Source organism: Silene latifolia, chromosome 1, assembly GCF_048544455.1.
Source record: "Silene latifolia isolate original U9 population chromosome 1, ASM4854445v1, whole genome shotgun sequence".
NCBI classification, from domain to species: Eukaryota; Viridiplantae; Streptophyta; class Magnoliopsida; order Caryophyllales; family Caryophyllaceae; genus Silene; species Silene latifolia.
This window is the reverse complement of record NC_133526.1, coordinates 138,155,863-138,227,951: the sequence shown is the minus strand read 5'-3', so window position 1 is coordinate 138,227,951 and position 72,089 is coordinate 138,155,863. Positions and strand designations below refer to the sequence as shown.

Sequence of the window (72,089 nt, the reverse complement as noted above, 5' to 3'; positions counted from 1 at the left end):
TTGTTGAACGGTAAACGTTGATTTTATGGATGGATTAGTGGCAAGGGTGATTGATGACATAATAAGAGAATATTTGTGGTAAGAAAGAGTGAGATGATATCGATATGAAATAATTAGATGTGAGTTTTGGAGCAGTGAGAAAGTAACCGGAACACTAAAGAGTTAGGTAGAAGTGATAAGGAGTTGAATGGTTAATTGATTTTGTAGAGTGTAAAAGAAAAGAATGAGGGGAATAAAACTAAGAAAATGTTGACCGGAGTTATGTGATATAGAGGTAAGGAGTCGTCGAGATGTGTGCTACCAATCATGAGGATGTTAGTTAATGGTTATAGAGGAGTTTCGGGACAACATGATTAGTCTTGAGTTTTGAAGAATTCAGGAAAGTAAGAAGTTGGTAGAATATCTGCATGATATGAGATTTTGGTGGAGATTTAGATGATGATACAGTTAAGAATGGTATTGGGAAGAATGTTGAAGTAATTTTGTTGATAGATTTTATGTTCGTTATTTGGGATGTTAACCAAAGATAGGAAAGAAATCGTGATATTTAGAGATGAGTGTAAGGATTTGATGTCCGGACAGTGGTAGTGTTATGGTTGTGACTAGTGGTTAAGGGTGATGGTACATTAGAAAGGTAACAATTAAGGCGGTTGATTTTGCGGATACAGTTGATGTATATGGTTGTGAGAGAGTGTAAGATGTGGTTATATGAGGCGGTCGTTAGTAGTTGAGTATTAATAGTATGGTTATACTTGGCATGAGGTGATGGTTATGCGAATGATGGAATATGCTATGAGGGGCATATGAGTTAAGCTCGGGCGACAGGTAACCTTTGTTGAGTGGTAACTTACGTGATCAGGATTGACTAGGTGGATGTGATTACGGGTTTATGATACGTGTAAATGTTTGTGTGAGGTTCTGACCTCACAAGAAGTGGTATAGTGTGATAATTATAAAGTTGTTTTATGAATGTTCTGTAATATATATATGTTGGACACGGTAATTTAATTGAATGATATCTAAAAAGGTAATAATTTGATTAATTTGACATGGCTAATTATAATTTTATGTGTATTAATAACACATGTGTATTCCGTGAAATAGTAGAGATGATATTCACGAGGTTAGTATCTGTTTAATTCATAAAATATGTTGTGCTATGATTTAGTAAAGTGGATTTGAGTAAGTTTTTCTTGACTGAAAAGTTATCCTGAGTCAGTGTTTATGGGAGTTGTATGCAGTTGTGATGTCTATCGATGTGGCTGTGGTGCCTCGGGTGGTGATCCGGACACGATATTTAGTGTTGTGATGCGGGTATTTTCGCACTACGGTGTGGCTGTTGGTGGCGGTGTTGTGATGCCGTCACCGGTTGTGGTGGATTAGGCGGGATGATTATGATTCGAGTTTCGAAAGTACATACCAGTTATACATAGATTGTTGTTTTGGTTGATATTGTTCCTGCGAGTTTCGGATTTACGCATGTAGACAGTTGTCTTGCTTATTGATGTTCTCTTTACCAGGTTAAGTTAAGAATAAGGTAGAGTATGATAGGAAATAGAGTTGAATATGTTTTCGTTGTTGTCATGGTATAGTGGTGTTCTATTGATGGGATACGGTGGGGAGAGGTCGTTACAATAATTGTGATCTTGTTCTAGTTAAGGTTTCAGTAGACATGGTAATGGCAAGTGAGTCGTAGAACATGTGTGGTAATGACCCGAAAGATGCAGGTGGTTCATAATCTTTTGTTGAGACAGTGAGTGTAGGGTATTGGGAATTAGTGTCATGTTAAGTTGTGTATGAGTTTTGCGGTAATGGAAGAAAGAACTTGATGATCTAGTGTGCGTGTACATAACGAGTGTGGATCGTGAGTTATGCTTCTGGGAGATAAGTGCCTTACATAGAGAGGTATGTTGTTTTGCAGAAATAATGGAGAGTTAGTATGGTGATTTTACTACGAGTTTTGAGGTATAGGTTAGATGGTGTGACGAATGAGTTGAGGTATGAGGAATGTTTAAGTAAGAGAGCCTTGGATATATGCATGACGAGTGTTTAGATTATAAGCGGTTATCTTACACATGTGGTGGTAAAGAGAGTAATGAGATGTATCTAGTATTTAGTATTAGTGAGTTACGAGGACGTAACATTTATCTTAAGAGGAGTAGGATGTGATAAAAGAGATTTTGATGGGTGTGCATATGGTAGTATATTTGAAAGTAGAGTGTTGGTGTAGCATAAGATATGGATTTGTATATGTTGTGGTTGATAGTGATAAAAGGCCATGGCCGTGCTTGTAGTAAGTGTGATGCTTCAGAGTGTGAGGATATTTTATATAGTGTTGTGAGTTGGAGGATGATGTTATGAGCTGAGTAAACTTCGAGGACGAAGTTCCTTTTAAGGGTGGTAGAATGTAACATTCCGTTTGATGTCTATGAGTGTCTTGATATGGGATTTGGTAGGGGATGATATATTACGGAGCTAGCAGCGTTAAAGGATGGTAGTTGGTAGCGTATGGAGTTAGTGTTGAGAGAGATATAATGGAGTTGATACGATATCGTGAGCCATTTTGTGGAGGTAGGAATAGTTAGTGGAGTTGGTGTTACGAGTTCATGTTTGGGTTGGAGTTTTGTTTCGAGTTCTTAGTTACGTTGTTGTGTCTTGATCGAGTTAGCATGTTTGTTTTTATGTATGGGTTGAACTTCGGGGACGAAGTTCTTTTAAGGAGGGAAGACTGTAATACTCCGTATTTATATGTCTTGGGGTACTCTATCGAGTAGCCCTTACTCTGTCGAGTAAGGGCAAGTTGCGAAGATAAATAGTTTCGACTGTTGGGCACTCGATCGAGTATTTGGGGCACTCGATCGAGTAGGGTACTCGATCGAGTACCTTGGGTACTCGATCGAGTGTCCAGTTTTACGGGGAGTTTTCTCGGGTTTTGTTAATTACGCGATTAAGGTATTTAAACCAATTCGTCTTTGTTCTAAATCACTTTTTACAAAACCTAAAACCTGTTTAAGAGAGAAAGCAACTTGTCTTCTTCCTAATCGCGTTCTTGACAATTCCGGAGTTTGGACGGTCGGATCGTAGCGTAATTCGTGTCGTTGGATTCCTTGCGTCGAGGGTAAGCTTCTAATATAATTTATATCTTGTTTTGTTAAGAATAGTGAAACCCTAATTTAGGAATTGGGGGTTTTATGAATAGTAATTGAATAGTAGTATCTATGTGTTGTATGGTAGGAGGAGAGTTCATAGAAGAGGCGTTTTGAGACATCTGTAGATACCGTCTGCGTGTTGTGCTTTCGGGTAGGATTTCTACTCAAAGTATTAGTCCCATAATGGGATATTGGTGATGTCTTTGTAATTAGTTGATTGGTATGATGATTGTGATTGTAATTGTGATTGTGGTTGTGTTTGTTGATGGTTCTCGAGATGCGTTCTCGGCTGAGTGGGGTCACTTGCGGGAGTGATCTCACGCCCTAGTTTCGCCTTCTGTGGAACCCGCCACAGAAGGGATGTGCACATTAATGGGACAGGGTTATCGCTCGTACGATGAGCGGGGCTTAGGTGGGAACGGCTGCGGTCCCCCACTGGCAGGGCTGGTCCAGTGGACAGTCAGTATTGAGATGATGGGAGTTGGTGTGTGTGTGTGTGTGTGTGTGTGTGTGTGTGTGTGTGTGTGTGTGTGTGTGTGAGTTCAGCTGTCTGTTTATCTTATTGTTGATATATTGAATTGTGTGATTAGTACTGACCCCGTTAAATGTTTTAAAAACTGTGGTGATCCATTCGGGGTGGTGAGCGATTATTGAGCGGTATGAGACGATGCGTATGGGATAGTGGGATGAGTCACCACGTTGCGGTTTAGAAGTCTTCATTTGTGTCTCGACGCTTGATAGTATTTCGATAGTAGATAGTTTTGAGAACTTGTATTTCCTTTTATCAGTTTTGGTTTTTGGCATGTAATCACTTTAAACGTTAATTATTATTTAAATATGTTTCTTTATTGTCTTATGATAATCATTGCCTCGGGTAACCGAGATGGTAGCATTTCCATGCCTTAAGTGGTCCTGGTAAGGCACTTGGAGTATGGGGGTGTTACACTGCTGCCCTCATAAATGCCCCAAAAGAAGTTCTTGCACATCTGGTTGATGTGATGAAAAATTTGCTGGGGGGGGGGGGGAGAATACTAGAGCACCAGAAATTCTCCAAGCCAAAGACAATGGAGTTGACCAGTTGCAGCTTACCAGCATAGGAAAGGGAATGAGTAGTCCAATGCTGAATGGCTTTCTGAATCTTGAGAATCAAAGGGTCAAACATGCTAATGGTGATTTTGGAAGTGTTAAGAGGCAAGCCAAGATACCTAAAAGGTAATTCTCCTTGAGAGATCCCAGTGCTGCTGAGAATCGGGTACTGAATATGACTGGCAACTCCTCCAAAATAAATGCAAGTCTTATCAATATTAGCAGTGAGCCCAGAGAGTTGAGCAAAGAGCTTGAGAGTATCAGTAACAGCATTTACAGAAGGCACATCTCCTCTAGTAAAAATCATTAAGTCATCTGCAAATATAAGATGGGTAAGGTTGATAGCACAGCATTTAGGGTGAAAAGAAACCTGCTGCTTATCACAAATAGTCCTGAGATATCTAGAAAGGACTTCCATACTTAAGACAAAAAGGTAGGGGGACAAAGGATCCCCTTGCCTGATGCCACTACCACCTTGAAAGAATCCAGAAACTTTACCATTGATCTTGAGAGAGTACCAGGGACTTGAAATACACCCAAGAACCCAAGAAGAAAAGATAGCAGGAAAGTTAAAGCTCCTTAAGGCATTAGCAATGAAATCCCATTGAAGGGAATCAAAAGCTTTTCTTATATCCACTTTAATTAAACATCTTGGAGAAATGTACTTCGTTCCATACCCTTTAACCAGGGATTGAGAGAGCATAATATTCTCAAAGATGCTTCTACCTTTAATTAAAGCAGCCTGTTCATCTCCAACAACAGTAGGCAAAACTCTTTGAAGTCTATTAGCAAGGACCTTGCTAACAGCCTTATAAAAGATTGTACAACAGGAAATAGGTCTATAATCAGAGACAAACTCAGGAGTACTCTTTTTAGGAATGAGAGAAATTATAATTGAATTTGCTTGCTTAGACATATGATTGGTCTGAAAAAAATTAGTAGCAGCTCTATAGAAGTTAGCACCCACAATGGACCAGGCAGATTTAAAAAAACCTGCAGATAAACCATCAATCCCAGGACTACTATTTTTATCCATGGAGAAAACAGCTGCTTTTATCTCTTGAGGAGAGACGGGCTGAACAAGGTAAGCTTTATCAGAAAGGGAGACAGACCTGCCAAGTGAAAGAAAACCCTCATCAAGCTGTTGTACAGGAGTCTTCTCACCAAGTAAATCAGCATAAAACTCTTGAAAAGCAAGGTTAACCTTGTCATGACCAGAATGGAGTGCACCAGACTTGTCTTTAATGGCTCTAATCACCTGCTGATGCCTCCTTTCAGAAATATAGCAAAAAAATACTTAGAATAAGAGTCAGCTTCCTGAATATGCTTGCCTTTGGCTCTTTGAGATAGGATACTAAGTTCAGAAGCCTTAAGAGAAGTATATTCCAACAGCTTAGACTTCTCTTCTTGAATGAGGGCAGCAGACAAAGGATCCTGAATGAGTCTAGATTGGCAATCAACCAGATTAGACTTAGCCTGCTTAACTTGAAAAGAGATATTAGTGAACTCCCTTTTGTGAAGCTCTGAGAGAGCCTTCTTAACAGACTTAAGCTTGGCAAAAAAAGTAAACATAGGGCTTCCTTGTTTAGCAGTCTTCCAAGCACCAGAAATAATAGAAAAATATTCAGGATGAGATATCCAACTATTTAAGAAACTGAAGCTTTTTTGAATCTTCTTATCATGGGAAACCTGAACAATCACAGGAGAGTGATCTAAAATGCCAGCCTCAGAAAAATGAGCAAAAGAATCTGGTAGAGCAGAGATCCAGTTAGGGTTAGCCATAGCCCTATCAAGTTTAGACCAAACTCTGGTAATATGATCTTACTTATTAGTCCAAGTAAGGTCACAACCAGTACTAGACAGATCATCCAAATGACAGGCAGACAAGCAGGAGTTAAAATCCAACATATCCTGAAGAACGGGAGGAGTTTTACTGAGCTTTTCATCAGGGTCTCGAACAATATTAAAGTTGCCAAGGACTAAACAAGGATCAGGAGTGCTAACATCATGTAACCCAGACCACAACTGCCCCCTTTCCTGAGCATTATTACTACCATAGACAAAGCTCACATAAAACTGGAGATTAGATTCAAAATGTTTAAAATATAGGTGAATAAATTGCTCCTCAATCCTTTGAGACAGAAGAGCAGTAGTTTTGGGATTAAGGAGAATCCAAATCCTTCCATTATAGTGTTTACCATAGTTATTGAGAAAGACCCAATCTCTGAAATGAGTATGAGTGATCCTAGCAGCTCTACATTCTTTAACTCTAGTTTCCAAAAGAACTAACACATCAATATGATTAGTCTAGAGGAAATCTTTAACATAACTATGTTTAATGGGCCAGTTAAACCCTGTCACATTCCAAGAAGCAATTTTCATGGCTGCAATGGAGAAGGGTCATCAAGTCCACTAGCCACAATTTGGGAACCTGAGAATTCTGAGTGCTTTTTGGACCCCTGAACAGAAATCAAAGATGGACTATAAGGGGATCTCTGGCCAAGTTCTGAGCCTCCATTCCCCCACTGATCCACCCTCAACTCAGGAACAGTCTCCAAGGTACCACCTAGCTCAACACCAAGGTCCACAGGTAATCCATCAGGAGTTATTTCCCCTTGCTCGAAGACATGGAACTTGTTAGCTATACTAAGAGGAGAAGAAGCCTTAGTGGGCAGCTTTGCTGGAGTCTTAGAAGGGGCAGCCTCTTTCTTATTTGAAACAGAAGGGCGTTTTAAGATGACAACCATAGGAGGAGAGGGAGACAATGAATCTCTCTTCTCCTTGTCCAACACAATCTGAACCTCCTGAGAACATGCCCCATCCCTACTGGCTTTGGGGGAGGCAGGAGCAGCCTGTTTTAGCCATTTACAAGAGGTATTCTTATTAACCAACTTACCATAACCTGAGCAGTAAAAGGGAACCCACTCATAGACCACTTTCTGAGAGAACTGACCCAGGAAAGGAGCATTGACAGTCACAAAATCAAACAAAGGTAGAGACACATCAATTTCAACCATGACTCTAGCAAAAGATAATTGCTCCTTATTGGTGGTGGCAATATCAGCAAAGAGGGGTTTTCCCAGTTTACTGGCAATTTTACTAAGGACAACATCAGACCAGAGGCATGGATCCAGACCTGGAAAAAGAATCCAAACTGGTACCCGTGCCACTTTTTCCATTTCCAAAGAGAACGAAGGGTACCACTACTTTAGAATTAGGGAATTACTACCAACCATCCAAGGACCCTTTCGTAGCACAGAAGTCATTGCCTCAAGAGAGTCAAACCTGAAGGCAAACCAGCCTTTCTTATAATATTGAACCACTGGAAGAGCTATAGGGCTCCAATGCTTAGTGACAAAGTCCTGAATAGTTTTCAGAGTGGGTTTGGCACCAATAACATGACCCATCAAAGTAAATTCCCAATGTTTCAACTCTTGCTCAAAATCAGATTTATCTATGTCAATTTCAGTAGCTTGAGCACTTTCTTGACAATAGTATAAACTCATTTCAACCTTAGTAGGACTTCTAACAACATTAGACCATGATTTAGAAGGGGGTGGGACAATCTCAACAGTGTCAGCAGTAGTAACAGTAGCTACCACAGGCACAGCAGCATGATCAGAGTGACTAACTAACGAGTGAGTAACACGGGAAGTAACGACAGGAGTACCATTCAACCTAGTTTTAGAATCATTTGTAGGTTTAGGAGAAACCACAGAATTGGCCAAATTAGGTGTACTAGAAGCAGTAATTACACGAGAAGAAGAAGGTTTTTTACCAGACTGAGAAGCTCGAGTAGTAATGGCGGATTCAATCAGCGCATTAACTGTCCCGGATTTTCGCGTCTGGGTTTGACAATTCTCCACCGATGTAGCACCATTTCCGCCATTAGAACTATCAGAAGGACCTTTAGCAAGCACTACATCCGTCCCTACCCTTGATTGGCAAGACGACTCCGAGTTTTCGCCATGGAAATCAAAAGAGAAGAAAGAGGACAGAGTATCGCGGAAAAAAGAACATAAGAAAAAAAAGAGAGGGAAAGTGGTTATAGGCAAGGAGATTGATAAGACAGAATTGCAATATTCTGGTGGAGAAGGTTGTGGCTAGAGTAAGGGGAGTAGGAGCAAAAAAAATTAAGCTATGCTGGGAGACTAGCTCTTATTAATTATATGCTCAATACATTGCACAATTATTGGGGTTCAATTTTCTTGATCCCTAAGGCAGTTACCCACAAAATAGTTGTCATATGCAGGACATATTTCTAGGATGGGGGTTATAGAATATCAAAGGGCACCATTGGTGGCCTGCCAGAAAGTATGTTGCAGCAAAAAGAAGGGAGGATTAGAAGTAAAGGATGCTGAGAAGTGGAATATAGCAACAGTAGGGAAACTGGTGGACTGGATTTACACAAAGGCAGATAGGTTATGGGTCCAATGGGTTGACCATATCTATCTGAAGGGGAAAGAATGGAAAGACTGTGTCCCTCCTCCTTATTCCAACAAGAATTAGAGGAACATTTGCAAGGTCAGAAGTATGTTGAAACCTGGTTATTTAAACAATAGGTGGCATGAAACTAAAGGGTACAGCATAGGTTCAGGTTACACCTGGTTACAGGGACTGCACCCTTCTGTATTGTGGTATAAGGACATCTGGGATTTCTAGTGCATGCCAAAGCATTCATTGATAGGATGGTTTATTAAACAAGAGGCATTAAACACCAGGGAGAAATTATCCAGGCTTCATTTATGTGATAGCAGTGCTTGCATAGTGTGTGAAAGAGGGGCTGAAACACACGAACACTTATTTGCTGATTGTCAATATGGTGCACGAATTATGGGGCAGGTTGAAGACTGGTTGCAGTATAAGATGACTGGACAAAATGCACGAGTGACTGAGATGCAAAGAAAGGTATGTAGAATCGCAAAGTTGGCGTGCTGGTATAGTATATGGATACAGATGAACAAGTGCAAGATAGAGTTACATCTTACCAGGCCAGAAAGAGTGGTGACTGACATTAAGAGACTGGTACATTCACGACTCAACATGCTGATAAAGGGTTCAATACTGAATGTATATAAGACTTGGTTGCAATCTTTAGATTTATTATGCTAGAATTGTACTAAAGAAGAGATGAAATATTGAAATGTTGATGGTAAAGATGTATTGTCACGATATAATATTCATTTTATTAATGAAAAGCTCACATTCTACCAAAACAAAAAAACACATCGAGTATAAATGACTTCCGTGATCATTAGTTGAAGTCGCTATCAAGGCGGTCGAGATTAGGTGTTCAAATAAAGAGCTTCCTAATACGTACCCACACCCCTTACTCAAGATCTCTTTGGACATCCTTGTTCATTGGTATCGCGAGAGTCATTCTAGACACAGAATGCTAAGGGTAAACGGGTATCTTTAATGGCTATGTCACTCTTCATGTTGACATAGTATGAAGTATTCGAATGGTTTCCAGTTTTTCACAAAACTTGGTGCCGACTCCACAAATACAGGCTTGCTCAAACCATTCAACGCTTTCAATGCCTTTTAAATCGGTAACGGTTCATGACGTGCTTTCATTCACCAAGGTTCCGTGGGAGAAGTGTCGCCGCCTCAAAATTTACCAACGCGCGGTGCAGGTGGCCTGGTCCACACAACTAAAGAAAATAATGGAAATATGTTTTAGATAAAAAAATAAAATAAAATAAAAACTATGATAAAGTTCAAATCAAGTATCAAGTTTTGTCTTTGTGGGTGTTGTAAAAGTGATATCAATTGTTTGCTTACTACTAAGTCTCTAAAGATTGCTAGTACAGGAAATAAAATATTAAATGTAGAACTTAATGGTTTGTTATTAAGCATAAGTTTATGTATTTTTTTACTGGGATGGTTCTACAGTTGTCTGTAACATGTGAAATCAATATTGTTTACGAATATATATACGAAAGTAGATGTTTGGAAACATATTTGGGTATAGCTGATGTTTTGTTCTTGCATGGTTTAAGAATATACATAAAATAACTAATTACATTCGCTTCAACCACGAAGACAATCTAATCAAAATGACACTTAAACTATATAGCAAAGGAAATACAACCAAAAAACCGCAACATCCAAATGAAAAATCACCATTTATATATCTTTAGGTACCGCGCGCATCGCGCACGGTTCAACCAACTAGTTCATTAAAAAAAGGGAACTAGGGTTTGTCGGATTCATTTGGGGATCGATTAAGGAAACTGTGGGTCAATAATTAGTAGATTTAGGTTCTATTTGGTTCGTGAGTCGAGTCTCTTGATTGATCTAACAACTCTACCTAGGCCGACACGAGTTAGCTCTCGCGTATGCAAGGTCGTTCTACCAAAATCAAGCATTATTCGATGTCATCTCCGGTTTTCGATCATATAGATGCATGTAATAGGTGATAGAATGTGAGATTTGATCAATCACATATTTCATCAAATATGTTATGTGCAAGAATTCTAGAAAAAAAAATTGGAACTTTTGATTGGTCTTCTTCCCAGCCCTTCATCTCTCATCTTCAATCTCTGTGTTCATAACTAACTTTACCAATCATTATGGTTGTGTAGATTTTTGGTCTTTTTTAGTCCTTTAAATGAAAATTTTCATTTTTTCTTTCTTGATTTTCTCCTTCTTAAAGACTCGTCTTTAATTTCCTCTCCATTTTAGCCTAGGAGAGTTTATTTTAGTCATATGTCTTGGTTAAAGAAGACTTAAATCAAGGATTTAAATGCAATATTTCTAGAGTATTTTCAAATTGATCTCATTGTACCAAAATTATTGTTTGTTAATAGAAATGTGGTTGGAGCCGTACATACTAGTTTGTAGAATACATGCTCTTCTTGTCAATTTTTTGAATGTCTAAAACACTCACACAAAAAGTTGAGTCAATTTGGCAAATCTTCTTTGATGTGCTGATACAGGTTGAAGGAGAAGTATCATGAGTTGACTCAAGTCTATAGAAAAACAACTTTTGTTTTGTTGTGAGTCTTTTGGGTTTTACTGAAATCTGATCTTATTTTTTAATGAAGTTATTTCTTCATTTAGTTTGGGGGATCTCTTTGTTTTCCCATTTAGAATTATCTGCACTTATAATTTTGGAAGACTACTTCTTAAGTTTATTTACTATACGATTCTTTAATTCTTTGTTGGGTCTTTGTAGTGACTTTCTTTTGAGTTTACTCTTTTATGCCCTTTTTTATGATTGGTTCCTTGTTGTTTGAAAATCGTAGATTTTCTTCATCTTTCTCATCCGCAAGGATGTTATAGGTTGATTTCGATCAATCTAGTTTCCTTACCTTATCAAAAAAAATGTGGTGTTCAAAGATTATAAATAGAACTCATCTAATCAATATTCATACACAACAAACATAGATTGACCCCTAATCATCTCCCATAATCCCCCTCTAGCCCGGGCCTAATCACTACTCACTTATCATCAATGGAAACATTCTAGCAATGATATAACACATGTAATTAGACTTGTCAAACGGGTCGGGCGGGTCGGGTCCTGGTTCAGGTCATACGGGTCGAGTCAGTATACGGGTCGGGTCATACTGGTCACGGGTTGGGTTAGGGTCAGAATACGGGTCAAGAAGTAATTCTTAACGTCTTTTTTAAACGTTTTTTAATTAAAAAAGTATTTTTAAAAAAGTAAAACATATTTAAAATTAATATTTTACTCATATTCAACGTTTACATTAATTATAGACTTAATTTTTAAATTAAAATTTTTTTAATAATTATTTTATTATTAAATATTATAAAAGTTATATAAAATTGGCTTTTTAGTTGTGTTTGTAATTTTAAGTAATAAAAAAAAAATTTAACTATTTTCTCAAATATAATATATAAATATTAGGGTTTTTCCCATATGTACCCCTATGGTTTTCACTTTTCCCAACTGTACCCCTGCGTATGGCATAATACTAATTATATCCTTAAACTTAATTATTATTAATTCTCATCCTTGATTATAACTTGACTAATCCGTCTGTTTTGGCTGTTAAGTGCCACCATGGCACGCCTTATGCCAACATGGCTGCTTTCATGTCAATAACTTGGCACCTTATGCCAACAATGCTGCCAACAAAACCATATACTCCCTCAACTCATCAAATAAACAAACATATCGTCATTTACACACTTCTCATTCAAACCCCTTCAACAAATCCCTTCATCTTCCCTGTTCATCATCATCTGCTGTCCCATCTCCATCCAAAAAACGCTACTCTCTTCACTCACATTTTCATCCCTTCGACGCTACTCTCTTCACTCACATCTTCATCCCTCCGACCCTTTACCTTCCACATAAATTGCATCTTTGGTTTCGAAATTCAAGCTCTTTAATTAGGTCATTCTTTCTCCAATTGCTAGATGAAGAAGACATTATAATGTTGAGATGAATAATTAAAGGAAACCAAGAGAAAAATAAAGGAGGGTGAAGAATATTGGAGGATTAAAGAAATAAGATTGAGGGATGAGTGGATTATATAGGAGAAGTAATGGAGGGAATTTATGGAGGGAAACATTGAAAAAAATGGGGGGGAAGTTTAGAGGAAAAAAAAAAAAAAAAAAGCCATGTTGGCAATTCCATGCCGCCATGTTGGCATTTAACACCAAGAATTGACGTTTTAGGCTAGCTAAGTCACATATTTGAATAACTAATTGAACTTAAGGGTATAATTAGTATTATGTCATAAGCAGGGGTACAATTGGGAAAAGTGAAAACCTCGGGGACACAGATGGGAAAAACCCTAAATATTAATATTTTAATAAAATTCATGATTTACCTTTAATCCAACGAGTCGACCCGATCGGGTCGGGTCTCGACCCTAAAATAATGGCTCATTTCGGGTTCGAGTCAAATGGGTCGCGGGTCGAGAAAACCGGGTTTGTAACGCTAAAAATACGGGTCGGGCTTTCAGGCCGGGTCGCGTTTTAACAGGTCTACATGTAATCAATGCTAAACATGATGATCTAAACAAGTGATTAATGAATTAAACAAAGATTGACAAGGTAATTAAAAGAGAGATTAGGGATTACCAACTAATTAAGGAGATAATGACAATAGATGAACGAAATAAGAAGAATCCTTTAAGAAGAATGAAGATCTTGTCACCAAATCTCCATTAAAATACAAACAATACAACAATTTAACTAAGATTAATAAATGATTAAGATCTAATTATGGAAAGATAGATTAAGCTAATTGAAGAGAGATTAAAGAGTAAATCTAATTTAGGGTTTCAAATTGGAATTTGTTAGGATCATGATAAAAGTTGAAATTGACCAGCATTAACACGCCTCCTTAAACAAATGTCCTTTGGGCTTGAAGTGTGGATGTGTTGATGCAACTGCAGGCCGCCCCATAACTGGTGCTAATATTCCACTTTTAGAATTGAAGAGGGTGAAATTCGAACCATGACCTTTTGGTCACATTGGCTCTGATTCCATGTTAAGAAACCATTTAAGCCAAAAGCTTAAACTGATAGTTGAAGTTCCAAGATCGATTTTATACTTTAAGAGTTCCTAGTTATCATAATATTTCAATAGATCCATGCATGGGTAAAAATTGTATAATCATGGTTCAACAATTCAGCGAGATTAAAAGTTCACGAATGATTGTGGTAGTTTGCATGATACTGCAATTTGGCACAAAATTTGAGTTCTACCTGCTAGTAATAATGAAAATAAGCTGACGAAGGAGAAAGTTTAGATTCCACAATTTTAGGAGTTTAGATTCCACATGAGATAGAATCTTTAGTTAACGTAATTTCTCTCCCTCCCCTTCTTTGTGCTTGTTTGGTTGTCCCTTAAAAATCATCGGAGTTGAAAAACTCATGAATTAGAAAATAGGGATTTATTTGATTGTCAATTTTTGGCAAAATGTAGGAATTTAATATTCAAAGAAGTTTCCAACTCCTCCTTAATGGGAAGATGTTAGAGTTACACCAGATATATGAGGCCCTCATACACTACCAAAAAAAATGCTCCACCTGTCAATTTTGAAGAATCTGAATTTATCCATTAATTAGGTGGATGCCTTCATTAATTACTCCCCTATTAATTGTTTCTTGGTAATCACATATATTTTATTCATTAAAAAAACTTCTCTCCTAATTTTTTATTTAACTCTTATTTATTACTAATACCTTTTATTATTTTTAGTATTTATGTATACCTTTAATATTTTGTATATTTATGTATACCTTTAATATATATACACATATACGCTACTTCAACTTCTACGATTTAATATACGTAATGTATTGATTTCTTTATACGTTATGATTTAATATACGTAGACATTCCTTATATGTATGTTTATGTATTTATGGGAGTACTTTATTTGCGTTTAATTGTTTTTAATATTTTTTTTTCAATTAATATTTTTTTCATATAATACCTTTTGTTTTGTCTTATATTTAAATTTTGTCTAAAATTTAATTTTTTTATTAAAATTTTATATTTTAAATTTCGTTGTACTTTTTTTTTTGCTTATTTGGGTATGAATAAGTAATGTTTTGTTTTATACACACTGGTTTAAAATTTTAATTAAATTGATTAATATTTTATTTGTTTAAATTTAATTTTTTTATTAAAATTTTAAATTTTAAATTAAATTAAAATTATTATGATTAATTTTCGTTGTACTTTGTTTTTTTTTTTTTTTTTTTTTTTTGCTTATGTGGGTATGAATAAGTTATGTCTTTTTTTATACACACTATTTTAAAATTTTAATTAAATTGATTAATATTTTATTTGTTTAATTTATATTTGCTAATATCTATGACGGGAAGTGAAAAGGGCCTTATATATATAGGACTGGATATATGATAGGATAAGTTAGTGGCGTAGTGGTTTAGTTGATGCTTACCTTACTAAGTGTCTCGTGTTCGAATCCTCTTGTGGGTTTATTTTTTTTGGCATAAATTTGCACAAGTTAACCGAATGCTATTCTAATACTTGAAAACATAGACTCAATACTATGAAAATGAATTAAGAAAAATAGTCATTGATTTTGATTGATCATACATTATTTGTTTAAAGAAGTCAAATAATATACAAAAAAAAAAAATCATACTTCCTATTTACAATCTATGACTATAATGAGTATATTGAGAATTTGAATACTGTGACCCAAATTGTGGAGTCTGCTGTGATTGGGAGAACATCGGAGTATTTTATGACGCTGTAAAATGTGGAGTATTTTGTGTACCACTAAAGCCACTCGATCATAAAGGATGAAGCATCATCGTTTGCAACATGTCGGGTTGGGTTCGTATTTGGGGGGAGCGTAGTGGTCGTCGGATCATCATCATTTGTCTTTCTCCTACTCTTTGTCTATCTTACGATACATCTTCTGCCATTCCCTCGCTTGTCGGGGGGTCTCTAATGTCACCTTCTTGTTGAGGTATGTTTATGATAGTCTCCCTAAGTCGTAGTCTCCTACGACCCCACATTTTTTAGGAAACTCCACATGCCGCAAATGAATCTATAGTCTGTATCCCAGCATGAGCCTCCAACTCTTTTATTAGTTCATCGGTTCTGCTAGTATAAATGGCAGAAGACCCTTCACTTTGCATAGCCAACCTCTTAATGTAATCATTTTTCACCGTTATCTCAAGAGACCTTTTAACACGTTTTGACTCATCCGGGTTGTAATACCCAACCCGAATGTTTTCGTATACTCTAACCAAATCCTTGCGCAAGCGATCCAATATGTATTTGTCTAGGATACCTTTTACGTCCAACACATCAAGACACTTCAAGATATGGCGACATAAGATCCCTCTAAATTCAAACATCTTACAACCACATTTATACTCACCAGTGATTGTGTCAATACTCACTTCAAAACTTCTTCGATCTTCCTTCCAAAATGCTTCTGTCACTTTTGATGTGGCCCTAAACCTCTTGATGAAACCCAAACTATTTGGAAGAGTTTCGACGTTGGTGCTTATACAACCATATACCTCAGTTTTCACCTCTCCGAATTTACTGTTTGTGTAGACCTTACTATAGATATCCTCGAATAATATCAGGGGATCCCATTTATGTGGGCTCTTAATGTCTTTGGCGTTATTGACTTTCTCGTCCTCCACATTTTTCTCTATGGCATCCTCGTACTACTTCATGAACTGCATCAGGCCGGTTTCTATGCTCATGTATGTTCTAATAAATCTGTTTGTTTGTTCACTCCTCTGAGTAGAAGACATACCTGCACATAAAGTATCTTTCCAAAAAACAGGCATCCATCGCTGTCCCATATCCCATGCACCCCTTAACCATTTGTTGCGTCGCAAGTTGTATTTTTCCATGAAATCATCCCACATTTCTTGCAGTTCCTCCTCCGTGATACTCTCGTGCACAAGCGTACGCAAATCTTTGTCAATCTGAGGAAATTGTGGGTGGTCTTTTAAATTCTTATCCGCATTTTGAAAAATATGCCAAAGGCATTATCTATGTTTAGTCTCCGGGAACACTTTCTTGATTGCCTCCTCCATTGCTTTGCATTGATCAGTTAATAAGACGGTCGGAGCTCTCCCCATACATTCCATCCACTTCTCAAACACCCACTCGAATGACTCGGTGTCTTCGTATGAAATTAAAGCCGATGCATATAATACTGTACTTCCATGATGATTAACTCCTACGAATGCACAGAAAGGCATCTGGTACCTGTTGCTTAGGAATGTACTATCGAACGACGATGGGTCACCAAAAGCCTTGTACATGGCACAACATCGTGCATCAGACCAGAAAATATTCAACAGCTTATTATCCGCGTCCATTTCAATAGCGTAGTAAAAATATGGATTCTGCGCTTTTAAGCCCTCGAAATAATATAAGACATCTTTAGCGTCACCACGAAACCTAGTTTTGCGACGTTCGTTGTTGATGAAGTTTCTTGCGTCCTGCCCATTAAAATGTAGATTATGAATCCCTCCAACCTCCCTAACTAATGTGTTGAAGTTCCGGCTAATTGGTATGCCAGCTCTGTTGTTCAACATCAACCTGGTTTTGAAATATTCGCTTATGTGCCTATAATTGACAACATGCCGGCTAACTTCAGGATTCAACTCGTGATTATGTACCAAATCACAAGTACAGATTACAAATTTCCCAATGTCGTGATTTAATTTCCCAAATACATACATTTTACATGGTGTTATACATGACCTTTTCTTCGTCGTATTGCCCTCTGAACACATAAGCCTAAACTTGTTCATCATGTGGAATCGCGGTTCTTTATCCCCAACTCCATTTCGATGTACCCCCTGCTCCCTGAAGGGAGCCAAAAGTTGGCTACTACGAATATGAAGTTCAAACCCCGTCTTATAAGCATAAGTAAAACAGAAAGCGGCAAACTGTTCCCCTGAATCAAATTCCGCACCAACCGTAGGCTCAATAGCTGGTTGATTGTCTTCATTACCTTCCAGAACATGTGCTGCATGCCGTAACAAATCAGTGGCTGTGTCATTCTCTTCAATGATTTCGTTTTCTCCCTCCTCCTCGATATATAGAGCATTTAAATCAAAACTATTCGACATTTTAAAATGATGAAGGTTGTTTTGAGAAGATGAAGGCGATGGAGTTGATTACTTAGGGTTTGCTGTGTTGAACAAGTTTGACGGTGGAAGTTGAAAGGTTAATCCCAATTTACTTTTAATTATTTTTCATTATAAAAAAAAACCTAGGATTTACTCATATTTTACTTTTAATTACTTCTAATTTAAAAAATAAAACCTACGATTTACGATGGAAGTTGGAAGGTTAATCGCAGATTTCAAGGTTTTCTCCCTAATTTACTTTTAATTAATTTTAATTTAAAATAAAACAACTTTGTTGAAAAATTCCCGCCTAATTCTGCTGCCAACCTAATCCTGACTATCCATACTCCCTATAAAACCCTACGATTTACTCATATTGTACTTTTTTTTTCAACTACAAAATCTTTCAAATATTAAGAATATGGGTGTCTTGCCGTCACAATATTGCAACCCCTCCTTTGTAATAACCCTAGAAAGTTATGACAAGTTGCTCAATAGAGATCCGACACTCTTAATTGGGGAGGAGGTCATGGAAAGGGTGATGATCAATCGTCAGAAATTTATTGATCTTGCAGGCGCTAGGTTGGGTTTTTTACCTGGGTGTGACACTTACCCAGTCGTTCCTAGGCCAAGAAGGCCTCTTACAAGGAAAATGACATCTAAATTGTCTACTGGGCGTATCCAACTTACCTCAGAAGTAGCAACTGTCGTACTCGACATTCAAGCTATTCTAGATAATTATGAGATTGATGATCGCGACGTAGAAGGTGAATGGAGGAACTATTGGGAGATGGAGAGGAATTATATCATGAGAACTGGCGTAATTCCAAGTCACCTATGGTGCTTTCTTGTGTAAAATGTTTAATTCGATCAAATAATATTCAAGAATGGTTATGACTACTAGCATTTGTTTTTATTTAGTTTTAATTAAATTTATCTTACGTAAACAATTTAGATTAAATTTATCTTACGTAAACAATTTAAACTACCGATCAAATTTTAGAATTTATAAACTTTTCTATAAATTTGGTTATTATTGGGTTAAGATATCATGGGATAAAATTATAAAAGTAACCTTATCATATAAGCGATAAAACTTCATAAATTCGGTTACTATGGACTAAAGTTAAAAACGTAACTATCTTTAATTTTCATTTCCATAAAAAAAATATTTGATTAAATAATATTAAAGGACACAATTTCATATTATTAAATTAACTAAAGAAGTACTCATTGTATTGGAATATTGAAGGACAAAATGTCATTTCCTAAACATATTAATTTAAAAACAACCTCCAACTTCTTAAACAAAAATTTATTAATTAAAAAACAATTCGTGGCAATTGAAACGACACTTGTTGTTTCATTATCTCATTGCCTCACTATAAATACACATTCACTAAATGCAAACCCTAGTTTCTCAACTAACCCTTTCCCATTCATTTCTACTTTCCTTCTCCATATCTTCAAACCCTAAGCTCTAAACAACCCTAAATCTTTAAACTCCAAACTTCCATCATAAAATAGATCGGAACATTCGCTTAACAATGATACACATCGAGAGGAACAAATACTACATCTGCCGCTTAGATGATATAGAGATGAAGATCAACGACTTCCTTGATAAGGTTCGGGAGATTGGCATTAGTCATGACGTCTTGTCGGAGGCGGAGCAGTTGCAGTTGCATGCAGATTTTGCATCTCCTTTACGAGACCTCCAAATAACAAAGAAGGAGAGGATCATTCTCATGGAAGAGAATTCCTCCCTTGAAAATGTTATTGTTAATTATTTTTCAAAGTAATTTAGTATGTATGTATGTTGTACCCAAATCCACAATTTTTTCTTTTTGGGTATTCATCTCAGTTTGTAAGTTTTTAATTTGTATAATAATTAAATTATATAAAATGTGGACTTCTAGTATTTTCCATTTATGTCGGTTTACTTTTATTCAATTTCCATCTCTTTTATTTGTAAATAAATTATTTTGGTATAATTATTTGAACCGTTAAAATTGATTTGACGAAACATAACACAAAAAGAATAATGAAATGAACAATTTAAATTGATTTGACATAACACAAACCATAAAGAGTAATAAAAATGAACAATTCAAATTTGATTTGACTAAACACAACTTGAAATGACTAATGTTGTTGCGTGTAAGAAAAAAAGGCGGCATGCATAAAGTCACAAGTCTGGAAATGATTTGACTTCCAAATCACATCAAGTCACAACTTAAAAAAAAAAATCGATTTTAAAACTCTAATGCTTCCTTCTCCCATGATAAAAGGCAAAAGACATTTTCCATTCATCTAAAAATTATCCTTCAAAACACAAACCCTAATCGATTATTTTCCATATTCCTCCATTCTCAATCAAACACTAAATCGAATATTTTCCAAACTTCTCCATTCTCAATCAAGGTATTTATGCTTTTATCTTGAATTATTGTTTGAGTTTTTTGTTTTTGTCACAATCTATTTTATTGAATAAATCCCAAACCTAAATCGATTTTTTTCACTGTCTATTTAACTGATTGTGCGGTTGTTGCTTCTTAATTTAATTAACTTGTTTCAGATGGATAGACAGTTTATTGCTTTCTTAGTTGAATACACAATCGATCGCAGAAACGTTCTCGCTCGGCTGCGAGAGATTGACACTCAGTTGGTCGATCTAATCAACCGAGCGTCTCATGTACGAGACTTGGCGATAACAAGAGGGATGCAGGACGTGCAAGCAAATATGGATGATATGATAAGTTATCTAAGGGCAAATCGCGAACCACCGCAAGTAGAAATTAGGAAAATTGAAAGGGAGATTGTTCAACTTGAATCTCTTGGATTTTAATTAATTTAAGTTAATATTTCGTATTTTGTAAGGATTATTATAAGTATGGTTTTTATTATATTTTATAAATTTATGAATATCTTTTTTTAATTACCAAAATACTCCACATGCATATCTCTTCAGTTGCAATATGACGTCATATTAATTTCGATTTAACATTCAAATTTAAACTAAAAAAAAAATAAGTAGAGGATAAAACCACAAAATGTAACAACCAAAATGGATTAGTATTAAGATAAACATAAAAAAAGAAAAGTACAATATAGTAATATGCCTAATCCTTATTAATTAAGGACTATAAAGTCTTAATATCATCTTCAAATTCTTCTCTAAGTTTGTAACATTTTTCATAAGTACCCAACACGGATTTGATGAAATCATTCGCTTCCTTCTTCATTTCCTTTATGCCTTTTGCATAACAATCGTTGCGAATTTCAATCGCCCCGACCACCATCTTCATCGCTTTCAACTCCTGTTCACGGAGTATGAAAACTTTTTCTTGTAAAGAACTCAACGATTGAATCATAATATCGTTAAGGCTTCCCATTTGAAATTTCGAATGTGAGTTTTTAGAGAGAAGATAAAGAGAGATAAAGTGAATGAGTAAAAAAAGGTTAGGTATGAATGGATTCTTGTTTTAACTCACCCGTATTTATAATAAGGATGGTGACCTTTGGTGAACCATAACATAAATAAATCCAACCAAACTATTAAATTAAATTAAATAAATTTGGTGATTCATGAATAAATTCAATTAAACTATTAAATTTAAATTAAATAAGACGCCTCGGAATACTAAAAGACAGAAATTTCTAAGATTGTAAAACTAAATTAAATTAAAACTACATTAATAAAAACTAAAACTAAATTAAAGATTACAATATTAAGGAAAATAACAAAACTAATTTCTACTAAGATTGAAAAAAGAAAGAAAAATACCCTCTAAGGCCCCGATCTCCCTCTCCAAGTCCTTCCTGAAATCGTATGTCCTTTGATAGTCACTTAGGAAGGATTGTATGAGATCCTCGAGTGATTTGTCGAAATATTTGACACCTTTTTCACGCCAACGGTTGCAGCGTTCCATAAGAGATTTCATCCTGGAAACATGCTCCAACTCCGTTACACGGAGCTCATCCACCAAAGCTTATTTACTTCTGATTGATCTCTTAACAACATCAGCGGCTTCGTTTTCCATCTTGACGTATATAAAAATAAGGATTAAATTACCTACTGTTAAATTAAGAATACTAAAGGTGATTATTATTGAGAGAAGAGAGAGAAGTTGAATAAATAGAGATGAAAAAAAAGTATTATGGAGAGAGGTTAGAGAGAGTGTGTGATTATGTTTTAGTTGATATGATAACAAAAAAAATGTTTATAAAGATTGTAATATTTACTAATCCGTGGCTTTCTTTGTGATTGGTCACTCATATGATGAATGGCCACGATTTAATGTGTAATATTATCTAATATTTTATTTACAACTGAACGGCCACGATTAACTCTTAAGTACCATCACTTTTTATGTTGTTCTAACCCTAAATTGTCCTTTTCCCGCCAAACACAATATTTTCAACAGTTTATTATAAAAAAATTCGTACAACCCTATTGATCGTACGTTGCAACGATTAGTCAATAACAACGTACGATCGATAGCATCTTAAACCATATATGGCATGAAATCTTAATCTTAAGTGTTGCGTTCCGGTCATATATAAACTCATATTCATCAAACGTTGCTAAAATTAGTCCAACGATGTTGATCGGAACAATTAACTAATTATAGCAACATACGATTGATAACATCTTAAACTTAGGTCTTAAATTTATGTCTTACGTCCCGAGACATAGGTATCTAAACCCGTATTGATCGTACATTGCTATGATTAGTCAATAGCAACGTACGATCGATAGCATCTTAAACCATAGTCAATAGCAACGTTCGATTGATAGCATCTTAAACCATATGACATAGGTATCTAAACCCGTATTGACGTACATTGATATGATTAGTCAATAGCAATGTACGATCGATAGCATCTTAAACCATAAGACATAGGTATCTAAACCCGTATTGATCGTACATTGCTATGATTAGTTAATTGCAACGTACGATCGATATCATCTTAAACCATAAGTGGTATGACATCTTAATCTTAAGTCTTGCGTTTCGATCATATATAAACTCATATTGATCAAACGTTGCTAAAATTAGTTCTACAATGTTGATCGGGACAATTAACTAATTATAACAACATACGATTGATAACATCTTAAACCATAAGTTGGATAACATCTTAACCTTAGGTCTTAAATTTACGTACACATACGATCGTACATATTGCTAAAATCCCTAAAACCCTAAATAAACCCCCAATCTCCTAAAAACCCTAGAAACCCTAAACCCCTAAAAAAGCTTTAAAACTCTAAAATTATATTTTAACCAATCCATGATTGGCTAAATTTTGGATGAACATACGATCAATGCAACGAGCTATGTAGAACATTTGTATTATATTTTCAAAAATATAAATTTCTATTTTAATATTTTCGCTTAATAAACAAAATAAATTAATTAACTGTAACTATTCATTTCTTAACTGTTGTTTTTTATTTCTTAACAAATTAAAACTTATATTTTACTATCAATTTAACTGTAGTTTATCATATTTACTAATATATTTACTATATTAATATGTTACTATATTAATTTAACTGTATATTTATATTATGTTTTCACTAATATAATTTATATTTTAATATTTTAACTTAATAAAACTAACATTTTACCATCTAATTTGACTAATATAATTTATGTATGGATAAAAATATGTTTCGGCAGTAATATTCTACGAAGTTACATAAATTATTTACTTTCATTTATTTAAAAACATGTAAACAAATTATGATATATTTTCTTTACTATTCTTTTTAATAATATAATTGGTCATTAATAGTTTTTATCTACTTGCCTTTTCGAATAGTGTAAAATAAATTAAGGTGCATAGGGAAGTCAAACGTTCATAATTCAATTTTATGGAGAATATTAAAAGTTACCCTATTTTTTTTTATTCCATTTTATCGAGTATGATAAGAGTCACCCTTTTTGGTTTTTATTTTTTTATTTTAATTTACAAGGACAATTAAAGAAAGGTAATATAAGAAGAAAATTACTTTCATTAATATTAAAAAGGACGATACGAAGGAAAAAAAAACAACCAAATTTTAAAACTAAACCTAATGACTACAACCAACACAAGAATCAAATCTATGTTTCTTAGAATTGAGCCTTCTTGGATGAGTTCTCCCGAACCTCTTCTTGGACATCTTTGGAGGGGGGATGTCGGGGTTTTTGTGCATGGCGATTTCCCCGTAACTTTTCCGGAGTTCTTCGGCTTAGGAGGGGTTGCTATAACCTCAATCACCTCCACTACTTCGTCCTCCTCTTGCTCCTCCACCCTAACAATGGTGGAATCAACTTTAGGGATAGCTAACATCTCTATCCCATCGTCAATTTTCTTTCAATACATTTTGTCGAGTTCAAATTTACCCCAATTAAGCATATTAAATTCCTCCTCAAATAAATCGACAAGGAAAGTATTTCCATGGTAACCGGGACTAGCTCTCGTTAAAGCATTTTGGACGTTGGTAGGACCAACTTCCTTGATTATTTCTCTCATGAACAACCTCGTGCACACAATCTCTCTTGCATGAGCTTTCCTCTCTTCAAACATTTTTGTTATTTTCCTTTAGGATAATTAAGATTAATTTAGTAGGGAAGATGTACTTTGGATGAATTAAAATTTGGAGGGAATGACTATATTTATAATACAATATTTCCCTCCAAAAAAAATAATCAATGCATGGTTTCCCGCCAAATGCAAGTTAGGTGGGGAAAACCCTAACGACCTTTCATCTTTTAACTATAACATAAAAATAACAAGTTCCCCCGAAATATTTATTTAGAGTGTAGATTATAAGCATACAATTGGTGTAGCATAGTTGGTAGGAGACACATTTTTCTTACCAGATGTCTAAGGTTCGAACCTTGTTGCAGTACTTTTTATTAACAAGTTTTTTGTGTGTACTTTTTATTAAAAAAAAAAAAAGTATTTAAATAAAAATATTTGTACCATAAATAATTATGTCCAAGAAATTTTTAAGAAATTATTTTTAAAAAAATATATTTTAAAAATATTTTATTAACATTTTTTTTATTTAACTCACTAATTTCATACTTAATATTATGAAATTATACAAAAAAAATATAATGTAAATAAAGTGCCTTATAAAATGCAAAAACAATTATCAATAAAAAAATAAAAAAAAAATCTTGAATAAGAAAAAAAATTATTACCATAAATAATTATGTCAAAGAAATATAGAACGCAAATATATTCAATAATAAATTAAAAATAAAAATACATATAAAAAATAATCAGCGAAAATAATTATACAAAAAATATTACAAAGATAAATAATTAATAAGAAGCTGAGATACAAAATACGAAATATACAGTATAAAAAATGTATACAATTAATATCGTATAAGCTCAGGTACAAATATACCATATTCATTAATATATCCGCCTAAGTATAAATATATGGTAAACAAATGTATACATAAATATTGAAATACACTATTACTAAAGGCATGACTTAAAAAGAATTAGATTGAGAAATAATTTTCCCCGCCATCTTGGTAAGGACTAAGGAGAGTCTTGTTAAGATCGGTAAAAAAAATTGCGGAATGAGGAAATTGATTAGAAATGGCATGAATCCTTTGAATACCAATCATCAAGATTGCACGGGAGAAATGCTTTTATCTCACTTTTGCCACAAAATTGGCCATCTTTAAGATTCAAACTTTAATCTTTTGCTTTTAGACTAGTCTTTGTTTCTTGAAACACCCAACTTTATTATTAACCAGAAAAGAAAGCAAAGGAATATAGCACTGCAACCATTCGGGTAACCAACACTATTGTGTTTTGGGCCTTTATAATTTAAGGTGTAAGTACTTAACTTGATCAAGTTCTCATGCACCCTACGAAATGTACCATGTCTTCCTCCTTAAACCTTCAAATTATTTCCGTCTTAAACAAGAATTTGTGTAAATTTTGTTAAATATTATAGAGTGCGTACGATTATCACTAAACATTGTGCCGCTTTTTAAAATTTAGGTGATTCCAAAAAGTTTCAAGTCGTGTGCTATAGAACTAAGCATCAATAATTTGCAAAACAATTCTTTCGAGGTTTTCGATTGTGCACTTGATCTCGCAGGATCAAAGAAAACTTAACATTTTTCTCCAGCCTTACTGTTTATAAGAGCAAACCCGCTTATAATACATACAGGTGACTACAGTCTATCTAATTTTTATTTGGGTTGGTTTATTCAAAATCGGGTCGGTTTTGTATCCCAAATACCACTTTCAAATGTAATATCAGGAGTCGGACGGTAACAAAATTGGAAGGAATTGAGTATCATGCTGACTAAAAGCAATGTTAAAGCCTTTAAATTTTGAGCTCAGAACACCTTGAACTTTTAAGGAAACTACTTTTCCTGTGGAGGACGAGCTACCAGTAGCTTAGTATTATTATAACAAAACCAAAAAAAATACAATAAATAAAACTATAATGAGAACAAAATAGTAAGAAAATACGAGTAACAAATTTATGAGCATCCCCGTCTCACAAGTAACTAATTAATCTCTCTTCATCCAAAAGGTGACGCAAGAATTGGAGAAAGCCATAACTTTACAGTGATTTGAATGCCATCGGCAGTAGGCTGTTACAACTCCCCTTTCTGGTGATGTAACATACTTCTAGGAATCAAATTCAAAAGGTCCCTTCCTATACATAGGATTTTCGTTAAGAATATCGTTAACTAGTATACTACCCACACACACACAAAAAAAAACATCAAAAAGAAGTTATCTAAAACCAACACAAGTCATAGGACGACCCTGTCACTTAATCTCAGGATACTGTTGCACAAATCATTTGGATTATTGCGGGGCTAGGCACGGCCAGGTGATCGTCTTGTCTCGCCTACATGCCTAATAACAAGTGAAATATTTGAACAAATTTAGAGATTAACAATTGTATAGGCTTTTTTAGAATCCCAACAACAACTAAAAACAAGTAAGACTATTGCTTTCCATAGTATTGGCAAATAAGGGGCGTTAAAACAACAGCAAAGAAAAAGAAGGAACCATATATGTTCCTCCCCAACCAACAAAGTGGTTTTATGACTTCTTTTCTTTTTTGTAAAAAAGATGAAAAATAAAATTAAGAGATTCAACAGTCAAAGAAACTTTAGCTAAAGCCTTAAGTTACCAGCAACCTCCACTGTCACAATAAAGGATGATTTCACGTGTCCCAATAACAAATTTTACCGGTTTACAACAACAGCGACCACATTTACCCGACACATGCTTATGAGAAGGTAACGGGGGATCCAGCATATGCAGCGTTACCCCTAAACAATACATCTAAACAATGCGTAGCCATAGAGCTGGAGGGAAAGTGAAAAGATCAAATCCTTTTTATCTCTATTGGATGGAGAGGTGAAAAACGATCACAAGTCAAATTAAAATCTAACATATGAAAACTTTGGATTGACACTTTCCTCATTTTCCCTTCCCTTCCCAGTTCCCTCGTACTGCATCCAAACACTAATGTGCACTATACCTAGGGTGGGAACTGGTTGAAAAGATTTAAGCTCAGAAATGAAATGAGTATAGTGCTCTTAAATAGTGAAAACACTCTACCAGATATCCAAAATAGTGACATTCATGTCCTGAATGCTTCAAGTGTCTGATCATATAAGACTCGGAAAGTAAAATACATGTATTAATTCAACTGAAAATGCAATTAGTAGATCATACACCCTGAATGTACTTATTCATAGGTAAACCCGAGTTTAAGAATGAGTTGAAGTGCATAAACAGAGTAAATACCTATTGTGAATTGGATCAGGTCCACTGGGCACCCTTCTTTTACTAGCATAAATAGGATCAGGAATCAGAGGAACATAATTGCTTCCTGTATCCACTGCTACCACATGCCCGAGACCCCGCATTGATGTAGTCCCGTCGCTATTTGTACTTGATAGAATTCCTATGAACAATGAACATACAAACACAACCAACAAAACACCAACTACATTCCTCGAAATCATCTTACCACTTTGGTTATCACTATCCATATCTTTAAACCCCCTATTATACTATACCCCGCTTTATAAGAAGGCTAAGAGCAGGAAGAAGGTGAGGAAGAGACTGATCATCACAGAATCTCAGATATAAGCAATGAACAATCAAATACAGAGGCTCTCTGTTTCAGACTCTATGCCAAATTGAGGGTTAAGGGAAGGGAATGGACAAAACAGAAAAGAGAAAGAGAGAGAGGGGCATAAAATAGGAGAAAAAAGTTAGTTATCTCTTAGATAGTATGGGCCATGCCAGAACAGTTACTCTGATTTGGTGTGCGCATTTTTATGAAGCCAAAATTATTGGGACCATTCTACTCCCTTAATGCTTAATGAAATCTGTGGGTCTACACAATACATAAGATCATGTCCCACCTTGTGAAATAAAAACATTTGAGAATGAAAATAGACAAACTAATGACAAAGTAATCCCGAAATCATCTAGGTTCTCCCATTCGACAACCCCTTAAACTTAAAGTCTCAAACAACCCCTTAACTGAGACATGATAGGAGAAACTAAAGTATAAATAAGTGAAGAACTCTAATAAAAAAAAAAAAAAAAAAAAAAAAAAAAAGCACACGGATGCAGCATGGTTGTTCCCAAAACATATTCGACGAACAACTTTTAAAACAAGCACAATCCACAACACATTGTCCGCTCAAGAAGATGAGAATACAGAGGATAATCCAGAGAAAACTTTAGAAACAAGTACAGTCCGCAACACACTGTCTGCTCAAGAAGATGAGAATACAACAACTGGGATAACAGTGAAAACAACTACAAGTAGGATAACAGCAAAAAGAATAATGTAAGGTGGGAATTCAAGTTGAAAGGTGAGAGTAACAGCAAAAAGAATAATGTTGAATGGTGAGAATAACAGCAAAAAGAATAATGTTATACGGAATATAGATTACAATAAGGCTGCTAGCAGTAACAATAACTAAATGTTCTCCGCCCTCCAGGGCACTTAATTCTTATTATTGAGCTGAGCACTCAGCACTGACAGCAACCACAATCCAGAGTGAATGATAATGCAATGGGGAAATAACAACAAAAAGAATAATCTATGTTACCTCAAATGAGCTGCTAGTGTTGAATGTAGCACGGTGCTGAGAGTGTTGGGACACTTGGACGCTATTTTGCAAAAAAAAAAAAAAAAAAAAAAAAATCCATATTTTGGCTTAAATTGGACTGTCCAAGCATCGTGTCTTGTTGAAGCATCGGACAATCGACAAAGAGTGGAGGTGAAAGTCAAAACGACAAAGCTCAAGTCATTGTGACTTAAGTGAACAAAACCATCCATGATACAAGCATCAACAACAAGATTACCCTTTTATTTCTCTTTAATTCAAGCACCATGGCCAACCAGCAAACCAATTTGCATGATAATGCAATGGGGAAATGAGACAAAACTGCATAACCTTCATAAACCTAGAAGCTTTTGTGCATACCCTAGAAGATCTCAGCAAGAATAATACATATCACTGATGCCATATGCATTTACAATATTGATGTACGATACATAAGATACTTGTTAAATCATGTAAACGGGTCTGGACCACACCCAAATGGACGAGATAGACATAAGCCAATTGAGATTCTATTCTAAAACCAATTGGCAATAGAGAGTAGTCCCTTGGCCTTATAAAGTAATAAACTCTCTCCTCTTCGATCCATGTGGGACACATAGATGTGGGAGTTATATGGTTTCTTCACACTCCCCCCCCTCAAATGTGAGACCCATTTTAAATCATAAGCCATCAAACGATGGATTCTTCTCGGACTACAATGAAGCTCAGGGCCAAATAAGAGGTAAATAAAGCCTCACAGCTGGCGATAAAGGCCCGGTTTAATTCATTATACCGGGGTTTTGAGTCATGGGCTGTGATACCATGTTAAATCATGTAAATGGGTTTAGGCCACACCCAAACAAATAACCAAACTAACATTTCACTTAAAACCATTTCATAGTAAAAATAGTATTTTATTTTTAAATTATTAGAAAAGCTAGTCTAATAATTTTACAAGAGAGTAAAACGAGTAGCAACATCATTTTTTGTTTAAAACATGGACAGAAAAAAATGCGTGTTTAACGGAAATCGGTTTTGCCTATTCTAATTCTAGTCCCATTAATAATTCCAAACTGATTATACGTCAAGATAAAAGACTTGTTTCTTAATGTTTGACAAATAAAAGAAGTGCATCTAAAGATAAAGGAAGTACAACTCTACCTATGGAAGAAGGAAAGCAAAGTATGAAATAGATGTCAAAAGAGTAACAAATAACTACATTTTCCTGTAATGGTAGAGAAACATGGTAGCTAATTTTCATTCAGAACAACTAAGAGCAACCTGGGCTTCAATGTTTCAATTCCACTAATCTTGAACCACTGTAGAGGCCTAGCGGACGACTAGTTCTTTATGATATCGATCAGCGGAGATGCGTTTTCCATCCAAACCTCTCCAACCTTTAAGATTTGAACTATAAAAGGTAAGGATGAAATTATCCATCAATTATAAAACGCAAGGATGAAAATTATCTCTCAATATACTCTTCCCTTCCCCCCTCCCCATGTCCAAGCAATACAACATTGATCCCCTGCCTCTTGTCCTTCTTTTCTCTCCAAATCCCCCTTTATCCAAGCATTTCCAAGCATATTGGTAAGGCCAATGGGTAATGTGATTTCATATTTCATTGTTGCTTCCTAAGGGTCAAGAAGAGTTCCTAATAGTTTTCCGAAAGCATCTTGATAGACCTAATATCTGAAAGGGCTTTAGCGGTGCTCATAAGTTCATCGATGATAATAGAATGACTTGGAACAAGATTTCTTCTAAGATGGTACAACTTACGACAAGGACTGAGTTAAAGGCCATCAAAATACATGTGAAGGATCAAATATCGAACATAGAGATCTTTAAAATCGGTTCGAGAGTCCGCCTAAACGTTCATGGATGCGTCCAAGGTAGATGGAAAAGTGATTGGTCATGAAAGCCAAGTATGGTGTTGAAAGAGACGTTGATCAAGTAGTTGAGTACATGGGTCGATTTAAAACCCTTGGAACAATTTATAAAGAAGAGAGGAAGTTCCTTCACTAGAAATTGGGGGAAGTCTAACGCAGGGGTCGCAAGGAAAAAGCACTCCCACTTCCTACTTATAATGGGAAGTTGACAATTACATTTGGAATTAAGACACAATGAAAGATGGTTAAACGGTGTACGCAATTTGTTTCAAATAAGCTAGTATTCGAATATGACTGTAGTAATCGGAATGAGCCTAGATAGAATAGATAAGAAGGAGCCTAGATATAACGGGTTACAAGATGGATCAAAATCAGGCGGTTGCAAAGTAGTCCATATTGTGGATAGAGTGGAATTGGAAATGGGGTAAGTCAAATTCCAGCTTCTACAAAGGAAATGAGCCAAAATTGTCCAGATTGTCCACGGTAAAGAAGTCTTTCACGTGCTTCTTATGCAAGGTTGGAAACAAATTTCTATGTGGCCTCAGGAAGTGTAGTTGAATGCTATAAAGTAGATTTTATCAAAGTTGTTGGGAGTTGGGACTGCTGAATTCAAACCCGAATAATTATGTTGATGAAGTCATGAACGAACATGAAGACCAATTAAGAACAAGCGCGTGCAATGATCAATACGAGTGCATCCCACAAGTGTGTTGTCCTAGAATAAGCCAAGAGTTTTGAAAAGCTTCTTTGCCGCGGAGATGGCAAACATGTAGACACAATTACACAAACACACAACGTGAAAGTAGCTTGGTTAATTGTTGCTAGTCAATGAGAATTCATTTAGTACGATGTACCCTGAGTTTTCCCAAACTATAACATATACCTCTAAACTCCCAGATTAGCACCTAAAATACCCCAATTATCCAAATTCGAGTTTTCTAATGGTAACATATTGTCACAAAAAATAGTACATTGATGAGAAAATAAGGACTATAATGATGGCTTTACATATTTTGGATGAGTAATCAACCAAAAGCACCCAAATCTAACATTTAAAATTGTAAAAATTCAGCATTCGGTTATTTGTTGAACAATTTATTGAGTTCAAGGTGTCTTGTGTGATTTTGAAAAACCAAGGATATATCATAGAATCCGATAAAAACACGTGGCGTACATCGTACAAAGACCTTTGTTTTTTAAAATGTATGTGTAGGGTGTTGACAATGGAGACCAGCATTTCTGATAATAGTCCCATGAGGCTATCGTCTTCCAGGCAATGCTAATACTTATACAGTTATACTTGACCGACGCTCAAATGGCATTATCATGTTCCTCTCTTTCATTTCGTGATTTTGACTAAATACCTTGATTAAAATACCCCCTTGTAAAGAATAATGAAAAAAAAAAAAAAAAGTAAACAAACGATTTGGAAGGAGAGACTGGTAAAGCTGTAATAGTTTAAATAGTCCTTTAACTCCAAACATTTTGAATTAGCCAAATACTTAACCAACACAAATGGAAATTAAAAATGAAAACATTAAATAAACATAGAATGGGAATCGTAAACATACCTAAGCTAGGACCAATTGATAAGTAGGGATGGATAGTAGCAAAATAAAGTAATGGTTAGAATGAGAGACTGAGAGTTAAACAAAGGGATGAGAGACTGAGAGTTAAATAACTTGGACTCATGGATCATGAGGAGACCATCTCCAATGCTGCTTGTAGTTCTAGACTTTGCCACCGGCCGAGTTGGACTCACCTAGCTCTTGTAGGGTTGATGGCCCAAATGCCCAATAGACCGGGCATTTATCGGTTATGGACGGTTAAATGGACATAATTGACCACTATACCCTTATCATTTCTACTATCCTTCTTTTCTAATTTGGATCATAATCATTAAATCCTCTCAACTCCGTCCAACAAACCACCAGCCTTATGATTCCACCGAACCCCCTACACCAACAATACTACCGGACCACCACTCATTTAAATTCACAAAATCGGTTCCCCCAAGTGGCTAAGGGATTTTTAGGGGGTAAACCTGGATGAATAATTAAAGGGTTGTGTTTTTTCACATACGGATTTTACTCTTTTACATACGCTTTTTACATTTTTATCCTTGTCATTTTTTCTCATCTCCCTCATTGAAAATCCCTTCCTGATCCGGCCTCGAACGGTAATTTTTTATCATCTCCCTCACTGAAAATCCCTTCCTGATCCGGCCTCAATTATACCGTTCCTCTATCCCAATTTTATTGTTTTCTTTTAATTTTGAGAGCGAATTGGATAGTAAAATTGGCAGCAGTCTAATAATCGATGAGTATGTAATTGAATTTTTTTTTTTACCTTATCTGCATATTGCAATACAAATTAGTGTGCATACAGCTTACTTCAACTTGACTTGAAGATGTTCAATTAGTTGTCCGTAATGCTCAATTCAACATTAGCCATGGATTATCATTTGAACAACTTGACTTATTCGTTCTACAAGTTTGATGATATATCCGCATTTCACCATCTTAATTCAATCATTAACACCAACCTTAATTTAATTAATTAAAGAAAATTCAACAAACCCTAATTTCATCCCCTTTAACAAATTAATAATAATATCTATAAATATTATTAAAAGGCAACTCTAAAATGCCCAATTAAAGCCACGTAGACAATGCCACGTGGCAAAAATTTATTATGACATGGCAAAATTTTAATTGTGACATGACAAAATTTATTTTGACATGACATTAATCTATACAATGTAAATTTACTAAATTAACCCTTTTATATATGCATAAAATGTACTCAAATGTCTAATAAAAATCACATTATTATCATCATTATTCTTAAATAAATTAATACAATAAACACAACAAATAAATTAGTATGAACTTTTTATTTTCCACTTACAAATTTGGTTATGAATCTATCTTTTAGATTATGAATCTATCATATCTATCTAACATATACTTCTTTTATTTAATGATAGTATGTTATTAATCACCATTATTAGGAATTATGTTATGATAATTTTTAATCTTCCCTTCATTCACAAAATTTTTCTTCTTCCTCCAAATAAATTTTTGAAATTAATAGGAGAATTAATTACAAATATGATCTTATTATAAATATCACACCAATCCTAATTTTCTTTTTTATTACAAATACCGGTAGGTAAAAAATACATAGAGAACTAAGTGTATTGTTTCGATTTTTATCCTTATTATGTTTTGAATTAATAGTTAAAATCTAACTTAGTTATTATTTTGTGTTTGTTTTCGAAATGCAGGAGGGTGACATACTCACATATCAATAACATTACATGAAATTAGAAATAATGGTAATGTTTACACTTTTCTTTTGGTTTGAATACTCTTTCATTTTTGTCGAGTTTTTCTTTTTTTCTATTATGGTGTGTAATATAAAATGATAATATGAATCTCTGATATGTGGTGACATGTTATATCTATCTATAATCTATAAACAATATAAAAAAAAAAACTAGCTTGAACAATGTGACATGGCATCTTCTTAAGCATCTAAAACATATGTGACATCTCTTAAGTAAATTCCACTTATAATACCCTATCAAATTTAATTAGAAATTTTCATATATATATTTGCTTCTTAAATGTCAAAACAAATAATTGAGCAATTTAATTAAAAAAAACTATCAACATTCTACCATTTACTCCGCCCATCTATGAGTTTCTACTTTTTTTTTTGAGGAAATTAATTCTACCATTTGAAATTCCCCGTTTATTCCATTTAATTATAAGTCTTCTTCATTTTATCATTTAAATTATTGACATCAATAGATGAACACCATCACTTATCGATATCCACCCTTTGCTCTACCAATTACATAGTAGTTGCTTTTTGGTTTTATTGAAACCAAACAATTTGTTTTGCATATGGAAGTTTGGTAAATTTTAAATGATGTCTTCCACAATACACGCTAAATGCATTATGTGACGCAAATTGTTATTGAGTTGAGTGTTTATTGGAATTTGTTACTTCAATCGTAAAATTATCTTAACTTTTACTTCATTATTTACTTTGTAGGATTTCTTTGATGAGAATTCAAATACACCAATATATTATCTTCTAACTGAGGAGATTTAAGAGGTAAGTAGTACGTTCTATTTTGATATGATTATTGTTTGATTTTTTTGGCAAGTAAGATTAACTTATTGATATACGATTACTTTTGATGATTGTGCACTTTATTATGTCATTTCATGTCCTTATATGGTTTCTTATTTTGTCAGGTTTATATGTTTTGAGGTGTTCAATGGTCGCTTCCTAAATCACCAAAACATCGACTCTTTAAGTAATTTGTTAGCAAGTGTTTACCGAAATTTGTTTACCACAATCGTAAAATTATCTTAACTTTTACTTCATTATTTATTCAAATACACTGATATATTGTCTTCCAATGGAAGAGATTTGAGATGTAAGTAGTATGCATGTTTTATCTTGTCATGATTTTTGTTTGCGTTTTTTAACAAGTAAGATTTGATATAGTACTCTAGATTATTGTGCCTTTAATTATTTAATGTCATGTCCTTATATGGTTTTCTTATTTTGTCAGGTCTATTTATTTTGAGATGTTCAGATGAAAATGGTCACTTCCTAAATCCCTAAACCCCCGACTACATAATTTGTGTGATTTTTTAGCGACTAATCCTTTTGGTTTAATACAAAATCGATAGACGAAAACTTTTAGACTACTAGCTACTAAAGTGAGTTCGAGAGTGAATGACAAAATTGTAATCCTTATTTTTTAATAATAATAATAATTTGTCTTATTGGAATTCCATCGTTCTTCGTATTTACTCTCAATAGCTTTTTTGGTATGTTTAAATGTTATACCATCCTTTTCTTTAAGGTTGTTGTTAAAATTGTGACTTTCTTTTAGTGCTAAATGTTTCGAGTGATGTTAGTAATGTGAGATACAACAAATTAATGAGGAATCATTGCAATATAAACAAACTACTAGCTCAAAGACTATTTACTCCGTAACACAAATTATAGATATGAGACTTTTCATTTGCGTTAAAAAAAATCATTTGTTTGTGATAAATAAGTTGTTTTTTTCTCATAATAGGACTGTCTAAATTATTATAATATTAAGAAATTTTTTGTAATTAATTTCTGCATTAATTTCAAAAATTTATTATAGGGAAGAAAAAAATTTTGCGAATGAAGGGTAGATAAAAAAAATTATGGTAACATAAATACAAAGTATAATAATGTTGAAGGAAAATAAAAAGGTCATCCTATTAAATAAAAGAAATAAAGGTTAAATAAATAGGGTAGTTTAATAACAAAGGAGAGAAAAATAAAAAGTTTGTTTTAATTTTTTTTTATGTTAGCAACTAATATTTTTAACAAAATTTTTACTTATTTGTTAAAATTTTAAATAAATAAATGTGTAATTTTTAAGTAGATTTTTTAATAATTAAGTTTTAACAATTATCAAAGAAAAAATATATATCAATTTCAATCAATATTTTATCATAAGAAATTAGTTAAAAAAAATAATATGAAAAATCTTAATCGATTCACTAACACGTTCAATTATGAAAAAATTAATTAAAATGTCAATTTTAATTATAAAATATAAAACTTAGATGTGATCCGTAGAGTCTTGGAATTTTTAAATTCATGAAATTTTTAATGTACATATATAATTTAATATAGATATAATAATATTTTTGTAAGGAATTTTAAATTAGGATTATTATAATATTATATAAGAATTTTTTTATAATTAATCTTCACATTAATTTCAGTAATTTATTACAGGGAAGAAAAAAGATTTTGTTAATAAAGGTGAAGATAAAAAATAAATTATGGTAACATAAATACAAAGTATAATAATATTAAAGGGAAACAATATGTCATCTTATTAAAAAAAAGAAATAAATGTTAAATAGGGTATTTTAATAAGGGCCTTAAAAATGATTATTTATCACTGAAAAAAATAATATCACAATACATGTAATGATTTAAAACTCAATTTTCCAAAGTATTACTCCGGCTATATCTCAATTTTACTGTTCATTTCCTCCGAAAATTTATCCTAAAATTAATGCCCTCTTTTTAATTTTTGAATATCCAATAATATTGCCTATATATTAACTTCCTCGTCTCCATCATAAGAGCATTGTCTCAACTCTCTTTAGTTAGAAGGATAAAGTAGTATGAAAGTTCGTGCTTAACACACACAAATATAACGAAAACTAAAACAAGGTTCTAGGCTATCATCTAAATCTTAATTCTTCACAAGATGTCAAGATAGAGTACATTGAACACATGACATCAAACAGTAAACATAAGCGGAAAACCATAAATAGTCCTGTGAATTCTCACGGGTAACAAAACTAGTTATCTAATTAAAAGGTTAGGAAAAACATTTAATTTTATTCCATGTCATCCCCATACTACTAAGAGAATAAAAACTCTTAGTAGTTTTCCCACCAAAAAAAATAACTCTCAAAACTATAAATGGAAATAATATTACATTTATATTTTACCTCTTTTGCAAGATACAATTATTATCCCTAATTTATTATACAACCATTTCCATAAATATTATCCTTCAACAGTTACACTATAAAATTACGCATATCTCCTTTTTATATTATCCTTCATCAGTTAGACTCTAAATATGGTTTTCTGAAGAACGTAACCAAATTTTATGTATTTTTTTATTAAAAATAAAAAAATAAAAAAATTAGTTAATTACTAGTGTAGATCCAGCGCAAATGCGCAGTAAATATAGGCCTTTTAATTTTTAGTGTATTAGTTATAGATTTTAGATTTTATATCTCGCGAATATTTATAAAAAAATAACTAATATTAAAATTAATCAAAAGAATTGAATAATTCCATGAATTGTGTTTTTTTATGAAAATATTTTAACTTCATCAAATTTAAAAAAAAAAAAAAACTTTTTTCGTCACAAAGTTAATTATAGGGGATACAGTTTTTATATATAGATTATTTTAAATGGAAAATTAGTTTAATAAATGAAAATCTAATTTGTTTCCGTATATAAGTTTGAGCACTTTGGAGGAAAAATTTTAGAGAAGTTGTATTCTCTTAGTATATAAGAGGATTTATACTTTTAAAATTTACACCTCATTAATATTTATCAGTGCACTCAATTGTATTTTGATATGAAACAAAAAAATTGAAATAGAAAAAATAATATTTAAGTTGTGAATTTTTTTTAGTGAATGTTTTTTTTGTCACGAAGCTAATAGTAAGCATGTGTCAAGTTATTCTCTACAGTAATAATTATTGCATTACTGAAAAATTTAGCTACTTATACTTTATAATTTAATATCAATTTTATTTTATTTTAATGAAAAAATCATAATTATGAATTTATTTAAAAAATTAGAGTTTATTTATAAGAATATATTCATTGAAAAGATAATAATGTAATGAAAGAAAATTTTATTTATTATCTTATTTAGCTAGATGCTTTTTGGAGGGAAAACTAAGAGAATTTTTATTCTCTTAGTAGTATGGGGGATTTGTAAATTGTCTTTTAGATGCGTAGTATACTTTTTTTACCTGTTTTCTTTATAAGGTATTACGCATTTTAATTAGATCTTACATCACTTAATTGTATTTTAATGTCATATCATGTAGTGATATAACATCATAGCATTATTTTTAACAGTAAAGTAAAAATAGTTCCAGACAAAATAACTTAACTTAAAGTGTCTTTTGATGTATACTTTAGTTTTCTACCTCTTACTAAGATTATATTTAGTACTCCGTACATTATAACATTAAACTGCAAATATAGTTAATTTATGCAATTAATTTAATAAGAAAATTTCTTTATAAAACAAATCTAAAAAAATACCGTGTAGCATGGGAACTATACTAGTTATCAATAATTGCTAAAAAATTTAATTTTATTCCATGTCATTTCCAATAATTTCTACTACACTTAACCATTTTAGTATATGAACTTTATAAGATTGTTGGTGTACTCTTATTAATATGACACAATAAATATTTTAATGGTTTTTAACATTCTAAAACATTTAATTTTATTCCATGTCACTACCAATAATTGCTACTGCACTGAACTAATTTAGTAAATAAACTAGTTTTGTGACCCGTGAAAATCACGGGTTTGACTTTTTTTGTTGTTTTGTTTTCATTGTATTGTCCGTGAAAGTGTTTTTCGGCTTTTTTCTGTACTTTCTTTTTTACTTGGAGATATATTATAGCTAGGATATTTTGAAAATTTGTGATATTAGTCAAAACTATGTAATGAGGAATGACATCAAAACCCTTGAATCTATATGATGGTTTAATTCGTCTTAATGTCAACCCCTAAGTTAGTATTCCATTTTTACTGAGGATTGTAACCACTAAATCAAATTTACTTAAGAGAAACAAAAATACTTGGTATATGTGAAATAAAAGTAGATAGAGTGAAATATTAATTGTTTATACCTCGACATTTTACATTTAGATCATTGGTAAGTACACTCTGAAAATAAACCAAAACTGTGACACCCTCAATTATCGCGGAAAAGTAAACACGTAATTCTAGAATAAAGCTGCATGGATATGTTTGTAATAGGTTCAATTGGGAACCTGTAATTTTTAAAACCTGAACCTGTTATAAAAATATCTAAATGGGAAGGTGTCAAACATGCAAGGTCCAAAATAAATCTCATGAATGAAACATCGCTTAAGTCGCGAAACAAAGTTATACAACCCAAATATGAGAAAGGGAGACATATGTCCCTAAAATGTATGTGACATAAAAACTGTTTAAGGGTCACAATAAAATAAAACCAATCTAGGTCCCAAGGTTACTTTGCTCGCTAGCTCGTCCATGTACCCCATATATGCATCACCTACCTGTCAATCGCATTTTATACAAATACGAAAGCCACAGTCAGTGGGGAGTAACTCCGAGTTCTCCCAGCCACGAAATGTCATAATTAATATAACATGTAAACATAAGAATATGAATACGAATCACACAATGCCTTAGCATATAGATGCTAGACAATCGTGCTTATCATGTGAACAACAATATAACAACACATAGTCCTAGCATGTGAATACTAGACCGACTCATACTACACTATCATTTGAATCACATAACATCCAGGAATCCAAACTCTATCAACCATAGCCGGCTTGCATCTCACCTTCTATGATTCATAGAATCATCAAACAAGAAAGGACAATATATCAAAGACAGGCATAAGTTCTTAGTCCCGTCAATAGTCACTCTGTAACTCGAGTCTATACCACGAGGTAGGGAAGGTAATCGAACCGGTATCTTGGCTCAGAGGTTCTATCAAAACATGGCCAAGACACAACACAACCCTAGCCTAAAATCTGCGCAGACCTAGACATGCGGATACACACCACCGCACCCAAGACCCACAATTTTTTTAAAACAAAGTGAGTACCCTAAGGAGTCCACCAAAGGGTTGGCTAGTACTTAAGCTGACCACTTACTCTCAAAATAAGTAACGAGGTCATGCCCCAACTTGGATAAAAACCCACCAAGTCAGGAACACAGAGGCTATTAAGCAGTGAACATACACTCGTCAAAGACTATAATGGCCTATCTATGATGAAGGCCGAAATACTCACCTAGGACCTAGTCCCAGCTAGTCCCAGCTTGAATACTTTAGCCCACACCACACAAGACAAGTAGGATACCCAATTAACCATAAGAGGGGCAAAGAGTCCAACTTACCAACATAAATGCTAACATTCTATCATGTGAAAGGCTATATAAATGTCTATTCAGCAGACAATCCATCAATATCCTCAATATCAATAATAATCCAACTTCCAGCTAACCGTTAATCTCATAATTCATGAGAACAAGCTAAAATGGCAACAAGGCAAGAAGACTCAAGTATAAGGCATCCAAAGCATCCAACAACCAACATGTGAAATGATAATTACAAATATCAAGGCATAACATAAAACCTCCAATAACAACCAATCTTACCTCAAAGACAAACCCTCGACCCGAATCCCGCGACGGGTCATCGGTCAAATCGAGGTGACGGTTTAAACCTAGTTTGACCAAACTCGTTCGGTCAACTGCCCACTCAGTCTTGGCCTACTTTGGCCCAAATCACAAATTTTATCGCAATATTATTCTCATGCTATTTCCAATTTCTATCATGTGAAAAACGAAAGTAAAACATTATCAATCACCTAAACACTTATCAAACAACAAACACAACATCAACTACTAATGTGACATTAATTCGTCGAGTAACTCGGAATAGTTACCTTACGCTAGCAAAGAGACAAGTAATAACTTGAGAAAGCTTCTAAAACCCAAAATTACTCTTCATCTTCAACCACATATGAGGCACCTAAAATAATTATGTGAAAGGACGATATTAATGAATTATCTTTATATAAAATAAGAGGCGGAAATTAATTTAATTCAAAACATGTAAATCATATTCATTAGCTACTGTCTTATGTTCATAAACCATTATGACCCTCCCTTTTGACAGGCATACCAAGAAAATTGTCACAACTTTTACGCCCTAGAAACAGTCCCATAAAGCACCATTTTATCCGTCCCAAAACTGAGCCCAACTCAGCCTGTCACGGCTCCCAAAACCGAGGCCAAAACAGCCCACACGGCCTCTATTTCGACTGTCCCAAAACAGTCTGAAGGCTGCACAAAACTGGTACCAAAACAGAGTTCAATCAATCCTAAACCAGTCCTAAACCGAGTCAAAACAGTCCCAAAAATGTCCCAAAGCACTCCGCAAAGCGGACTCAAAAAAAAGATCTAATTTATCGCACAATACCACAACTAAACAAGATCCCAAATAGCATCCCAAAACAATCCCTACATGTCAGTATACACCGTCTCAACTATAAAAGACAACAATTAGCACCCAAAACAATCCATACATGTCAGCATACACCGTCTTAAATATACCACTTACTAGCTAGCATCCCAAATGATCCCTAGAGGTCAGTATACACCGTCTCAATCATCTCCACATATCAGTATACACCGTCTCAACTATACAACTGACTAATTAACATCCATAAGGATCCCTATATATAATTATACACCGTCTTAAATAAATAAAGCTGAAAGTATAAATTGCGTTTGTAAAAATACATGACGAAAAAGAATTTTACTTACAACGGATTGACAGGAACGATGAAAGCAGCACTATGGAACGAAAATCATTGATAACGGATGACAAACGGAGTGGCAGGATCAATTTAAAATCTGATAAAAATTAGAACAGAACGAAAAGAAGAAAAAAAGAAGGAAGAAGAAGAAATGTTGCGTGAGAAATGAGGGAGCAGCCTGCTAGCCTGCTATTTATTATACGTATCTTTCTTCATCGTTAAGTAATCTCGCTCGTTTTTAAAACCGTCTCGAGTTAAACTAAACCGATTTAAGTAAAGGTTTTCGAGATAAAACATACTCAATAATAAATAAATTTAATGAATGAAAATAAAATAAACTCAGCTAGTTAACGGAAATAATACGATATCAGCTTGAATCGGAATTATTAGCGATTTTTACGAAACTAACGGATATTAATAAAAATTGCTAATTTAGTGAAATAAGCTCAAAATAGCTAATTGGACGGTTTTGTTCCCAAAATCCATCTCGGGTTCACTTAAAACAACTTTCATAAGGACTCGTAAAGAAACGGAAATTATTAAATAAATAAACTCGAACTAACTTCAATAAACTTATTAATGATTATTAAAATTAACGTATCGAATTATGATGAAATTAATTAATTAGCTAAGCATATATATATAAATCGTTAAATGATGTAATTAAATTCAAAATAGCAATTAAAAGAATTTTATCCAACTTAATAAAATACGGGGTGTTACAAAAACAAAATTAGAATCCAATTGAATAGAGTGTAAAAGAGTAAACAAAAGTATGCAAATAAAAAATTATAGGTGAATGGAAGTCCCGCTACCTTTTTATGTGGTCTTATTTATAATCTCGGATTATATCGCATTTAATTGATATATCTCTTGAGTTCCATCATTTTAATGAGTCAATTTAACCAATTTTTATTTTTTGTCTTTTTAGTTTCCAGGATCATTAACGATGGAGTAATGAAAAATTACTCATGCATATTTTCTTAAAGAGTTTGTGAAGGTTCTTACACGATCACTTAGTCATTTATTTAACCAATTTTTATTCTTTGTCTTTATAGTTACCAAGATCATTACTCATGTAGTTATAAAAAATTTAGTGCATATTTATCTTTCTTTGTATTTTTATTTAACAAGATCATTATTCATGGGGTTATGAAAATTTAGTGCATATTTATGTTAGAAAATTTATAAAAGTTCTTAAATGATCACTTAGCTAGAGTAAGATGATGTCACTTGACACTTAAGGAATAGCTCAAAATATCATTTTTATGTTAATAATAATAATAATAATAATAATAATAATAATAATTTATGAATGAATGGATTATAAAAATGTCATATGAAATAAAATTAAATGATTTAGGGAGCCTTTTGATTGTATATAATAATAATAATAATAATAATAATAATAATAATAATAATAATAATAATACTAATACTAATAATAATAATAATAATAATAATAATAATAATAATAATAATAATAATAATAATAATAATAATAATAATATCGTACGAAGTAATGGATTATAAAATATCATTTGAAATAAAATTAAATGGCTTAGGTAGCCTTTGTTTAACTTTACCCTTTTAATAATAATATAATATTTTATGGATTAATGGATTAAAAAAATGTCACGTGGATTAAAATTAAATGTTTAGAATGTCACGTGAAATAAAATTAAATGGTTTATGTAGTCTTTTAAGTAAATTGTATAGATAGATAGATCATAGATAGATAATAGTAAGAGAGTGAAGTTATTTTGATGTCGGTGGAATTGAAAATGAAATTGGGTGAGGTTGGGTGAAATATGAATAATAAACTACTTTTTTTTTGTCATTTTTTTGCTTTTCCATTTTTTTGCTACTCCTTTTTTTACTCTTCTTTTTGGCTTGGTAATTAATAAATAAATTAAATAATTAATTAAAATGTATAGAAAGTAAATTGCTTACTAATCCTATGTGGAATTAAATTAATTGCTAGTGAAATGTGGAATAAAATTAATTATTTTTGCCTAGCCTTTTAATTACGGAGTATATAGTATAGATTTAATAAGATTGTTGGTGTACTCTTATTAATATAGCACAATTTAACATTTAAGAATATAAAAAGATAAATAAAAAAGGACATTGACAAAAAAAAAGAGGCAAGGTTATGAACTCATTCACGGTAAATAAATAGGCATAAATAGTCTTATATACTTCGTATAAGACTAAGGCTCCGTTTGGCACGACATTTCAGGTAACTTATTTGATCAAACTAGCTTATTTAACCAAAATTTCAGCTACCTGATTTTTTTGCAAGTGTTTGACAAGTAGCTTATTTGGTCAAATAAGGTACCTGAAATGAAATGCTACCTCAGGTAGCATTTGAGAAATCAGGTACCTGAAATGACTTATTTTCCTTTTTTTTACCCCTTTATTTTATAATATTAAATAATTTTCATATCCTTTTACGTCATTTTACCAAAATTAGCTACATTTTCGGCTAGTTTGCCAAACACATTTTTATATAATCATTTACCTTATCAGCTCCTAATTTTCAGATACCTTATCAGTTACCTTTTTAGATTTCAGTTAGTTTTTCAGTTTTCAGCTACCTTTTCAGGTTTCAGCTACCTTTACAGGTAATTTTGCCAAACAGAGCCTAAGTTTTTTATGTACATCATTCTAAATGCTAGATTTTTTTTTGTGTGTGTGCGCGCGTGTGTGGAAATCCTAATGTTTACTATTTTTTCAAAATAGTTCTGTATTACAATTATCTTTTGTCTTGAATTTATACTTAATTAATTTAGCATTTAATTTTATAAGATTGTTAGTGCACCCTAATTAAGATGCCACAATAAATATTATAATATTTTTTAGCACCTAAGAATATGAGGAGACTAGGTTTGGTGTCCGACTTCGCCCGGGCTACCTCTATTTACCGTTAAATTTTATTTTCAATGAAATAAACTATGTTGGAGTTGTCTAACTCACACGTTTACTATTTGTAATATATTGTTTTATGACATATCTTGTAATTACGATGAAGTGTAAAATATATTTTCAAATTATGAGACACGTTCACTACCCCGCTATTAATATTATTACTTTCACGACATTCTTTCTTAATATCATTACCTTCACTACTTCTGTGGTTACTATTGTTTCTTTTACTAATTCATCTATTTTTTCTGTTAAATTCATTATTCCCGTTAATTTTATCCGACCTATATTTAAATAAATAAAATATTTCCTTGAGTCGATTGGTTATTTAATTGTTCATACTTTTTCTCATTGTTACCACTGTTACTTTCACTACATTCATAGTTACTTTCAGTACTCCCGCTATCATTATTATAACTGTCACTACTCCCACATTAACAACGTTAATTTTATTAATCTCGTTGCTGCTACTATTACTTTTACTACATTTAATTTAATGTATAATTCTATTATGATACTAATTAATTACATAAGTGAGACATTTAATTTTAAGGAAAATCACTATATTCTTGTATTTTCTAAATTTAGTTACTTTAATTTAATGTAATTTCCATAAATATTCTTCATCAAGGCATCTTTATATTATACTTTTAACCAAAACTATATAATATTTACATTGAGGTCCCTTTATCAGGTCCATCACACGGTGCTATCGATTTAAAACTATATAGTATAATTAATTTGTATAGATTTCTTTAATTACATTGAAGTCCCTTGGTTTCTGGAATTAATATATAGTATTGATTGATAAATATAAAAAGACATAGACAAAGAAAACAAAGAGATAAGATCATGAACTCAGGGTAAATAAAGAGACATAAATTAGTCTCTATATATAAGATTAATTTTTCTATGTACATCCTTGTAAATGCAAGACTTTTTTTTTTTTTTTTTTTTTTTTTGCAATCCTACTGTTTTGTATTCTCTCAAAATAGTTTTGAATTATAATTAACTTTTATCTCTAATTTTATTATTTAGTTTTATTGTTCTTATCAAACTATTTTAACCGACTTATTTTGTGAACAATTTTTCAGATATGGTTATTTGGACCTAGGGCAATCATAATGAAGATATGCTCTCCGACCGATTCTTCGTAATCTGTGCCGCCATGAATATAGACTATTTACATTACTTACAAAGTTACAAGCGAGCTTTTCATCGGTGGGTATGATAAACACATGTAAGAGTAATTGTTTAACTAATATCTATATAACTATTAACTTTTAGCTTAAGTAGTTGGATATTCCGTATTATATATGCAACATGGTCATTATATAGTAGTTATTAAAAAGGTCTTTGTTACCGAACATAATTCTATTATTTCATATCTTATGTTAATTGTGTCAAATTTCGAAATATATAAATATAAGTACTCATAGGACATTCTTTTAACTAGATAGTATAGATTATTTATGAGCATTTCTTTGTTCCTAAAAATTTAAAGACTACTTTTGAATATTAAAAGATTAATTGCAATAAGAAATTTCACCTTAATATTTAAAACGGCCCATGCTTTTGCACGGGTACAAAAGTAGTAATGAAATTGTACTATAGATAAAAGAAGCTAAACCACCTTATAAAGAAAACTAGATTATAAAAAGCTTGTGGAAATGATGTACAAGCACAAGTCAACTAGACTAAAAACTTATAGAATGAAGTACAAGCTTAAAATATCACAATTTATTACACCATACAGTCATTTCGATTTACTGACATCTATACAATCTAATTAAAAGGTTAGGAAAAACATTTAATTTTATTCCATGTTATTATCAATAATTGCAAAAAATTTAATTTTATTCCATGTCACTTCCAATAATTGCTACTACACTTAACCAATTTAGTATAATTTAATTTTATTCCAAGTCACTACTCACTACCAATAATTGCTATTGCACTTAACTAATTTAGTATATGAACTTAATAAGATTGTTGGTGTACTCTTATTAATATGGCACAATTTAACATTTAAGAATATAAAAAGATAAATAAAAAAAGACATTGACAAAAAAAGAAGAAAAACAAGGTTATGAATTCATTCACGGTAAATAAATAGGCATAAATAGTATTATATATAAGGCTAAATTTTTTATGTACATCCTTCTATTTTTTTTTGTAGCAATCTTAATATTTACTAATCTTTCAAAATATTTTTGTATTATAATTATCTTTTGTCTCCAATTTATACTTAATTAATTTAGCATTTAACTTTATAAGATTATTGTTAGTGCATCCTAATTAAGATGGCAAAATAAACATTATAATATTTTTTAGCACCTAAGAATATGAGGAGATAAATATAATAAGGCATAGACAAAGAAAACAAAGAGGTAAGGTCATGAACTGAGGGTAAATAAAGAGGTATAAATTAGTCTCTATATATAAGACTAATTTTTTTATGTACATCCTTGTAATTGCAAGATTTTTTTTATTCTTTTTGCAATCCTAATGTTTTGTATTCTCTCAAAATAGTTTTGAATTATAATTATTTTTTGTCTCTAATTTTATTATTTAGTTTAGTTGTTCTTATCAAACTATTTTAACCGATTTATTTTGTGAACAATTTTCAGATATGGTTATTTGGACCAAGGGCAATCACAATGAAGATATGCTTTCCGACCGATTTTTCGTAATCCGTGGCGCCACGAATATAGACTACTTACATTACTTACAAGCGAGCTTTTCATCGGTGGGTATGATAAACACATGTAAGAGTAATTGTTTGAATAATATCTATATAACTATTAATTTTTAGCTTAAGTAGTTGGATACTCCGTATTATATATGCAACATGGTCATTATATAGTAGTTATTAAAAAGGTCTTTGTTACCGAACATAATTCTATTATTTCATATGTTATGTTAGTTGTGTCAAATTTCGAAATATAGAAATATAAGTATTCATAGGTCATTATTTTAACTAGATAGTATAGATTATTTATGATCATTTCTTGTTTCTAAAAATTTAAAGACTACTTTTAAATATTAAAAGATTAATTGCAATAAGGAATTTCACCTTAATATTTAAAACGGCCCGTGCTTTTGCACGGGTACAAAAACTAGTTAGTAATTGATAAACCAATAACTTACTTTATTAATCAGAAATTACGAGTTATAGTTCAATTTTTTTTTTGGAGAAATTAAATTAAGTTTTAGAGAAAAGGTTGACATAAGAATTAATTACTTTAGGTTTTAGGTAAAAAGGTATTAGATGGAAAATAAATGAAAAAAATTTATGTGAAAGAGTAAAGTCCGTATGTGAAAAAGTAATTTCGAAATTAAATTGGCAATGAATAGTTGAATTGGCAATGAACAGTTGAGAATTTGTGGGCCGGATAACCTGCTTGTTTGGACGGGTTTTATATTGGGCATGCTCACTCTAAGGGAAAATAAGGGAGGGCGCAAGTTGCAGGATGGCCTCCTATCAGGTCATTCAGGAAAAATACCTTGGCTACCAACTCAAAGAACATGGATCCACTTTTTGTCAAGGTTAGCATGGATGGTGCTATGTATCTGAGAAAGGTTGATCTCAGTATTTACTCGACTTATGAAGAATTGTCATCTGGCCTTGAGAAAATGTTCAGCTACTTCACTCTAGGTAAGCCTTCATGATGTGCACACTTTAAGCCTGTAATTTTATTACCATCGGTGGCACAAACTTGGTCAGTTGGACTTCTTTGTTATTTTGAATCTGTTAAGTTGTGAACCTCATGGCACTATGGGTAAGATTAATACTGAATCTCTGTGTTTTTCAGGTCAGTGTGGATCACATGGTGCATCTGGAAAAGAAAATATGAGTGACATCAAGTTGAAGGATCTGCTGCATGGTTCGGAATATGTTCTGACCTTCGAGGACAAGGACGGTGATTGGATGCTTGTTGGTGATGTTCCATGGGAGTAAGTTTCTCCATTGTACTCTCTGTAATCGCCCAGGCAATTTGTTGATGATGACTTGTTTTGAATTCTATGAAATGCTAGGAGTTCAGAATTTCTTTTGTTTAGTTTGTAGTCTGCATAGACATTACTCCGTTTGTCTACTATTGAATAATGACCATGTCCTAACTGATTTGCATATTGTTTTTCAGTTGATGCTGCTACTATTACATTAGATATTCCCTTTGATTCATATCAAGTTGGCTTAGGACTTTACAATCGATTTGAAAGGTAGTCTAGGCAGCAAATATGAAATGGTTTACAAGTCACTAATAAGGTTAATTTCAGCCGTTGGCCTACCAAAATAAATCCTATTCTCAACTAACTAGTAGATAGCAGTAAGAAAGGGTCGAATCCACAGGGAGGCGAGTTAATTAATCTAGTTTGTTTATATTTAAGTTCGTCTTAAAGGTAACAATTTTATGGAGTTTGTTTGTTTGATTTCTAATAACTAATTGCGATAAAAGTAAATAAGACGAATTCAATAATATTAAAAGGTCTAGGGATCGGGTTCACTAGGTAGTCATCCAAGCGTAAGATTCAATTCATTGATTGAGCAATTTATATTGTTGAAAGTCATATGATCGGTCGATTCTAATATGTCTTTTTAGATCTAAACTTAACATGCGATCGCTATTATTAAATCGGTCTAATTCAATTATCGTGGCCTATACTAGTCTTAACCCTGTCGGTGAAAACCCTTGTTTTCAAGACTAATTAACCAATTCTGATAAGTAATTAATTAATTAGATGTAAGACAACAATTGAACAACAATCAATAGCAATTTAACAATAAATTCATTAATAACCCTTTTCTAACAACCTAGATCCCCTTTCACCCTAGATAAACAAATTAGCTACGCATACTATTAATAATAATAACAATAACGATATAAGAAAGTATAATTAAGAACATAATAAGATGAATACTAATAAAGCAATTGTATAAATTAGAACTTGAATTAATAACAACTAAAGAAAGATTAACAAAGTACCTTAATTAAAGAGCAATAGATCCGAAGCAAAACTAATGTAAACTAATCTAAGAGTATTCTAAGAGAGTTTTTAAAGAAGCTATGCGTAACTAGGTAAAAATAAGACGTAAATAAACATAGGGTACGAATTGGGTATTTATAGTAAAACATAACCGACTTGAGGAAATTGCGGAAAATTCTGGAAACTAGTGTGTACTCGATCGAGCCTATGTGCACTCGATCGAGTACACTACTTCCCCGATCAAGCCTGTGTGGGATTGATCGAGTATCCTCTGTTTCAGCTCTTTTTCTTCGTGTTGTCTTCTTTATTTCTCTTCCTTTATTCTTCTAGATTCCCGTGCCATGCTCCATGTATTCCTTCATGCCCACCCCACGATGCCCATTTCATTCCTTTGCTCCTCAAATGCATCATTCTTGCATTAAACATCAAATAGCAGAAGTAACAACATTCTAACATAAAACGCATGTAATTAATATGAATTATCACGAAAACCGTATCAAAAGTAATTAAGGGTAGGCATAAATATGTATATAATTATGACTCATCAGTCACTTGCAGAGCTACTTGTAAAAGTGACCAAGGGTTCGTAAGGGGAGGATATAGGATGAATAGTTGAAGTTTGGGATGAACAGTTGAGAATTAGTGGGGCGAATAATCTGCTTGTTTGGACGGGTTTTGTCTTGGGCCTGCTCACTCTAAGGGAAAATAAGGGAGGGCTCCAACTCCATTGCTCCTACCAGCCACACATTCCCGATCACCATACCTTTCTTCTCCATTCTCCCTTCTTTATATCTCTCTTTTTCCACCTTTTCCTCTATACCTTTCATTCTCCTCTCTTAATTTCCTTATTTTTCTCTCTAATTGTCCTTCACCTTTGCTTCTCAAATATTAATGTCGGGACATCTCTTTCTTTGATTCAAGGTTAGTAATTCTCAATCTTTTCTTTGTTGATTTTTGTTTAAGGTTAGTGACAAAGATTGCTTCTTTGTTGATTTTTGTTTCTTAATTTTGTTGTCACAAAACCAAAAAACACTTGAAAGGGTTAAATCAATCTTAAAAACAATATTAAAAACGAGGTGATGTCTATGGCGAGTTCCTGGAAACCGTTAATAGAGTTGTTTAATTCTGACGGCATCATAACCCCTGCAATCGAAGGCATTGATGCTCTTACTTTTCTAACAAGTAATGTACCCAAAATGAAACCAGAGTCTGATCCTGCTAGAGAAAGGCCTGAATTTATATTTGAGGACGGAGCATACCCGGAGCAGGTTGCTGCTTTTGACAGTTTTCTGTCTCATGTCTCGTGTCATATTCCATTTGGACAAAGACTCACTATTCTTGGGTTTGGGATAAGATGGAATAAAGCAAAATGGCCATCTAAAATTCTTACTCTCCTGAATCGTGAATTAGCGGAGTGACAGTGCATTTTATGACACAATTTTGTGTGGTTGTTTTTAGCACAAGGGTAAGGTTGCACACATCTGGCCCCCTTACCCTGCCGTAAGTGGTAGCTATTGAGGCATTCGGCCGTTAGGGTAATGTTATCGTTGTTATTGTTGTTGATATCTTATGCTAACGGGAGTTTTTGGCTTGCCAGGTTGACTGAAATGGACAGAAGAATCAAATAGATGTTGGTAAGAGTCACCTTGCCAACTAACTTCTCTTATTATTATCAGTTTGTCTCCCATGACTGCCTCACACATATACATACAACTTTTTGAAATGAAGCGGTGTCACAGAAAGTATTGTGTAAGACTGAGCCCGTCTCATCTGAGAATTTGTGTATTAACATATGTGGGTGATGGGTTATTGTGCATAGTGAACCTCATTCAAATTGTTGTTTTATGAATAGCTAAAGCTGCTGGAGTAAAGCACATTGTGGTGGTGGGATTAATGGAAGGCACAAATGTCAATCATCCTCTAAACAGCCTAGCTAATGGAAATATATTGGTAAATTCTGTGGGTTTCAGTTTTGTTTTCTTAAATTGCTCTTCTTATGAAGCTTTATGTCGGGCTACTCCGAATTATTTTGTGTGTAAGGCTTTGGTAGTGATGCTGTTTTAATAAACTAGAGTATAGAACTAATGATCTGGTCCTAATTGAGATTCTCTGTGAAAGTAGAAGGAGATACTGTATAAGTTTATTTTCTAGCGCAATTTATCTTTGTATATTTGCTGCTTTCTCGGATCTCCTCTGCTTTATGTTTGGTCATGAACTCATGATCACTTTTTGCAAATTCACAATTAAACTCTGGACAAAAGCTTACTGGCAGAATGTGGATGAAACAGTTCAGTGGGTACATATAATTCTAAGATGTTCAATGATTTAGAGACTTAATATATGTAACACTCCAATTATACGGTCAAGATAATTGAAGGCATTACTATCTCGGTTTTCCGAGGTAGTGTTTCAAAACTCCAATCAAAGAACATTTTATAAATATAATGTTTAATGAATTACATAAACGTAAACAAATGAATAAAAGTACAACTCATGACAACTATACTCTTCTAGCCAACTATACTCGTCTCGTGACTCATCAAGCTCGTCCCGTCTCCCGCGTGCTATCCAAACAACCTGTACTTAACCTGCTCCCCATATGATCGGAAATATCATATGGATCGATACAGGCCACCCCAGAAATAGGTGATATTTTCACAGACACACAACACGTCAGTTTTAATAAATATAAAGTGTGACACGACACAAGTGTGTGAATATGCAACATGACTATGATATGAACGACATGCTAACAAATAACCATGACCACCACGGTACCGAGACACGCCTAGATATACCGACAACCATACTGGTACCGGGACATGCCCAGACATACTAACAGCCACAAACAGGTACCGGGACACGCCCAGACGTACCGGGTCCAGAAGCCAACCAGATCCCCTGACAGACATCGTGTCTCAACCACACGAGTCTCTCCGTAACTCAAGCCATTAATGTGCATATCCCTCTTGGAGTGGGAAGCTCCAAGAGGTGAATCAAGCGTAAGACGGTCTCCCAACCGCCTTACGTCTCCATAACAACAAGTAATCCACCATATCGTCACCAACCTCCGATACACAAGATAATTATAACAAATGCAAGACGATACTTTATATGCCAATTCAAATACCGACTCATCACATCGTCTTAACCATCATTACATTGTGATACACAATAACCATCATGCTTATCCCCTTTATGACATGATTAGTGACTAAACATATTATAATGCAATTACTCTAATTAAGTGAGATTAATTACAACATTAACCACAAAACATGTAACAACCACAATATTAAAACCGAGTAGGATTAACCTACCTCTTAGCATAATCCATAAGCTAATCGATATCACCAAGTATCCATCTCATAAAACCGTCTCATCCTATATAAATCACATATTAACTATCATAAATCACCCTATACTATAATACAACACAAAACCGCTAATTATTACCCATATATTAACAATAATTACTAATTAATCAACCCAATTAAAAACCTCCAAAAGTTACGGTTTATAAGACTAAGAAAAGGAGTAGATTTCAACTTACAAGGTGAAAGGATGAAGGAAAAGGTGAGCAATCCTCTAATCCAAGCTTGAATCCCCTAATATGGTGTTTGTGAGGGTTTTAGAGAAGGGAGAGAGAGTTTGGAGAGCTAAGGAAGAAGATAGAATGAATGAGGATAAGGGAATAAGATTTCCTTATCCCGTGTTCTGATTCAGCACCACTCGGTCGAGTGTCACTCACTCGGTCGAGTGCCGGTCCACTCGGTCGAGTGAACCTCACTCGGTCGAGTGCGACGCAGTTCTCAGTAATGACCAGTTTTTGTAAAACAGTCATATCTCACTCGTTTCTTGGTCATTTTCGGCGTGTGACCTACCGTTGAAATCTTAAGAGAACAAACTATCACTTGCAATTCGAATCAAATCAATATCATGTCTAGATCTCAAGTTATGACAGTTTTAAAATGACCCTTCTACAGACGGGCATTATCACAACTCCACTAAGTCTAATATAGGTTATACTCGGTCCACTTGGTCTACTAGGTCGAGTGAACACCTTAGAAACTATGAGGTATTACAATATATGTTTGGAAAGGCTATTTATCGGAAAGGCTATTCCTTTGATTCAAGGTTAGTAATTCTCATGCTTTTCTTTGTTGATTTTTGTTTGAGGTTAGTGACAAAGATTGCTTCTTTATTGATTTTTGTTTATAAATTTTGTTGTCACGAAACCAAAAAACACTTGAAAAGGTTAAATCAATCTTCAAAACGAGATTAAAAACGAGGTGATGTCTATGGCGGGTTCCTGGAAACCATTAATAGAGTTGTTTAATTCTGACGGCAATTTTTCAATCACGGGGTATTTGTTATGTATTTTAACAGAAAGTGGTGAAGGAGATAGTCAACTTCGGAAAAATACAAATGGGTTCAACCTATTTGAGATTTTATGTGTTCTTGTTTTTTAAAAAGTATGAAAAAGAAAAGGTATGATCTTTAGTGTCAGAGTTGCCTTATTTAATTACAAGTTATTTAATTCTGATAATTATTGTTATTGTTGTTGTTGTTGTTGTTGTTGTTGTTGTTGGTGGTGGTGGTGGTGTTGTTGTTCATCTCTAATAGGCAATGCTAATCACTTAATCGCATATTCATGAACTATGGAAGCCATCTAAATTTTTATGGTATTTGAATTCAGCTGCTTTTATTGTTGAGCAGTCAAGCCAACACTACTATTGTGCGTTCACTATTGGCAACGATGCTGTGATTTTTGCTTACAGGTAACTTTGTAATCTGTCCTTCTCATTGTCTTATTGCTAATTTATTTATTTGTTTGAAGTGTTTCTTGGGCATCTATCATTCAAGTACCATTGTCACCTAAGTGTTTCTCCTTGTACTATATATTAATGGATTTCTCAGTGTTTAACAGGCTCTCAGAAAACAAAAATAGGTCTTTTGTTGGAGCTATACTATCAAAAGTTGTGGCTATAACATTTTCTACAATTGCGTCATTTTCCAAATTGATTTGGCGAGATGATAAAACATCGCCTAATAAACCTGAACCTAAGCCTCAACCATTTGCTCGAGGTAAAACCACTTCACTTTGTACTTATAAAAAGTTCTTAACTGTGTGAATTGTGAAGTAAAGAATTTGTCCGCTAATATAAACCACTGAAAATTGTAGTAATTTCTTTCCATCAAAAAGCATCAAATGTAGCTTAGATCGTTCAGAATAAATTTAGGAATCTTCTTTTTTGTATCCCCGGTACATTCAACTACATCTCAAACCTCTTTGTCGCTTTTTCGAATGTGGTTGATACTGTGGTGTGGAGTGGAATATCAGAACTCTCTTGATCAAGCCCGTACTGATGGCCCGTCTCTTGTTACTCCAGGGCGTGCCATTTGGCCAAACAAGCGTTTGATGAAGCCATTGCAGAATTGGACACATTGAGTGAGGAATCTGACAAAGATTCAACTCTTATCATGCAACTACTGAGAGACAACCTAACTCTCTGGACCTCTGATTGGCCTAAAGACGGCGATGGAGGTATATGGTTTGATACCGCTAATAATAGGTCTCGTAAAGTAGAGAGTATAGACTAGTAGACCACCAGTTTCACAATTGTTTATCACATTTCATGTTTTCAATTGCATATGTTAATTATGCAGGTGAAGGAAATGTCAAGAATGAGAAATCTCTTTATGTGAATTTTCAACACATGGTAAACACTTCCAGGTTGTGAATAATGTCATTACCATTCAATATGCGGGAGCCTTTTGAGTCAACAATGGGGTAGTGTTACATTCAAGCTGGATAGGACTAGTAGCGAGATCAAACTCTCCCGCCTGAGTTTTAACTTTTAACAGTTTTACTTTCGGGGGGGATTTGAACTTAGGATACGTGATTTAAGCTAGATCACCTCCTGCTCGGGGTAATGATGAGATAATGTTGTTGTATGTATAGAATACTATAGACTTACTAAGCTTGCTTGTTATGCTTTCAGGCGCAGTAGTGATTCGTTGATCAGTACCATCGTCCCAAATATCAAGCTGACTGCATAATGGCATTGGATGTAGGATTAGAAGCTAGAATGAACAACTCTTTTAGCTAATTTCTACTTAATATTATTCTTTTTGTTGTTTCTTAAACTTTTGCTTTGAACTTAATATTCATTTTTTCTTTATATAATATCTATAATTGCAAGCCCTTTATATTGCAATTGCAATAGTTTTCCCTTTGTTATCATCACTCATCTTTTCGTGTTGAATGGATTTATCTTGTTCGTTCACCAACGCGACTGAAATAAACTGTCTAATGGTGACATGGAGGTATTATGAATATGTCAACATGATGCTATGCCTATGAGTCGAGTTTTTTTTTATTTCCTTCCCCACGATCCTAATAGCCAAGATTTTTTTTCAGGGGTCTAACCTAAAGGCCGCAGATTTAACTCAGAGGATTCATGATCCCCACCTCAATACGTGAAATTAATTACATGTTCAATCCCATCCTCGGGACTTGTACCAGTAAAAACCAATCTTTAAAAAAACATTTTGCAACATTATTGAAGAGATCTATGCTATATGAAGTATAGAAGTTTATTAAGTAGTAAGTAAGAAAATACTCTACAACATTACAAACACTAAATACTTATCAATACAAATTAACCATTAACCATATACTTCGGTCTACTACAAAATCGGGTAAATCGAGTTAATTTAACGCTCCTCAGCATTAAAAATAAAAAACATTTCAATCACATATCCATCTACTCTTCAACAATAGTTGTGCATGCAGTATAACAAGAAAAACAGAAAAACATGTCATTAGCATAACAATTCCGTGGCAAAAGCACCATCATCAACTGTCACTAGTCGATTGATCATGTACAAGTCGTCTCCAACAAGCTTTATATTATCCCAAAACAAGCCACAAATGCGGGAACATTTGAGAGAAAATGGAGAAAGAAAGAAGAGGAATAAAGAGAGGGAGAGGAAGAGAGAAAGAGGAGGAAGAGTAGGTTGGGGTAAGGGGAGAAAGGCGAGTAGTATGAGAAGAAAGGGGAGGAGTAGTAATATGAAGAGAAGTGATTATAATGAATTTTTTTAGAAATTATAAGAAAACTCAACTCAAAAACTAGAATTTATAGATCTTTTCGAACTTCCTTTTCATTAATGCATCAGTTAAGAAAACAATCTTAAATACGATGTCAATTTCGTGGAAGAAGCTTGAGGAACTGTCAGAGGAGACCCAAGCGAAGGAAGGGAGACAAGGTAATAGAAGGGGAGGAAGAATAGGAAACGGACAAGGAGGATGCGACGAGGGAGGAGGCAGCAACGTTAAAGAGAAAAAAAATAGAAAGAGGAAAACAAGGGGGAGAGGGAGAGAAATAAGGGGAAAAGAAGCAGAGGGAAAGGGAAGGGGAGGGAAAATAATAGTAGGAGAATGCGGATGAGGGGAAGGGAAAATGTCTGAAGGTCGAGAAAGAGAATAAAGAGAAATAAGAGGGGGTTAAAAGAGACAAACGAAAGGATGCGAAGGATAAGCGGAAAGGTGAAGAAGAAAGAAGGGGAAGAGGAAGAAAGGGGAAGATATTGAGGAGTATTACGACGAAAAAAGGGAGGAGGAGGAATAGGAATGGAAGTGATTATGATTAAAAATAAAAAAGTTTATAAAAAAATCGGAAAAAAGGATAATGAGTACGAGTTCTACAATTATACTCCATGTTCTTTCAGTTTTCTAAAATATACACTATGTTCTTTCTATCGCTCATTGTTCCATTTTGTAGCAAAGCAGGCTATGTATTATATGAAATATTCTATGAAGAACAAGTTCAATAGTAAAGTTGGCTATTTTCTAACGAACAATTTTATGAAAAAATGGTTTTTATGGATATCTATATGTAGTTGGACGAAGAATGATATATGTGTTTCTAATGTCTTATGTATTCCATATAATTGTTTCTTTAACTATTAACTATCTAAGCTGATGGCGTAGTATATTTGGATATACACGCTCTCAGCAAAGTTAAATACGAATTATTACGAATGGTTGTAATTTTGTATGCAAACGATTCAACCATCAAAACAATAACAACAAGAGCTTCATTGTGATCGGCCAACATGTACAAACACCCGAGCCAAATAAGAATCCGCTAACATGCACATGAAATGTCTAACGATTAAAATATAAAAAAATGAAATTATTAAACGTACTGAATATCGTTTTCATTGGTGTATCAGTTAATAGAATAAATTGTGATCAGGATGTCATGTTTTTCGAATTAGTATAGAGAGACTAGAGATAGAAGGAGGCAGGGAGACATGAAAATAAAAAAGAGAGGAGGAATAGGAAAGGGGGCAAGGAGGATGAGAATAAGGAGGCGCCAATGTTAAAGAGAAAAAAAGAGGGGGAAAGAAGAGAGCGAGGGGAAGAGAGTGGGAAACAGGAGAAAGAGAAGGGGGGAGGCTAAGGGGAGTAGGACAAATAGTAGGAGGAGAAGAGGAAGTAGGGGAATACAGATATGGGGAAAGAAGAACGAGATGAAGGTCAAAAAAGAGAACAAAGGGAAAATAGGAAGTAAGGAGAGGAAAATGGAAGAATATGAATGATAAAAGGAAAGAAAAAGAGGAAAGGAGAGGTAGGAGAAAAGAGAATATATGAAGGAGTGCTACGAGAAAAAAATGGGAGGAGTAATAATATGAGAACAAGTGGAGGAGGAGAGGAAATAAAAGATATATAAGAGGAGGATGAGGGACATGAAAGGCATAAGGGAGGAGGAATGGGGAATGGATGGTAGTCGAGAAAGAGACTCATGAGAAGGAAGGGGTAGAGAGAGGGAAATTGAAGGATGCGAATGATAAAAGGAATAAGAGTGAGGAAGGTGAGGAGGAGAAATGGGAAGATACAGAGGAATAGTACGTGGGAGAATGGGCGAAGGCGTAATATAAGGCAGGTGGAAGAGGGAAAACAGAGGATATATATAAGAGGAGGGAATGGAGGATATATATATAAGAGGATGATTGGGGACATGGAAGGTATATGGGAGAAGAAAGGGGAAAGTTACAGAGAAGGACCGCGATGATGAAAGGAGGGAGGCGGTTTAGGATGTGAAGACGTTGGAGAGAGAAATAAATGGATAAGGGAGAGGGAGAGGGAGAGGGAGAGGGAGAGGGAGGGGGAGAGGGAGAGGTTAAGCCCTAAGTCGCGTATATTCTTGGAAGTTCAATATTCATTCATAATTTTTTTTTCTTAAACATTGTTAATAGCCCTAATACAAATAATTCGATACATGATAATATGCATATTACTACAGAATTACTTTTACCCATAACATCTTCTTACTCAATTACACTAATATATAAATCCCCAAATACTCCAATATCCAATTATTCAAATATATAAAGTGATTAGATTACCAAATATCTTGGGATACTTTCTCAGCTATACATGCAGCGTATGTCATATTAATAGCTATGCATTTAGCTTTCGTCATATCTATTTACATTCACATATTTTATTACTTTCGTAATTCTTATTGCTGCTTCTTTTTCCTTCATTGTGCCTTTCCTAATTTCTACTGCCCTTACTTATGTTAGGTTCATATACCCTTATTAGACTAATCTAACACATTTTTATAAATTACTCATTAATTTATCTCATGGATCTAGTTGCATGCATAACAAAAGAATAAGAAAAACGGTTTCCTTACATTTATAAATGCACGAAATGGGCACAAGTAAGGTCTCCTACCTTCACTTGTTCTTGAGCTTAAGTAATATGGATGATCCTCCTAAATCCCAAGTATTGAGATCCTCCTCTTGTTGCACCCAAAACAAAGCCCTTAAATCTTATATACTAATTAACTAGATTAGTATGTAAGAAACCCTTAATAATAATAATGGATAAAATTACTACACTAGTAATAATATTTATATTAATATTAGAATATTTGATAAACAATTTTTAGAGATTCTAAAACTTATTTTAGAGAAATGTTTGAGAATATCATAAGAATGATAGATTATCAATGAATAGGAAATTAGAGAATCAATTCTCTATGTAAGAGGGGGGGTGGGGGCGGTTGTAGGGGTGGTGGAAGGCCAATGCATGGCCTTCACCCTTTTACCTTTTTCTCTTTTCCAAATGCTAGGTGTGTAAGGCTATATTATAGAGTGATCATTATGTTTGCCATACAATATTAACAAACACAATAATCCCATTTTTCTCTATAAAAACCGGTACCCTACTATAAAATGGACTTCCATTTTATTTTGTCAATTTGTCATTTGTCACACTATATGTCACATGTAACATGTAACATGTTATTAATTAATTTAATGCATATTTATCAAATAAATATCATTATATACATTAATTAAATTACATATAACAAATTGTCCAGTAATTCTTGATTACATAAATAAAATGGGTCATGTAATTATAATTCACAATATTTTACAATTATAATTAATCGATCGTTCTTAATTTAATTGTTTCACAAACAATAACGAATTTTAGTAATAAAATCTTTTAATTACTAAAATAAATCTTATTTAATCAAATTACAATAAAATATAAATATTCTCATTCACAAATGAATTGTTCAAATTTAAGGAATTGATTAACTTGTATCAACATACAATTAATCAACTTATCTATTAAGGGAATTGTCCTATAGGTGTGACCGTAAGGGATCAACTGATCACCACCGCCAAACGACAGTAATGTCAAACTCTAGTTAACCAATTATTACCGATTAATGTTGATCAGTTGATTATATAATTAATCATCCCTTACGTATTCTTATTATGATATTTAATTATGATTTTTAATCATGTGATCGCACTATTTTTGAGTACACTTACTCCAACAATCTCCCACTTGTCCGAGACAAGTGTGCGTCATCAATTCTCTTGTCCTATTACAATATCCCACTCTATGCAAGCTGTCTTTCAGGTCGTATTTGCATTTGATCATATCTTGAGTGGTTTCCTTAATCTGGAGAGTAATTGTCTGACCGGAATTATCTACTGTAGATACCTTCAGAGCGTGGCCACTCATTTTCAGTTTACTACTCCTCAAGTGGCCCTGAGATTTCAAACAACCCTGACAAGGGGGTAGACAATTCCTATCGCACTATTCCCTTCGTATAGCCACAGTTCATCATAACCCAAACCCAAAATATACTCATTTGACTTCAGTTACGACAATCGTAGAGTATAAATCAAAGCCAATCAGAAACTTGTGCCAACTTGGGCGAATAGTCTCTAGTCAAAAGAATTGACTCATAAGAATACTATAGTAGCTCTTGCCACGACCAGACTTTATGAATTTCCAGAACTCTATAAGCGGTCACTGCCCGACAGAGTGTCCCATACAATCCGCCTATGTGATCGACTAGTCATCTCTTATGACTCTATGACACTTGAACTTGCCATCAATCGCATCACACTCTAGCCACTTCGAGACGTCACCTCATATAAGCAACTAGGGGCCAATACTATGTTAATCCAGTTCACTTTAATAGGGTTCAACGTTGTCCTTACAACCTATTTAGATATAACAAAGTAATAAAAGAGTTTTTAATAAAACTCAAACGATGAATGCATTATCACATATGTAAAATTGATACCATATCAATTACTACGTAATCTATAATCTATACTTAATATTTTATATAATTATACATCTCAACTCAATTGAAATAGCATGACTTATCATGTTTAGCCTATGAAAAAGCCTTGGTTAGCAAGTTTTAGCAATACTTTGCACTTTTCCTAACCTTACTATATATTATTTCCCATTCTTGTGAATAATCTTGTATTATAAGAACTTCTTTGAGTACGTGTCTAGATCCAATCTGGACATAGGCTCTCTTGCCTTTGAATAACTCCCACTGTCCTCATGGTGTGTAGGGATAGGACCTTCGGTTATTGGAACGAACTACCATAATTCCTCCAATTCATAAGACCGAATCCAAATATCATCCCTTACTTCTTGCATATGTCATTATTGCAAGTGTACTCAATTTCCGTTGTGTATATGTCATTGTTCAACTGCCTAGGATGTTTCTAGCAGATATCCTCCTTAAATAATATAGCCAAGATGGTTCTTTAACCATCCTTATGTGTTTAGAATATGGTTTTTGTGTAACTCCGTACACATAAATCCATCTCAATTCTAAATGCGTAGCTTCATATCTTTAGTACTTCCTGAGTACTAACTAATGAACTATGTGGCTATATAGAGACTTCTCTTAAAGATTCTATTTGTAACTTTTCGTCATACGCCAAGTATACGAAATTTAAGAATGGTGATACATCTTAGCGTAATGAATTAATCCCGCAGCGGAAGCATGTGGATTCAATTTCTATATGTTCAATACTTTAGAACTTGTCACGATTCTTATTAACATAAGAATATTCATTTAACGCTAATATCCTCTTGGAACTATCTTTATAGGTCTGGATACCTTAGAGATGTATTATTCTTCTCCCAAGTCTTCCATCATTCACAATGATCAATATGTCCCTTACATATAAGACTAGTAACACCATATTACTCCCACTAAACTCCATGTATAAACAGAACTACTCGACAATTCGAGTAAAGTTTATCACATGATCAAAACATACAATTCAACTCCTTTACTTATACTTAAAACTTCTTCCTACCTTAGGATAGTTGCGATTTTAAAAAACTCATACAAGATGATTTTTAAATCCAACTATAAAATCCGAATTTTAATGAAGCGTTGTTGTTGCGTGCAAAACCCTTTGCCACCAATCAACCAGGCTAAATAAACATTTTCATGTTTATGCTCATTTCGGACTTTTGGCAGAGTTGAAACTAGATAAAGCATCTTAATAAGTTACAGGCTTGTTACTTTCAAATATAACATGACTCCTGTCCACTTTAGATTTCGAAGAAATAATTACTGAGTTTGACCAAGAAGGAACATCTTCCTACGTCTTATTCTCAGTTTGTGGCTCTTGAAAATTTTCTTTCACTCTGTCTTTAAGAAATACTCCTCATTTATTTAACAGACAGTATCACGAGCCACAAACCCTTTGTTCTCCTGATCATGTAGGGAAAATGAGCACATGTTTACTATCGAAATGAGCTACAACTTAGGAGCTTGGCCTAACCATATCTCATATGAATTGTACTTGATTGCTTTAACTATATTCTGTTTTAGTGGAAAAAAAAAAATGCTAGACAAATTTGGAATGGAAACTGTCTCCAACTTTATAGTAAAGATTCAATCATATCGTATAAGATTCTATGTAACTTTCTAATACACCTTATCTTGATAGGGTGTGATTATGAAAGTGATCTTGTGATACCATATCACACTCTATATGGTGCAGATAAAAGTCATCACTTTATTGTTCCCAACCTTAACAAAGTACTAATACTTTGGTTTTATAATCTGTAGGATTTGATACCTTTTAAACATTCACTGAACTTATTCAAAGAATTTCTCTTCTTACCTCATTAAGTGGATACCTAGTATCTACCTAGTTCGTTGGTAAAAGAGATGAAAAAGTAATAACCTTTTCTGATTGAAATTGTATTCGACCATACACTTCAAAGTGTAAATTGGGCGAATATTTTGCTCTATTCATAATCCTTTTCCAGAAAAAGTCATGAATTAACTCGCTTTGAATACAAGATTCGCACATACCAAAAGATTCTCAATCAAGCGGTTTGGGAGACTAGTCAAAACTAGTTTCTAAATGTGTTTTTCAATCGAGAATTGAGAAATAATTTGGGGCTACCAACTTGAGTCTTATATATATGACATTTTATTTCTAGTTTGAATATAATTACCTTGATTTGTATGGTCTCACCATAAACTTAATCATGGTATATTAGGACACAACGCTTGTTTTAATTGCACAATAGAGAATCCCTTTTTGCGCTTTTCTACAAAAACTTGAATTATATTCTTTTTTAGAGTTATTGTACATCATAACAATTATTGAGGTACATTTCTAAATACAAAACTAAAATGAGTACACTACAACATTCATATGTTCATGGATAAAATGGCAACTACCCTAGTTCCATTCATGCAAATTTCTGAACTTATTCTTGCTAGTTATCATATGATAATGCCAAATATGATGAAATCCATAAATTTGTATCAAATACTGATGATGTGGCATTTGGCAATAATGCAATGTCAATGTCATAGATATTCAAGAAGGAATATGTTGGAGTCACACGACCAACTTCCTTGATCTTTACTTATTTGGGGTTCTGTAGATACTAGGGCTGAGCAAAAAAATTCCGATCCGAATTTTTTTCCGAATCCGATCCGAAATCCGAAAAAAAAAATCCGAATATATGGATACCATTTAAATTGGATATCCGATCCGGTTTTTTCCGAATAAACTGGATTGAATGTGGATTGTGATTTTCTTAAAACCGGATATCCGAATCCGATCCGAATTTTAGAAAACTTTTTTTAAAAAAAAAACACGTAAATTCACTCCATTATATATAGTCCTATCCTTCCGTAAAAAACCATAAATACACAAAACTTTCATCCTATGTGCCTGCCGCCATCTTCTATTCTCTTTCTCTCTCTTAATTTCCAACCACCACAAAACTCGAAAAACAACGATCTCCTTCGACCTCCAACAACAACCAGTCATACTAGTCACACACCTCCTTCAAACTCATCAAACACCGACTCTCACCTTGTTGTCTGCCACCATCGATCTCCGTCGTCTGCCCTCTGCATCATTAAGCACCAGATCTATAATCCTTCATGGCTTCCGCCGTCTGACTCTCACATAGTTTACATATGTAATGGAAAATGCTATTGTAACCAATGTGTTGCTAACCCTAGTATATATTTCACAATAAGTCTATAATTTGTCATGGCTTCATCCTTTTTCTTCCCAACCTCAAGATCCTAGTCGTTTTGCTCGGCTTCTTGTTTAGAAATGGCAAGAAACATTTTCCATTTTTTTACATAATTTTACATCTTTTCACACATTTGTTCCTTTCTTAAAATCTCACGCCTCTTCATATAATATTTTAGAAATATATTACACATTCGTTCCCTTCTTAGAAGCTAGTACTAATTTTCAGTAATTAATATTGTATTTTAGATCTAGTGATTGATGTTGTAAGTATCATAGATCTCATGTTTAATGATATAATTGCAATTGGATACTCTAATCTGCAGTAAAAACTAGATCTCATATTATAGATATATTACCATTCCTTCCTCCACCATCAACGATTCAACAACTAAAAAGAGAATGAACATTTTAATCTGAATTAAAAAAAACCGGATCGGAATTCGGATCTGAGAATCTGGATATCCGAATTTTCGGATTCCAGATTTTCGGATATCCAGATTATTCGGACCGGATGTGGATCACGAAAATTGATAATTTTAAATTCGGATATCCGATCCGGTTTAGAAATTCGGATCGGATATCCGGTTTTGCTCACCCATAGTAGATACCCAGTATTTGCACCTTCCAAAAACCACCCGATGATGATCGGACTGTAACGTATTTTTGATATGCGTGTGTGAATTGGCTATACATGAGACGGTTTAATGCACTACTCGAATATGAAAAATGATTTCAAAAATGGTTTTCTAACTTCATTTGCATTAAAATAAATCTATTTAGAATTAAAACCGTCTTCGGACCCAAAACCGACTCAGAAACCCGCAACTCGAGTCAACCCAAATCCCGAATGTAAAAAATAATGCCATGAATGCCTTTATCATGTCATTTCTATTAAAATGACCCTAATTAGAGTCAAAACCGTCTTCGGATCCAAAACCGACTCAGAAACCCGCAACTCGAGTCAACCTGAGTCAACCCGAGTGAAAGCAAATCTCAAATGTCGAAAATAATGCCATGAATGTTTTTATCATGCCATTTGCATTAAAATGACCCTAATTAGAGTCAAAACCGACACCGCGCCAAAAATCGACTCCAAATTCAAATCTCGACTCACACGGGTCAAATCCGAGTCAAGCACACAAATTACCTACCCCAAGTAACACCAAAATCATCTTAATAGATGCCCATATTGTTACACGACATCTTATATAAACACCACATATCAAACCAACCAAACAAGGGATAGAGCAAAGGCCACATCCAAATTGAAATGGACAATACACCCATTTGTATCACAAGGTAGCTCGCGCCTAAAGCAGGTGTCTGCTTAACATCTAAGCAAACTCAACCGACCTACCTCCCCACATTTCTCTATAAATAACACCCTTCACACAACACAATCCTCACGCGAGAGTCCGCCCCCTCCTTCTCGCTTAAACTTCTAGACCCGACTTCCTAAGTCACAAAATCGACACGTGTTTACGACCTACCAATCGTAAACACAAGCCTTACACATTTTGTTTGGTACCGTCGCCGTGCATTCGACCGACCCATTCGACCAACTCAACATTAATCAACATGTTTTTCAACAACATATTTTCAACTCATTTTCAAAACAAAATCCTTTTTTAAGGCACCTTTTTAAACTTCTTTGATCGCGATTAGTCATAACGAGAAAACCATCTCTAAAGTCGTCTACTTCGTAAAAATCAATACACGTAAGTTTGAGGGTGTAAATATCTCATTTATTTCATGTCTTTACTTTTTTTATAAGTTTATATGCATGAACAATGCATAACACGATTCAAATATAGGTTAGACGAGCCAAAAACGAGTTTTGGCCCGAGACAGAAGCCCTTTGCTATGCAAAGAGGCTCGCGCCTCTTGTGGGTTATCGGGTCAGACTCATCCGTGTTTGTTCTCGTCTTTCCTCTTTATTTCATTTCTTATTTGCAATCGGTTTTTACCATTTCGAATGTTCAAAATCATTTTTATGACAAACTTTTTAGCCATAAATTATAATCACCCTTGGTTCCATATACCATGACGGTTTAATCCGTGACTCGGTGATATTAATTGGTTAATTACATTTTAAAGGAAATTCTTTTGTTTTATTTACCATTGTAATTCATTTTTATGATAAACATATTTTGACCATTACAAAAATCATCCTTGGTTCTTTATACCATGACGGTTTATTCCGTGTCTCGATGATATTATTGGTTAATTACAAATTAAAGGGTATTTTAACCCCCTTTTTATTTTATTTACCATTTTTCTCATTTGTAGATATATTAGTCATAATTCATAATCATCCTTGGTTCTTTATACCATGTCGGTTTAATCCGAGTACGATGACAAACTTGGCTAATTACAAAGAAATGAACTTAACATATTTAGTTCAAATAAAACATTTTACATTTTTATTTGTAAACTATACTTTCCAAACTTGCAAATCCGACAACGAATATTACTAACATAATAGTAATTATTCCGAGTCATGCAAAGAACATTTGCAATCATTCATCACAAATACGGTTTTAAATAACCCTTTTTAACAACCTTTTAAAATGGTTTTAAACAACCTTTTTACAACCAGGAGACGCCTCTTGGTTCGGCTCATGGCTCGCGCCCCAAGGCCTCCTGTTTTCATATTTTAAAACCAGGGCAGAGCCCCTTCCCTCGCCAATAGGCTCGCGCCCCATTGGGGCTGCCTGGCACTGTTCTGTCCCATTTTAGTACTTGTCTAGGACGATCCCAATTACGGTTTATTCGAATACGTGATGGATCAGATTGACGAGTTTGCATTTTATACTTTGTCATTTAAACACACTTCTTTTCCAAATAAATGGATCGTGTTAAGCATCATAATCCGAATTTGGTAAATGGATGTTTAATTTCCGTTTTCACATGCAAACCAATCTAAATCGAACTTTGACACCAATTTCTTAGTACAGGCATAAACAATCGACTTAGGAAATTCTCACATGTTAGGTTAAGACTTTTGGATGCGCATTCATGCATTTAAACCGTTTTATCAACTCTTGCAGTTAAACAACCACGATCGATTAGTAGAGGCCGCTAATGCGGGCGGGATTGGGTGTCCGATTAAAGGGCTTCCCAATACGTACCCTTACCCCTTACTTAGAACCTTTGAATAGTGGATGGCCTTATCCAGGGCGCACGAGAGTCATTTTAGGCATAGAATGCTAAAAGGGGGACGAGTCCTTATCTTTAGTACCTATGTCAAACACCGCTTTTTGCCTTGATTGACCTAGGTATAAAGTGGATTCGAACGGGTTCCAAGCATCCCACAAATGCTTGGTGGCGATTCCAAACATCTTTGCATCGTTTCGAGACCTTTACTGAGACGAAACCGGCCGATCTAAAGCGATCCGGTCGAAAGCATTTTTACGCCACCGAGCGTGGCTTTCAAAAGACCGTTGCACGTCCACAATTTGGCTTGGCGTGCAGGTGGCATGTGACTACGGACCGGCAGGCAGCATCGCGCCCGCAAGCCGGCCTGTGGCCCATGTCCACAGATTGGCGACTCCGCTGGGGAAACTAGGGCACTTGTGTCTTTGTGATCTTTAGAGGTGAAATTCAAACGAGGTCGTGGTTAAAGTGTATTAATTGATATTACGGTCATAAGTCGGGTTCCTTGTCCGGGCCCACAACCTTACCTTTATCGACCAATTGGCTCGTCTCGTCGGCGTGAGTTTTCTCATCCCCGCGTTTCGAATCCCGATTGAGTCAAGCATACCGTTGACGTTACACATTTCTGTTTCGTCAAAGAGCTTTCATCACCTTCGAGCACGAGGCTAGGGCACCCTCCTTACACATTTTGTTTGGATTGGTATCCCTCTCGCAAATCGGGGTTTGATTGCTTGGTGTGTAACCCACCCTTTAAGCCAAAACCCGTGTTAGCATTACGCATAATATAATGAACTGCGAGTGCTTATGTGTTATGTGATCATAAGTCCTTCCGTGTCATTTTCAAAAACACCTTTTTGCACCGTTATAATGGCCATTTCAAACCTCGGTCTTTCGCCGACCATTGCACCCCTTTCTAGGCCGTCGTAATGACGATTTTCAAATCCGGTTTTGTACAACCATTTCAAACAACACACCTTTCTAGGCCGTCGTAATGACGATTTTCAAATCCGGTTTTCTACGACCATTTCAACACGCTTTTCTAGGCCGTCGTAATGACGATTTTCAAATCCGGTTTTCAAAACCGTTTCAAAAGCACCTTTTTAGGCCGTCGTAATGACGATTTTCAAACTCGGTTTTTCACAACCGTTTCGAACATTGGTCTTTTGCCGACCGTTGCACAACTTTTTATGCCGTTATAATGGTCATTTCAAAACCCGGTTTTTATAACCAATTTCAAATGCACCTTTTCATTATGTTGTAATGACGATTTCAAACCTTGGTTTTCACAAGCCATTTCAAAATACCCTTTTACGTCGTCATAATGGCCGTTTCAAAACTTGGCCCCTCGCCGACCGTTGCATTCTCAAAGCGCCCTTTTATGCCGTCGTAATGACAAATTCTACCCTCGAATTTTCAAAATTCAAAATCAATTTTCAAACAAAAACGTTTTTTTAAAACCGTCGTAATGACGATTTCAACCCATGCAACTTTTCAAATTTCAAATCTCGTTTTCGAAATCAAATTTGGCTTTTCTAAGCCGCCGTAATGAAGATTTCAATTCTCACACTTTTCGATTTGCATACCGCCTTTCAATGGTTAAAACGGTTTTCTAATCCGTCGTAATGACGAATTCAATCCTCATAATTTCCAATTTTAAATCATTTGAAAACAAATTTAACCGTTTTCAAATTTCAAATCCAACTTCAAACCCTTTGGAGACAAATTTAACCGTTTTCAAATTTCAGATCCAATTTCAAATCATTTGAAAACAAATTTAACCGTTTTCAAATTTCAAATTCAAAATCAAATATTTGAAAATAAATCTAACCGTTTTCAAATTTCAAATCCAACTTCAAACCCTTTGAAAACAAATTTAACCGTTTTCAAATTTCAAATCAAATCTTTGAAAACAAATTTAACCGTTTTCAAATTTCAAATCAAAATCAAATCTTTGAAAACAGATTTAACCGTTTTCAAATTTTCAACCCAATTTCAAAATCAAATCTTTGAAAACAAATTTAACCGTTTTCATGGTCATTGTGATGACGATTCCAATTTCTCCAATTCTCGATTTTCAAATCCGTGATTCGGAATTTTAAAAACCGTCTTCGGAAACAACACATTGTTTTCAGAGCCGCCACAATTTCAAATTCAAACCGTCTTTTGAAAACAAACTTAAGACAACCCTTTCTACTGGTCGGCCTTCTAAAGATCCCTATTCTTCGAAAGTCGTCCATAAAACGACAAATGAATTTTTTTGAAAATTTCTATTTTCGAAAATTTCAGTCCACCATTCCGATTCATCCTCGAGTCGATTAGAGTCCAGTCGATTTCAAGTCGAGTCGTCTAGATAACGTCGAATCTCCGCCGAAGTTAGTACCTACCTTCTGGTCTAGGTCGTGTCGCCTAATTGTCGAGACATCTTCAATGGCGTTAGCAGAGTCAAAACCTTTCCGGTTTTAAACCCGCATTTCCCCTACATTACGGGTCAAAGGTCAAGTTTGTGTAGTGTCTTGTCCAACTGCTTTATACCAGCAACACACATCCAAACTAAGTCAGAATTCGCCTGTCTAGGCATCACTATGCAAAAGTCGACACTCGAGTCTAAATTCAACGTCTTTCACCCAGAGTTCAAACACAAGAGGTCATTCACGATCTTTAGTGAACTCATAACCTAGCCACATCGTCGAGTCTTCACGACATAACTGCCTTTTATACATATGTGTTGCACTTGCCTTTGTTTGTGCAAAACCTTGCCAAGACAAGTTATAACGCCTATCATTATGTAAAATAGGAATCCCTTGGGTGCCATCAATCGCCAACCAGATTCTTAAGAAGCTGATTAACCTTCATCCGCCATGACTTCTGCCGAAACCAACAACATGGTCCTTCGATTCCTAGCTACCGTGGAAAACTTGAGCACTCGTCTCTCCCAAGTTGAGGACAAAATGATAACCGGGAATTTTCTCTCTTCCGATATTGAGCAAAGGGTTAAGCTCCTTGAAAGCCGACTACTTGCCAACAACAAAAACAACCCTCCAGAAAACCCTATTGGACACAGTCAGGAACTTCCTTGGGTTGCTCTCATCTCCTTCCTCCCGACGATGAGAAAATTCGTGCAATTAGTGAAGATGGACTACAAAGCGATATACCCATGATCTCCGTCTCCATCAACAACATATTCTCAAAGTTGCAAGTTGCTATCGATGACTTGAACACTCGGATGGATAATTTGGAGAAGAGGTTTGGTAGTACCGAAAATGAACCTGACCATCAAGGAAACCAACCCTTGGTTCACCAACCAACAGCTGTTGAAAATGAGGAATCATCTAATGGTTCGGACACCCATGAACCCACTAACAAAGAACATGAAATTGCCTCGCCAAATACCTTTTCAAAATGCCAAGCAACATCCCAAAAACTTCCCATTGACAACAACCAAATCCTTTTTCCGCCCAGGATTGACAAAAACAAAACTCACAAAAACATCCCAAAAAACGCCAGTGTTGGAACCATGGAAAAACATCAAAGGGTATTCACAGATCTGGGAATAACATATGGCACCGCTCTAGGGATACTTGCTTCAGAAGGAATGCTACAACCCATTGGCCCCGACTCCGGACAAACCCTAACACAAAAGAGGCCGATCCTGGGATGGTAATGCCTATTCCCAATATCATCAAGGCAAGGGTCATGGCACCGAAGCCTGCTTCAAACTCAAGCATGCCATTCAAGATATGATTGAAGCTGGCAAAATCATAGTCGCACCTCGCAGTCAAGACAATCCTCCTAGATGTCTCAAGTCAAACAACAAGGTTGAACGTTCTCAAAAGACATTCACCAACCTCAACATAACCTATGCCACAGCTCTTCAACTGCTTGACTGAAGGGAAGCTACTACCAATCGGGCCCACTCCGGACCCGTCTGAACAGAGGAAAACCCTTTTCTGGGACGGCAGTGCCTATTGCCAATATCATCAAGGAAAATGTCATGATACTGAAACATGCTTCAAACTGAAACATGTTATTCAAAATATGATTAACAACCATGAACTGATGGCTTCATCCCTATGCCAACCAAGTGATGAAGACAACCCTAATGAACATCTCATTCTGCAA

At 34.2% G+C, this 72,089-nt stretch overlaps 3 protein-coding genes and 1 long non-coding RNA gene across 4 annotated transcripts; 1 reads left to right on the top strand and 3 right to left on the bottom strand.

Annotated features, from left to right (window-relative positions):
• Positions 1-6,056: 6,056 nt before the first annotated feature.
• Positions 6,057-7,414, bottom strand: LOC141656846 (uncharacterized). The gene is made up of 2 exons (XM_074463929.1): positions 6,667-7,414; positions 6,057-6,520 (listed from the first exon to the last, which is right to left on the bottom strand). The coding sequence occupies exons 1-2, from the start codon at positions 7,412-7,414 to the stop codon at positions 6,057-6,059; spliced, it is 1,212 nt and encodes a 403-aa protein (XP_074320030.1).
• Positions 7,415-15,721: 8,307 nt separating this feature from the next.
• LOC141656841 (protein FAR1-RELATED SEQUENCE 5-like) lies at positions 15,722-17,809 on the bottom strand. The gene is made up of 3 exons (XM_074463920.1): positions 16,754-17,809; positions 16,477-16,651; positions 15,722-16,368 (listed from the first exon to the last, which is right to left on the bottom strand). The coding sequence occupies exons 1-3, from the start codon at positions 17,807-17,809 to the stop codon at positions 15,722-15,724; spliced, it is 1,878 nt and encodes a 625-aa protein (XP_074320021.1).
• An 8,388-nt stretch (positions 17,810-26,197) lies between these two features.
• On the bottom strand, positions 26,198-28,439 carry LOC141609718 (uncharacterized). Its single transcript, XR_012527639.1, has 2 exons — positions 27,617-28,439; positions 26,198-26,713 (listed from the first exon to the last, which is right to left on the bottom strand). It is a non-coding gene; the product is annotated as an uncharacterized LOC141609718 (long non-coding RNA).
• Positions 28,440-48,406: 19,967 nt separating this feature from the next.
• Positions 48,407-52,081, top strand: LOC141605348 (auxin-responsive protein IAA8-like). The gene is made up of 4 exons (XM_074424102.1): positions 48,407-48,600; positions 48,758-48,899; positions 51,529-51,565; positions 51,784-52,081. The coding sequence occupies exons 1-3, from the start codon at positions 48,471-48,473 to the stop codon at positions 51,557-51,559; spliced, it is 303 nt and encodes a 100-aa protein (XP_074280203.1). The 5' UTR covers positions 48,407-48,470; the 3' UTR covers positions 51,560-51,565; positions 51,784-52,081.
• Positions 52,082-72,089: the final 20,008 nt, after the last annotated feature.

Bases quoted from the DNA above. Each gene is read 5' to 3' on its own strand.
- LOC141656846 (XM_074463929.1), bottom strand. From the start codon at position 7,414: ATGGAAAAAGTGGCACGGGTACCAGTTTGGATTCTTTTTCCAGGTCTG. The intron at 6,521-6,666 runs GTTCCCAAATTG...TTGATGTGTTAG, and splicing joins AAAGCACTCAGAATTCTCAG to TTCTTTTGGAAACTAGAGTT.
- LOC141656841 (XM_074463920.1), bottom strand. From the start codon at position 17,809: ATGTCGAATAGTTTTGATTTAAATGCTCTATATATCGAGGAGGAGGGA. The intron at 16,652-16,753 runs GCAATCAAGAAA...CAATTTCCTCAG, and splicing joins AATGCAAAGCAATGGAGGAG to ATTGACAAAGATTTGCGTAC. The intron at 16,369-16,476 runs GTATGTCTTCTA...AGGATGCCATAG, and splicing joins GAAAGATACTTTATGTGCAG to AGAAAAATGTGGAGGACGAG.
- LOC141605348 (XM_074424102.1), top strand. From the start codon at position 48,471: ATGGATCCACTTTTTGTCAAGGTTAGCATGGATGGTGCTATGTATCTG. The intron at 48,601-48,757 runs GTAAGCCTTCAT...TGTGTTTTTCAG, and splicing joins GTTCAGCTACTTCACTCTAG to GTCAGTGTGGATCACATGGT. The intron at 48,900-51,528 runs GTAAGTTTCTCC...TTGGCTTGCCAG, and splicing joins GTTGGTGATGTTCCATGGGA to GTTGACTGAAATGGACAGAA.